Raw genomic sequence first — 72,089 nt, 5'->3', positions numbered from 1 at the left:
CAACATAACCCTAACCCTAGGTCCAATCCTAACCCTAACAGTCTCTCTAACCCTAGCCCTCAACATAACACTAACCCTAGGTCCAATCCTCACCCTAACCGTCTCTCTAACCCTAGCCCTCAACATAACTCTAACCCTAGGTCCTATCCTAACCCTAACAGTCTCTCTAACACTAGCCCTCAACATAACCCTAACCCTAGGTCCAATCCTCACCCTAACCGTCTCTCTAACCCTAGCCCCCAACATAACCCTAACCCTAGGTCCAATCCTAACCCTAACCGTCTCTCTAACCCTAGACCTCAACATAACCCTAACCCTAGGTCCAATCCTAACCCTAACCGTCTCTCTAACCCTAGCCCTCAACATAACCCTAACCCTAGGTCCAATCGTAACCCTAACCGTCTCTCTAAACCTAGGCCTCAACATAACCCTAACCCTACGTCCAATCCTAACCCTAGCCCTCAACATAACCCTAACCCTAGGTCCAATCCTAACCCTAACTGTCTCTCTAACCCTAGCCATCAACATAACCCTAACCCTAGGTCCAAACCTAACCCTAACCGTCTCTCTAACCCTAGCCCTCAACATAACCCTAACCCTAGGTCAAATCGTAACCCTAACCGTCTCTCTAACCCTAGTCCTCAACATAACCCTAAACCTAGGTACAATCCTAATCATGACGGTCTCTCTAACCCTAGCCCTCAACATAACCCTAACCCTAGGTCCAATCCTAACCCTGACCGTCTCTCTAACCCTAGCCCTCAACATAACCCTAACCCTAAGTCCAATCCTAACCCTAACCTCCTCTCTAAACCTAGCCCTCAACATAACCCTAACCCTAGGTCCAATCTTAACGCTAACTGTCTCTCTAACCCTAGCCATCAACATAACCCTAACCCTAAGTCCAATCCTAACCCTAACTGTCTCTCTAACCCTAGCCATCAACATAACCCTAACAATAGGTCCAATCCTAACCCTAACCGTCTCTCTAACCCTAGCCCTCAACATAACCCTAACCCTAGGGCCAATCTTAACCCTAACAGTCTTTCTAACCCTAGCCCTCAACATAACCCTAACCCTAGGTCCAATCCTAACCCTAACAGTCTCTCTAACCCTAGCCCTCAACATAACCCTAAACCTAGGTCCAATCCTCACCCTAACCGTCTCTCTAACCCTAGCACTCAACATAACCCTAACCCTAGGTCCAATCCTAACCCTAACCGTCCCTCTAACCCTAGCCCTCAACATAACTCTAACCCTAGGTCCTATCCTAACCCTAACAGTCTCTCTAACACTAGCCCTCAACATAACCCTAACCCTAGGTCCAATCCTCACCCTAACCGTCTCTCTAACCCTAGCCCCCAACATAACCCTAACCCTAGGTCCAATCCTAACCCTAACCGTCTCTCTAACCCTAGACCTCAACATAACCCTAACCCTAGGTCCAATCCTAACCCTAACCGTCTCTCTAACCCTAGCCCTCAACATAACCCTAACCCTAGGTCCAATCCTAACCCTAACCGTCTCTCTAACCCTAGCCCTCAACATAACCCTAACCCTAGGTCCAATCCTAACCCTAACCGTCTCTCTAACCCTAGCCCTCAACATAACCCTAACCCTAGGTCAAATCGTAACCCTAACCGTCTCTCTAACCCTAGCCCTCAACATAACCCTAAACGTAGGTACAATCCTAATCATGACGGTCTCTCTAACCCTAGCCCTCAACATAACCCTAACCCTAGGTCCAATCCTAACCCTGACCGTCTCTCTAACCCTAGCCCTCAACATAACCCTAACCCTAAGTCCAATCCTAACCCTAACCTTCTCTCTAACCCTAGCCCTCAACATAACCCCACCCCAGGTCCAATCTTAACCCTAACTGTCTCTCTAACCCTAGCCATCAACATAACCCCACCCCAGGTCCAATCTTAACCCTAACTGTCTCTCTAACCCTAGCCATCAACATAACCCTATCCCTAGGTCCAATCCTAACCCTAATCGTCTCTCTAACCCTAGCCCTCAACATAACCCTAACCCTAGGTCCAATCCTAACCCTAACCGTCTCTCTAACCCTAGCCCTCAACATAACCCTAACCCTAGGTCCAATCCTAACCCTAACCGTCTCTCTAACCCTAGCCCTCAACATAACCCTAACCCTAGGTCAAATCGTAACCCTAACCGTCTCTCTAACCCTAGCCCTCAACATAACCCTAAACCTAGGTCCAATCCTAATCATGACGGTCTCTCTAACCCTAGCCCTCAACATAACCCTAACCCAAGGTCCAATCCTAACCCTGACCGTCTCTCTAACACTAGCCCTGAACATAACCCTAACCCTAGGTCCAATCCTAACCCTAACCGTCTCTCTAACCCTAGCCCTCAACATAACCCTAACCCTAGGTCCAATCCTAACCCTAACCGTCCCTCTAACCCTAGCCCTCAACATAACTCTAACCCTAGGAACAATCCTAACCCTAACCGTCTCTCTAACACTAGCCCTCAACATAACCCTAACCCTAGGTCCAATCCTAACCCTAACCGTCTCTCTAACCCTAGCCCTGAACATAACCCTAGCCCTAGGTCCAATCCTAACCCTAACCTTCTCTCTAACCCTAACCCTCAACATAAACCTAGCCCTAGGTCCAATCCTAACCCTAACCTCTCTCTAACCCTAGCCCTCAACATAACCCTAACCCTAGGTCCAATCCTAACCCTGACCGTCTCTCTAACCCTAGCCCTCAACATAACCCTAACCCTAGGTCCAATAGTCACCCTAACCGTCTCTCTAACCCTAGCCCTCAACATGACCCTAACCCTAGGGCCAATCTTAACCCTAACCGTCTTTCTAACCCTAGCCCTCAACATAACCCTAACCCTAGGTCCAATCCTAACCCTAGCAGTCTCTCTAACCCTAGCCCTCAACATAACCCTAACCCTAGGTCCAATCCTCACCCTAACCGTCTCTCTAACCCTAGCCCTCAACATAACCCTAACCCTAGGTCCAATCCTAACCCTAACCGTCCCTCTAATCCTAGCCCTCACCATAACTCTAACCCTAGGTCCTATCCTAACCCTAACAGTCTCTCTAACACTAGCCCTCAACATAACCCTAACCCTAGGTCCAATCCTCACCCTAACCGTCTCTCTAACCCTAGCCCCCAACATAACCCTAACCCTAGGTCCAATCCTAACCCTAACCGTCTCTCTAACCCTAGCCCTCAACATAACCCTAACCCTAGGTCCAATCATAACCCTAACCGTCTCTCTAACCCTAGCCCTCAACATAACCCTAACCCTACGTCCAATCCTAACCCTAACCGTCTCTCTAACCCTAGCCCTCAACATAACCCTCACCCTAGGTCCAATCCTAACCCTAACCGTCTCTCTAACCCTAGCCCTCAACATAACCCTAACCCTAGGTCCAATCCTAACCCTAACCGTCTCTCTAACCCTAGCCCTCAACATAACCCTAACCCTAGGTCCAATCCTAACCCTAACTGTCTCTCTAACCCTAGCCATCAAAATAACCCTAACCCTAGGTCCAATCCTAACCATAACCGTCTCTCTAACCCTAGCCCTCAACATAACTCTAACCCTAGGTCCAATCCTAACCCTAACTGTCTCTCTAACCCTAGCCCTCAACATAACCCTAACCTTAAGTCCAATCCTAACCCTAACTGTCTCTCTAACCCTAGCCCTCAACATAACCCTAACCCTAGGTCCAATCCTAACCCTAACCGTCTCTCTAACCCTAACCCTCAACATAAACCTAGCCCTAGGTCCAATCCTAACCCTAACCGTCCCTCTAACCCTAGCCCTCAAGATAAATCTAACCCTAGGTCCAATCCTAACCCTAACCGTCTCTCTAACCCTAGCCCTCAACATAACCCTCACCCTATGTCCAATCCTAACCCTAACCGTCTCTCTAACCCTAGCCCTCAACATAACCCTACCCCTAGGTCCAATCCTAAGCCTAACCGTCTCTCTAACCCTAGCCCTCAACATAACCCTAACCCTAGGTCCTATCCTAACCCTAACTGTCTCTCTAACCCTAGCCATCAACATACCCCTAACCCTAGGTCCCATCCTAACCATAACCGTCTCTCTAACCCTAGCCCTCAACATAACTCTAACCCTAGGTCCAATCCTAACCCTAACCGTCTCTCTAACCCTAGCCCTCAACATAACCCTAACCCTAAGTCCAATCCTAACCCTAACCTTCTCTCTAACTCTAGCCCTCAACATAACCCTAACCCTAGGTCTAATCCTAACCGTAATTGTCTCTCTAACCCTAGCCATCAACATAACCCTAACCCTAGGTCCAATCCTAACCCTAACTGTCTCTCTAACCCTAGCCATCAACGTAACCCTAACAATAGGTCCAATCCTAACCCTAACCGTCTCTCTAACCCTAGCCCTCAACATAACTCTAACCCTAGGTCCAATCCTCACCCTAACCGTCTTTCTAAACCTAGCCCTCAACATAACCCTAACCCTAGGTCCAATCCTAACCCTAACCGTCTCTCTAACCCTAGCCCTCAACATAACCCTAACCCTAGGTCCAATCCTCACCCTAACCGTCTCTCTAACCCTAGCCCTCCACATAACCCTAACCCTAGGGCCAATCTTAACCCTAACCGTCTTTCTAACCTAGCCCTCAACATAACCCTAACCCTAGGTCCAATCCTCACCCTAACCGTCTCTCTAAACCGAGCCCTCAACATAACCCTAACCCTAGGTCCAATCCTAACCCTAACCGTCCCTCTAAACCTAGCCCTCACCATAACTCTAACCGTAGGTTCTATCCTAACCCTAACAGTCTCTCTAACACTAGCCCTCAACATAACCCTAACCCTAGGACCAATCCTCACCCTAACCGTCTCTCTAACCCTAGCCCCCAACATAACCCTAACCATAGGTCCAATCCTAACCCTAACCTTCTCTCTAACCCTAGACCTCAACATAACCCTAACCCTAGGTCCAATCCTAACCCTAACCGTCTCTCTAACCCTAGCCCTCAACATAACCCTAACCCTAGGTCCAATACTAACCCTAACCGTCTCTCTAACCCTACCCCTCAACATAACCCTAACCCTAGGTCCAATCCTAACCCTAACCGTCTCTCTAACCCTAGCCCTCAACATAACCCTAACCCTAGGTCAAATCGTAACCCTAACCGTCTCTCTAACCCTAGCCCCCAACATAGCCCTAAACCTAGGTCCAATCCTAATCATGACGGTCTCTCTAACCCTAGCCCTCAACATAACCCTAACCCTAGGTCCAATCCTAACCCTGACCGTCTCTCTAACACTAGCCCTCAACATAACCCTAACCCTAGGTCCAGTCCTAACCCTAACCGTCTCTCTAACCCTAGCCCTCAACATAACCCTAGCCCTAGGTCCAATCCTAACCCTAAACGTCTCTCTAACCCTAGCCCTAAACATAACCCTAACCCTAGGTCCAATCCTAACCCTGACCGTCTCTCTAACACTAGCCCTCAACATAACCCTAACCCTAGGTCCAATCCTAACCCTAACCGTCTCTCTAACCCTAGCCCTCAACAGAACCCTAACCCTAGGTCCAATCCTAACCCTAACCGTCCCTCTAACCCTAGCCCTCAACATAACTCTAACCCTACGTCCAATCCTAACCCTAACCGTCTCTCTAACCCTAGCCCTCAACATAACCCTAACCTTAAGTCCAATCCTAACCCTAACCGTCTCTCTAACCCTAGCCCTCAACATAACCCTAACCATAGGTCCAATCCTAACCCTAACCGTCTCTCTAACCCTAACCCTCAACATAAACCTAGCCCTAGGTCCAATCCTAATCCTAACCGTCCCTCTAACCCTAGCCCTCAAGATAAATCTAACCCTAGGTCCAATCCTAACCCTAACCGTCTCTCTAACCCTAGCCCTCAACATAACCCTCACCCTGTGTCCTATCCTAACCCTAACCGTCTCTCTAACCCTAGCCCTCAACATAACCCTACCCCTAGGTCCAATCCTAACCCTAACCGTCTCTCTAACCCTAGCCCTCAACATAACCCTAACGCTAGGTCCAATCCTAACCCTAACTGTCTCTCTAACCCTAGCCATCAACATACCCCTAACCCTAGGTCCAATCCTAACCATAACCGTCTCTCTAACCCTAGCCCTCAACATAACTCTAACCCTAGGTCCAATCCTAACCCTAACCGTCTCTCAAACCCTAGCCCTCAACATAACCCTAACCCTAAGTCCAATCCTAACCCTAACCTTCTCTCTAACCCTAGCCCTCAACATAACCCTAACCCTAGGTCTAATCCTAACCCTAACTGTCTCTCTAACCCTAGCCATCAACATAACCCTAACCCTAGGTCCAATCCTAACCCTAACTGTCTCTCTGACCCTAGCCATCAACATAACCCTAACAATAGGTCCAATCCTAACCCTAACCGTCTCTCTAACCCTAGCCCTCAACATAACTCTAACCCTAGGTCCAATCCTCACCCTAACCGTCTTTCTAATCCTAGCCCTCAACATAACCCTAACCCTAGGTCCAATCCTAACCCTAACCGTCTCTCTAACCCTAGCCCTCAACATAACCCTAACCCTAGGTCCAATCCTCACCCTAACCGTCTCTCTAACCCTACCCCTCAACATAACCCTAACCCTAGGGCCAATCTTAACCCTAACCGTCTTTCTAACCCTAGCCCTCAACATAACCCTAACCCTAGGTCCAATTCTAACCCTAACAGTCTCTCTAACCTTAGCCCTCAACATAACCCTAACCCTAGGTCCAATCCTCACCCTAACCGTCTCTCTAACCCGAGCCCTCAACATGACCCTAACCCTAGGTCCAATCCTAACCCTAACCATCCCTCTAACCCTAGCCCTCACCATAACACTAACCGTAGGTTCTATCCTAACCCTAACAGACTCTCTAACACTAGCCCTCAACATAACCCTAACCCTAGGTCCAATCCTCACCCTAACCGTCTCTCTAACCCTAGCCCCCAACATAACCCTAACCCTAGGTCCAATCCTAACCCTAACCGTCTCTCTAACCCTAGACCTCAACATAACCCTAACCCTAGGTCCAATCCTAACCCTAACCGTCTCTCTAACCCTAGCCCTCAACATAACCCTAACCCTAGGTCCAATCCTAACCCTAACCGTCTCTCTAACCCTACCCCTCAACATAACCCTAACCCTAGGTCCAATCCTAACCCTAACCGTCTCTCTAAACCTAGCCCTCAACATAACCCTAACCGTAGGTCAAATCATAACCCTAACCGTCTCTCTAACCCTAGCCCTCAACATAACCCTAAACCTAGGTCCAATCCTAATCATGACGGTCTCTCTAACCCTAGCCCTCAACATAACCCTAACCCTAGGTCCAATCCTAACCCTGACCGTCTCTCTAACACTAGCCCTCAACATAACCCTAACCCTAGGTCCAGTCCTAACCCTAACCGTCTCTCTAACCCTAGCCCTCAACATAACCCTAGCCCTAGGTCCAATCCTAACCCTAACCGTCTCTCTCACCCTAGCCCTAAACATAACCCTAACCCTAGGTCCAATCCTAACCCTGACCGTCTCTCTAACACTAGCCCTCAACATAACCCTAACCCTAGGTCCAATCCTAACCCTAACCGTCTCTCTAACCCTAGCCCTCAACAGAACCCTAACCCTAGGTCCAATCCTAACCCTAACCGTCCCTCTAACCCTAGCCCTCAACATAACTCTAACCCTAGGTCCAATCCTAACCCTAACCGTCTCTCTAACCCTAGCCCTCAACATAACCCTAACCCTAGGTCCAAACCTCACCTTAACCGTCTCTCTAACCCTAGCCCTCAACATAACCCTAACCCTAGGTCCAATCCTAACCCTAACCGTCTCTCTAAACCTAGCCCTCAACATAACCCTAACCCTAGGTCCAATCCTCACCCTAACCGTCTCTCTAACCCTAGCCCTCAACATAACCCTAACCCTAGGTCCAATCCTAACCCTAACCGTCTCTCTAACCCTAACCCTCAACATAAACCTAGCCCTAGGTCCAATCCTAACTCTAACCGTCTCTCTAACCCTAGCCCTCAACATAACCCTAACCCTAGGTCCAATCCTAACCCTAACTGTCTCTCTAATCCTAGCCCTCAACATAACCCTAACCCTAGGTCCAATCCTAACCCTGACCGTCTCTCTAACACTAGCCCTCAACATAACCCTAACCCTAGGTCCAGTCCTAACCCTAACCGTCTCTCTAACCCTAGCCCTCAACATAACCCTAACCTTAAGTCCAATCCTAACCCTAACCGTCTCTCTAACCCTAGCCCTCAACATAACCCTAACCATAGGTCCAATCCTAACCCTAACCGTCTCTCTAACCCTAACCCTCAACATAAACCTAGCCCTAGGTCCAATCCTAACCCTAACCGTCCCTCTAACCCTAGCCCTCAAGATAAATCTAACCCTAGGTCCAATCCTAACACTAACCGTCTCTCTAACCCTAGCCCTCAACATAACCCTCACCCTGTGTCCTATCCTAACCCTAACCGTCTCTCTAACCCTAGCCCTCAACATAACCCTACCCCTAGGTCCAATCCTAACCCTAACCGTCTCTCTAACCCTAGCCCTCAACATAACCCTAACGCTAGGTCCAATCCTAACCCTAACTGTCTCTCTAACCCTAGCCATCAACATACCCCTAACCCTAGGTCCAATCCTAACCATAACCGTCTCTCTAACCCTAGCCCTCAACATAACTCTAACCCTAGGTCCAATCCTAACCCTAACCTTCTCTCTAACCCTAGCCCTCAACATAACCCTAACCCTAGGTCTAATCCTAACCCTAACTGTCTCTGTAACCCTAGCCATCAACATAACCCTAACCCTAGGTCCAATCCTAACCCTAACTGTCTCTCTAACCCTAGCCATCAACATAACCCTAACAATAGGTCCAATCCTAACCCTAACCGTCTCTCTAACCCTAGCCCTCAACATAACTCTAACCCTAGGTCCAATCCTCACCCTAACCGTCTTTCTAATCCTAGCCCTCAACATAACCCTAACCCTAGGTCCAATCCTAACCCTAACCGTCTCTCTAACCCTAGCCCTCAACATAACCCTAACCCTAGGTCCAATCCTCACCCTAACCGTCTCTCTAACCCTACCCCTCAACATAACCCTAACCCTAGGGCCAATCTTAACCCTAACCGTCTTTCTAACCCTAGCCCTCAACATAACCCTAACCCTAGGTCCAATTCTAACCCTAACAGTCTCTCTAACCTTAGCCCTCAACATAACCCTAACCCTAGGTCCAATCCTCACCCTAACCGTCTCTCTAACCCGAGCCCTCAACATGACCCTAACCCTAGGTCCAATCCTAACCCTAACCGTCCCTCTAACCCTAGCCCTCACCATAACACTAACCGTAGGTTCTATCCTAACCCTAACAGACTCTCTAACACTAGCCCTCAACATAACCCTAACCCTAGGTCCAATCCTCACCCTAACCGTCTCTCTAACCCTAGCCCCCAACATAACCCTAACCCTAGGTCCAATCCTAACCCTAACCGTCTCTCTAACCCTAGACCTCAACATAACCCTAACCCTAGGTCCAATCCTAACCCTAACCGTCCCTCTAACCCTAGCCCTCAACATAACCCTAACCCTAGGTCCAATCCTAACCCTAACCGTCTCTCTAACCCTACCCCTCAACATAACCCTAACCCTAGGTCCAATCCTAACCCTAACCGTCTCTCTAAACCTAGCCCTCAACATAACCCTAACCCTAGGTCAAATCGTAACCCTAACCGTCTCTCTAACCCTAGCCCTCAACATAACCCTAAACCTAGGTCCAATCCTAATCATGACGGTCTCTCTAACCCTAGCCCTCAACATAACCCTAACCCTAGGTCCAATCCTAACCCTGACCGTCTCTCTAACACTAGCCCTCAACATAACCCTAACCCTAGGTCCAGTCCTAACCCTAACCGTCTCTCTAACCCTAGCCCTCAACATAACCCTAGCCCTAGGTCCAATCCTAACCCTAACCGTCTCTCTCACCCTAGCCCTAAACATAACCCTAACCCTAGGTCCAATCCTAACCCTGACCGTCTCTCTAACACTAGCCCTCAACATAACCCTAAACCTAGGTCCAATCCTAACCCTAACCGTCTCTCTAACCCTAGCCCTCAACAGAACCCTAACCCTAGGTCCAATCCTAACCCTAACCGTCCCTCTAACCCTAGCCCTCAACATAACTCTAACCCTAGGTCCAATCCTAACCCTAACCGTCTCTCTAACCCTAGCCCTCAACATAACCCTAACCCTAGGTCCAAACCTCACCTTAACCGTCTCTCTAACCCTAGCCCTCAACATAACCCTAACCCTAGGTCCAATCCTAACCCTAACCGTCTCTCTAAACCTAGCCCTCAACATAACCCTAACCCTAGGTCCAGTCCTAACCCTAACCGTCTCTCTAACCCTAGCCCTCAACATAACCCTAACCTTAAGTCCAATCCTAACCCTAACCGTCTCTCTAACCCTAGCCCTCAACATAACCCTAACCATAGGTCCAATCCTAACCCTAACCGTCTCTCTAACCCTAACCCTCAACATAAACCTAGCCCTAGGTCCAATCCTAACCCTAACCGTCCCTCTAACCCTAGCCCTCAAGATAAATCTAACCCTAGGTCCAATCCTAACCCTAACCGTCTCTCTAACCCTAGCCCTCAACATAACCCTCACCCTGTGTCCTATCCTAACCCTAACCGTCTCTCTAACCCTAGCCCTCAACATAACCCTACGCCTAGGTCCAATCCTAACCCTAACCGTCTCTCTAACCCTAGCCCTCAACATAACCCTAACGCTAGGTCCAATCCTAACCCTAACTGTCTCTCTAACCCTAGCCATCAACATACCCCTAACCCTAGGTCCAATCCTAACCATAACCGTCTCTCTAACCCTAGCCCTCAACATAACCCTCACCCTGTGTCCTATCCTAACCCTAACCGTCTCTCTAACCCTAGCCCTCAACATAACCCTACGCCTAGGTCCAATCCTAACCCTAACCGTCTCTCTAACCCTAGCCCTCAACATAACCCTAACCCTAGGTCCAATCCTCACCCTAACCGTCCCTCTAACCCTAGCCCTCAACATAACCCTAACCCTAGGTCCAATCCTAACCCTAACCGTCTCTCTAACCCTAACCCTCAACATAACCCTAACCCTAGGTCCAATCCTAACCCTAACCGTCTCTCTAAACCTAGCCCTCAACATAACCCTAACCCTAGGTCAAATCGTAACCCTAACCGTCTCTCTAACCCTAGCCCTCAACATAACCCTAAACCTAGGTCCAATCCTAATCATGACGGTCTCTCTAACCCTAGCCCTCAACATAACCCTAACCCTAGGTCCAATCCTAACCCTGACCGTCTCTCTAACACTAGCCCTCAACATAACCCTAACCCTAGGTCCAGTCCTAACCCTAACCGTCTCTCTAACCCTAGCCCTCAACATAACCCTAGCCCTAGGTCCAATCCTAACCCTAACCGTCTCTCTCACCCTAGCCCTAAACATAACCCTAACCCTAGGTCCAATCCTAACCCTGACCGTCTCTCTAACACTAGCCCTCAACATAACCCTAAACCTAGGTCCAATCCTAACCCTAACCGTCTCTCTAACCCTAGCCCTCAACAGAACCCTAACCCTAGGTCCAATCCTAACCCTAACCGTCCCTCTAACCCTAGCCCTCAACATAACTCTAACCCTAGGTCCAATCCTAACCCTAACCGTCTCTCTAACCCTAGCCCTCAACATAACCCTAACCCTAGGTCCAAACCTCACCTTAACCGTCTCTCTAACCCTAGCCCTCAACATAACCCTAACCCTAGGTCCAATCCTAACCCTAACCGTCTCTCTAAACCTAGCCCTCAACATAACCCTAACCCTAGGTCCAGTCCTAACCCTAACCGTCTCTCTAACCCTAGCCCTCAACATAACCCTAACCTTAAGTCCAATCCTAACCCTAACCGTCTCTCTAACCCTAGCCCTCAACATAACCCTAACCATAGGTCCAATCCTAACCCTAACCGTCTCTCTAACCCTAACCCTCAACATAAACCTAGCCCTAGGTCCAATCCTAACCCTAACCGTCCCTCTAACCCTAGCCCTCAAGATAAATCTAACCCTAGGTCCAATCCTAACCCTAACCGTCTCTCTAACCCTAGCCCTCAACATAACCCTCACCCTGTGTCCTATCCTAACCCTAACCGTCTCTCTAACCCTAGCCCTCAACATAACCCTACGCCTAGGTCCAATCCTAACCCTAACCGTCTCTCTAACCCTAGCCCTCAACATAACCCTAACGCTAGGTCCAATCCTAACCCTAACTGTCTCTCTAACCCTAGCCATCAACATACCCCTAACCCTAGGTCCAATCCTAACCATAACCGTCTCTCTAACCCTAGCCCTCAACATAACTCTAACCCTAGGTCCAATCCTAACCCTAACCGTCTCTCTAACCCTAGCCCTCAACATAACCCTAACCCTAAGTCCAATCCTAACCCTAACCTTCTCTCTAACCCTAGCCCTCAACATAACCCTAACCCTAGGTCTAATCCTAACCCTAACTGTCTCTCTAACCCTAGCCATCAACATAACCCTAACCCTAGGTCCAATCCTAACCCTAACTGTCTCTCTAACCCTAGCCATCAACATAACCCTAACAATAGGTCCAATCCTAACCCTAACCGTCTCTCTAACCCTAGCCCTCAACATAACTCTAACCCTAGGTCCAATCCTCACCCTAACCGTCTTTCTAATCCTAGCCCTCAACATAACACTAACCCTAGGTCCAATCCTAACCCTAACCGTCTCTCTAACCCTAGCCCTCAACATAACCCTAACCCTAGGTCCAATCCTCACCCTAACCGTCTCTCTAACCCTACCCCTCAACATAACCCTAACCCTAGGGCCAATCTTAACCCTAACCGTCTTTCTAACCCTAGCCCTCAACATAACCCTAACCCTAGGTCCAATTCTAACCCTAACAGTCTCTCTAACCTTAGCCCTCAACATAACCCTAACCCTAGGTCCAATCCTCACCCTAACCGTCTCTCTAACCCGAGCCCTCAACATGACCCTAACCCTAGGTCCAATCCTAACCCTAACCGTCCCTCTAACCCTAGCCCTCACCATAACACTAACCGTAGGTTCTATCCTAACCCTAACAGACTCTCTAACACTAGCCCTCAACATAACCCTAACCCTAGGTCCAATCCTCACCCTAACCGTCTCTCTAACCCTAGCCCCCAACATAACCCTAACCCTAGGTCCAATCCTAACCCTAACCGTCTCTCTAACCCTAGACCTCAACATAACCCTAACCCTAGGTCCAATCCTAACCCTAACCGTCTCTCTAACCCTAGCCCTCAACATAACCCTAACCCTAGGTCCAATCCTAACCCTAACCGTCTCTCTAACCCTACCCCTCAACATAACCCTAACCCTAGGTCCAATCCTAACCCTAACCGTCTCTCTAAACCTAGCCCTCAACATAACCCTAACCCTAGGTCAAATCGTAACCCTAACCGTCTCTCTAACCCTAGCCCTCAACATAACCCTAAACCTAGGTCCAATCCTAATCATGACGGTCTCTCTAACCCTAGCCCTCAACATAACCCTAACCCTAGGTCCAATCCTAACCCTGACCGTCTCTCTAACACTAGCCCTCAACATAACCCTAACCCTAGGTCCAATCCTCACCCTAACCGTCTCTCTAACCCTAGCCCCCAACATAACCCTAACCCTAGGTCCAATCCTAACCCTAACCGTCTCTCTAACCCTAGCCCTCAACATAACCCTAACCCTAGGTCCAATCCTCACCCTAACCGTCTCTCTAACCCTACCCCTCAACATAACCCTAACCCTAGGGCCAATCTTAACCCTAACCGTCTTTCTAACCCTAGCCCTCAACATAACCCTAACCCTAGGTCCAATTCTAACCCTAACAGTCTCTCTAACCTTAGCCCTCAACATAACCCTAACCCTAGGTCCAATCCTCACCCTAACCGTCTCTCTAACCCGAGCCCTCAACATGACCCTAACCCTAGGTCCAATCCTAACCCTAACCGTCCCTCTAACCCTAGCCCTCACCATAACACTAACCGTAGGTTCTATCCTAACCCTAACAGACTCTCTAACACTAGCCCTCAACATAACCCTAACCCTAGGTCCAATCCTCACCCTAACCGTCTCTCTAACCCTAGCCCCCAACATAACCCTAACCCTAGGTCCAATCCTAACCCTAACCGTCTCTCTAACCCTAGACCTCAACATAACCCTAACCCTAGGTCCAATCCTAACCCTAACCGTCCCTCTAACCCTAGCCCTCAACATAACCCTAACCCTAGGTCCAATCCTAACCCTAACCGTCTCTCTAACCCTACCCCTCAACATAACCCTAACCCTAGGTCCAATCCTAACCCTAACCGTCTCTCTAAACCTAGCCCTCAACATAACCCTAACCCTAGGTCAAATCGTAACCCTAACCGTCTCTCTAACCCTAGCCCTCAACATAACCCTAAACCTAGGTCCAATCCTAATCATGACGGTCTCTCTAACCCTAGCCCTCAACATAACCCTAACCCTAGGTCCAATCCTAACCCTGACCGTCTCTCTAACACTAGCCCTCAACATAACACTAACCCTAGGTCCAGTCCTAACCCTAACCGTCTCTCTAACCCTAGCCCTCAACATAACCCTAGCCCTAGGTCCAATCCTAACCCTAACCGTCTCTCTCACCCTAGCCCTAAACATAACCCTAACCCTAGGTCCAATCCTAACCCTGACCGTCTCTCTAACACTAGCCCTCAACATAACCCTAAACCTAGGTCCAATCCTAACCCTAACCGTCTCTCTAACCCTAGCCCTCAACAGAACCCTAACCCTAGGTCCAATCCTAACCCTAACCGTCCCTCTAACCCTAGCCCTCAACATAACTCTAACCCTAGGTCCAATACTAACCCTAACCGTCTCTCTAACCCTAGCCCTCAACATAACCCTAACCCTAGGTCCAAACCTCACCTTAACCGTCTCTCTAACCCTAGCCCTCAACATAACCCTAACCCTAGGTCCAATCCTAACCCTAACCGTCTCTCTAAACCTAGCCCTCAACATAACCCTAACCCTAGGTCCAGTCCTAACCCTAACCGTCTCTCTAACCCTAGCCCTCAACATAACCCTAACCTTAAGTCCAATCCTAACCCTAACCGTCTCTCTAACCCTAGCCCTCAACATAACCCTAACCATAGGTCCAATCCTAACCCTAACCGTCTCTCTAACCCTAACCCTCAACATAAACCTAGCCCTAGGTCCAATCCTAACCCTAACCGTCCCTCTAACCCTAGCCCTCAAGATAAATCTAACCCTAGGTCCAATCCTAACCCTAACCGTCTCTCTAACCCTAGCCCTCAACATAACCCTCACCCTGTGTCCTATCCTAACCCTAACCGTCTCTCTAACCCTAGCCCTCAACATAACCCTACGCCTAGGTCCAATCCTAACCCTAACCGTCTCTCTAACCCTAGCCCTCAACATAACCCTAACGCTAGGTCCAATCCTAACCCTAACTGTCTCTCTAACCCTAGCCATCAACATACCCCTAACCCTAGGTCCAATCCTAACCATAACCGTCTCTCTAACCCTAGCCCTCAACATAACCCTCACCCTGTGTCCTATCCTAACCCTAACCGTCTCTCTAACCCTAGCCCTCAACATAACCCTACGCCTAGGTCCAATCCTAACCCTAACCGTCTCTCTAACCCTAGCCCTCAACATAACCCTAACCCTAGGTCCAATCCTCACCCTAACCGTCCCTCTAACCCTAGCCCTCAACATAACCCTAACCCTAGGTCCAATCCTAACCCTAACCGTCTCTCTAACCCTAACCCTCAACATAACCCTAACCCTAGGTCCAATCCTAACCCTAACCGTCTCTCTAAACCTAGCCCTCAACATAACCCTAACCCTAGGTCAAATCGTAACCCTAACCGTCTCTCTAACCCTAGCCCTCAACATAACCCTAAACCTAGGTCCAATCCTAATCATGACGGTCTCTCTAACCCTAGCCCTCAACATAACCCTAACCCTAGGTCCAATCCTAACCCTGACCGTCTCTCTAACACTAGCCCTCAACATAACCCTAACCCTAGGTCCAGTCCTAACCCTAACCGTCTCTCTAACCCTAGCCCTCAACATAACCCTAGCCCTAGGTCCAATCCTAACCCTAACCGTCTCTCTCACCCTAGCCCTAAACATAACCCTAACCCTAGGTCCAATCCTAACCCTGACCGTCTCTCTAACACTAGCCCTCAACATAACCCTAAACCTAGGTCCAATCCTAACCCTAACCGTCTCTCTAACCCTAGCCCTCAACAGAACCCTAACCCTAGGTCCAATCCTAACCCTAACCGTCCCTCTAACCCTAGCCCTCAACATAACTCTAACCCTAGGTCCAATCCTAACCCTAACCGTCTCTCTAACCCTAGCCCTCAACATAACCCTAACCCTAGGTCCAAACCTCACCTTAACCGTCTCTCTAACCCTAGCCCTCAACATAACCCTAACCCTAGGTCCAATCCTAACCCTAACCGTCTCTCTAAACCTAGCCCTCAACATAACCCTAACCCTAGGTCCAGTCCTAACCCTAACCGTCTCTCTAACCCTAGCCCTCAACATAACCCTAACCTTAAGTCCAATCCTAACCCTAACCGTCTCTCTAACCCTAGCCCTCAACATAACCCTAACCATAGGTCCAATCCTAACCCTAACCGTCTCTCTAACCCTAACCCTCAACATAAACCTAGCCCTAGGTCCAATCCTAACCCTAACCGTCCCTCTAACCCTAGCCCTCAAGATAAATCTAACCCTAGGTCCAATCCTAACCCTAACCGTCTCTCTAACCCTAGCCCTCAACATAACCCTCACCCTGTGTCCTATCCTAACCCTAACCGTCTCTCTAACCCTAGCCCTCAACATAACCCTACGCCTAGGTCCAATCCTAACCCTAACCGTCTCTCTAACCCTAGCCCTCAACATAACCCTAACGCTAGGTCCAATCCTAACCCTAACTGTCTCTCTAACCCTAGCCATCAACATACCCCTAACCCTAGGTCCAATCCTAACCATAACCGTCTCTCTAACCCTAGCCCTCAACATAACTCTAACCCTAGGTCCAATCCTAACCCTAACCGTCTCTCTAACCCTAGCCCTCAACATAACCCTAACCCTAAGTCCAATCCTAACCCTAACCTTCTCTCTAACCCTAGCCCTCAACATAACCCTAACCCTAGGTCTAATCCTAACCCTAACTGTCTCTCTAACCCTAGCCATCAACATAACCCTAACCCTAGGTCCAATCCTAACCCTAACTGTCTCTCTAACCCTAGCCATCAACATAACCCTAACAATAGGTCCAATCCTAACCCTAACCGTCTCTCTAACCCTAGCCCTCAACATAACTCTAACCCTAGGTCCAATCCTCACCCTAACCGTCTTTCTAATCCTAGCCCTCAACATAACCCTAACCCTAGGTCCAATCCTAACCCTAACCGTCTCTCTAACCCTAGCCCTCAACATAACCCTAACCCTAGGTCCAATCCTCACCCTAACCGTCTCTCTAACCCTACCCCTCAACATAACCCTAACCCTAGGGCCAATCTTAACCCTAACCGTCTTTCTAACCCTAGCCCTCAACATAACCCTAACCCTAGGTCCAATTCTAACCCTAACAGTCTCTCTAACCTTAGCCCTCAACATAACCCTAACCCTAGGTCCAATCCTCACCCTAACCGTCTCTCTAACCCGAGCCCTCAACATGACCCTAACCCTAGGTCCAATCCTAACCCTAACCGTCCCTCTAACCCTAGCCCTCACCATAACACTAACCGTAGGTTCTATCCTAACCCTAACAGACTCTCTAACACTAGCCCTCAACATAACCCTAACCCTAGGTCCAATCCTCACCCTAACCGTCTCTCTAACCCTAGCCCCCAACATAACCCTAACCCTAGGTCCAATCCTAACCCTAACCGTCTCTCTAACCCTAGACCTCAACATAACCCTAACCCTAGGTCCAATCCTAACCCTAACCGTCTCTCTAACCCTAGCCCTCAACATAACCCTAACCCTAGGTCCAATCCTAACCCTAACCGTCTCTCTAACCCTACCCCTCAACATAACCCTAACCCTAGGTCCAATCCTAACCCTAACCGTCTCTCTAAACCTAGCCCTCAACATAACCCTAACCCTAGGTCAAATCGTAACCCTAACCGTCTCTCTAACCCTAGCCCTCAACATAACCCTAAACCTAGGTCCAATCCTAATCATGACGGTCTCTCTAACCCTAGCCCTCAACATAACCCTAACCCTAGGTCCAATCCTAACCCTGACCGTCTCTCTAACACTAGCCCTCAACATAACCCTAACCCTAGGTCCAATCCTCACCCTAACCGTCTCTCTAACCCTAGCCCCCAACATAACCCTAACCCTAGGTCCAATCCTAACCCTAACCGTCTCTCTAACCCTAGACCTCAACATACCCCTAACCCTAGGTCCAATCCTAACCCTAACCGTCTCTCTAACCCTAGCCCTCAACATAACCCTAACCCTAGGTCCAATCCTAACCCTAACCGTCTCTCTAACCCTACCCCTCAACATAACCCTAACCCTAGGTCCAATCCTAACCCTAACCGTCTCTCTAAACCTAGCCCTCAACATAACCCTAACCCTAGGTCAAATCGTAACCCTAACCGTCTCTCTAACCCTAGCCCTCAACATAACCCTAAACCTAGGTCCAATCCTAATCATGACGGTCTCTCTAACCCTAGCCCTCAACATAACCCTAACCCTAGGTCCAATCCTAACCCTGACCGTCTCTCTAACACTAGCCCTCAACATAACCCTAACCCTAGGTCCAGTCCTAACCCTAACCGTCTCTCTAACCCTAGCCCTCAACATAACCCTAGCCCTAGGTCCAATCCTAACCCTAACCGTCTCTCTCACCCTAGCCCTAAACATAACCCTAACCCTAGGTCCAATCCTAACCCTAACCGTCTCTCTAACACTAGCCCTCAACATAACCCTAACCCTAGGTCCAATCCTAACCCTAACCGTCTCTCTAACCCTAGCCCTCAACAGAACCCTAACCCTAGGTCCAATCCTAACCCTAACCGTCCCTCTAACCCTAGCCCTCAACATAACTCTAACCCTAGGGCCAATCCTAACCCTAACCGTCTTTCTAACCCTAGCCCTCAACATAACCCTAACCCTAGGTCCAATCCTAACCCTAACCGTCTCTCTAAACCTAGCCCTCAACATAACCCTAACCCTAGGTCCAATCCTCACCCTAACCGTCTCTCTAACCCTAGCCCTCAACATAACCCTAACCCTAGGTCCAATCCTAACCCTAACCGTCTCTCTAACCCTAACCCTCAACATAAACCTAGCCCTAGGTCCAATCCTAACTCTAACCGTCTCTCTAACCCTAGCCCTCAACATAACCCTAACCCTAGGTCCAATCCTAACCCTAACTGTCTCTCTAATCCTAGCCATCAACATAACCCTAACCCTAGGTCCAATCCTAACCCTAACCGTCCCTCTAACCCTAGCCCTCACCATAACTCTAACCGTAAGTTCTATCCTAACCCTAACAGTCTCTCTAACACTAGGCCTCAACATAACCCTAACCCTAGGTCCAATCCTAACCCTAACCGTCTCTCTAACCCTAGACCTCAACATAACCCTAACCCTAGGTCCAATCCTAACCCTAACCGTCCCTCTAACCCTAGCCCTCAACATAACTCTAACCCTAGGGCCAATCCTAACCCTAACCGTCTTTCTAACCCTAGCCCTCAACATAACCCTAACCCTAGGTCCAATCCTAACCCTAACCGTCTCTCTAAACCTAGCCCTCAACATAACCCTAACCCTAGGTCCAATCCTCACCCTAACCGTCTCTCTAACCCTAGCCCTCAACATAACCCTAACCCTAGGTCCAATCCTAACCCTAACCGTCTCTCTAACCCTAACCCTCAACATAAACCTAGCCCTAGGTCCAATCCTAACTCTAACCGTCTCTCTAACCCTAGCCCTCAACATAACCCTAACCCTAGGTCCAATCCTAACCCTAACTGTCTCTCTAATCCTAGCCATCAACATAACCCTAACCCTAGGTCCAATCCTAACCCTAACCGTCCCTCTAACCCTAGCCCTCACCATAACTCTAACCGTAAGTTCTATCCTAACCCTAACAGTCTCTCTAACACTAGGCCTCAACATAACCCTAACCCTAGGTCCAATCCTAACCCTAACCGTCTCTCTAACCCTAGACCTCAACATAACCCTAACCCTAGGTCCAAACCTAACCCTAACCATCTCTCTAACCCTAGCCCTCAACATAACCCTAACCCTAGGTCCAATCCTAACCCTAACCGTCTCTCTAACCCTACCCCTCAACATAACCCTAACCCTAGGTCCAATCCTAACCCTAACCGTCTCTCTAACCCTAGCCCTCAACATAACCCTAACCCTAGGTCAAATCGTAACCCTAACCGTCTCTCTAACCCTAGCCCTCAACATAACCCTAAACCTAGGTCCAATCCTAATCATGACGGTCTCTCTAACCCTAGCCCTCAACATAACCCTAACCCTAGGTCCAATCCTAACCCTGACCGTCTCTCTAACACTAGCCCTCAACATAACCCTAACCCTAGGTCCAGTCCTAACCCTAACCGTCTCTCTAACCCTAGCCCTCAACATAACCCTAGCCCTAGGTCCAATCCTAACCCTAACCGTCTCTCTAAAACTAGACCTAAACATAACCCTAACCCTAGGTCCAATCCTAACCCTGACCGTCTCTCTAACACTAGCCCTCAACATAACCCTAACCCTAGGTCCAATCCTAACCCTAACCGTCTCTCTAACCCTAGCCCTCAACAGAACCCTAACCCTAGGTCCAATCCTAACCCTAACCGTCCCTCTAACCCTAGCCCTCAACATAACTCTAACCCTAGGTCCAATCCTAACCCTAACCGTCTCTCTATCCCTAGCCCTCAACATAACCCTAACCCTAGGTCCAAACCTCACCTTAACCGTCTCTCTAACCCTAGCCCTCAACATAACCCTAACCCTAGGTCCAATCCTATCCCTAACCGTCTCTCTAAACCTAGCCCTCAACATAACCCTAACCCTAGGTCCAATCCTCACTCTAACCGTCTCTCTAACCCTAGCCCTCAACATAACCCTAACCCTAGGTCCAATCCTAACCCTAACCATCTCTCTAACCCTAACCCTCAACATAAACCTAGCCCTAGGTCCAATCCTAACTCTAACCGTCTCTCTAACCCTAGCCCTCAACATAACCCTAACCCTAGGTCCAATCCTAACCCTAACTGTCTCTCTAACCCTAGCCATCAACATAACCCTAACCCTAGGTCCAATCCTCACCCTAACCGTCTCTCTAACCCTAGCCCTCAACATAACCCTAACCCTAGGTCCAATCCTAACCCTAACCGTCCCTCTAACCCTAGCCCTCACCATAACTCTAACCGTAGGTCCTATCCTAACCCTAACAGTCTCTCTAACACTAGCCCTCAACATAACCCTAACCCTAGGTCCAATCCTCACCCTAATCGTCTCTCTAACCCTAGCCCCCAACATAACCCTAACCCTAGGTCCAATACTAACCCTAACCGTCTCTCTAACACTAGCCCTCAACATAACCCTAACCCTAGGTCCTATCCTAACCCTAACGTCTCTCTAACCCTACCCCTCAACATAACCCTAACCCTAGGTCAAATCGTAACCCTAACCGTCTCTCTAACCGTAGCCCTCAACATAACCCTAAAACTAGGTCCAATCCTAATCATGACGGTCTCTCTAACCCTAGCCCTCAACATAACCCTAACCCTAGGTCCAATCCTAACCCTGACCGTCTCTCTAACACTAGCCCTCAACATAACCCTAACCCTAGGTCCAGTCCTAACCCTAACCGTCTCTCTAACCCTATCCCTCAACATAACCCTAACCCTAGGTCCAATCCTAAACCTAACCGTCCCTCTAACCCTAGCCCTCAACATAACTCGAACCCTAGGTCCAATCCTAACCCTAACCGTCTCTCTAACACTAGCCCTCAACATAACCCTAACCCTAGGTCCAATCCTAACCCTGACCGTCTCTCTAAACCTAACCCTCAACATAAACCTAGCCCTAGGTCCAATCCTAACCCTAACCGTCTCTCTAACCCTAGCCCTAAACATAACCCTAACCCTAGGTCCAATCCTAACCCTGACCGTCTCTCTAACACTAGCCCTCAACATAACCCTAACCCTAGGTCCAATCCTAACCCTAACCGTCTCTCTAACCCTAGCCCTCAACAGAACCCTAACCCTAGGTCCAATCCTAACCCTAACCGTCCCTCTAACCCTAGCCCTCAACATAACTCTAACCCTAGGGCCAATCCTAACCCTAACCGTCTTTCTAACCCTAGCCCTCAACATAACCCTAACCCTAGGTCCAATCCTAACCCTAACCGTCTCTCTAAACCTAGCCCTCAACATAACCCTAACCCTAGGTCCAATCCTCACCCTAACCGTCTCTCTAACCCTAGCCCTCAACATAACCCTAACCCTAGGTCCAATCCTAACCCTAACCGTCTCTCTAACCCTAACCCTCAACATAAACCTAGCCCTAGGTCCAATCCTAACTCTAACCGTCTCTCTAACCCTAGCCCTCAACATAACCCTAACCCTAGGTCCAATCCTAACCCTAACTGTCTCTCTAATCCTAGCCATCAACATAACCCTAACCCTAGGTCCAATCCTAACCCTAACCGTCCCTCTAACCCTAGCCCTCACCATAACTCTAACCGTAAGTTCTATCCTAACCCTAACAGTCTCTCTAACACTAGGCCTCAACATAACCCAAACCCTAGGTCCAATCCTAACCCTAACCGTCTCTCTAACCCTAGACCTCAACATAACCCTAACCCTAGGTCCAATCCTAACCCTAACCGTCCCTCTAACCCTAGCCCTCAACATAACTCTAACCCTAGGGCCAATCCTAACCCTAACCGTCTTTCTAACCCTAGCCCTCAACATAACCCTAACCCTAGGTCCAATCCTAACCCTAACCGTCTCTCTAAACCTAGCCCTCAACATAACCCTAACCCTAGGTCCAATCCTCACCCTAACCGTCTCTCTAACCCTAGCCCTCAACATAACCCTAACCCTAGGTCCAATCCTAACCCTAACCGTCTCTCTAACCCTAACCCTCAACATAAACCTAGCCCTAGGTCCAATCCTAACTCTAACCGTCTCTCTAACCCTAGCCCTCAACATAACCCTAACCCTAGGTCCAATCCTAACCCTAACTGTCTCTCTAATCCTAGCCATCAACATAACCCTAACCCTAGGTCCAATCCTAACCCTAACCGTCCCTCTAACCCTAGCCCTCACCATAACTCTAACCGTAAGTTCTATCCTAACCCTAACAGTCTCTCTAACACTAGGCCTCAACATAACCCTAACCCTAGGTCCAATCCTAACCCTAACCGTCTCTCTAACCCTAGACCTCAACATAACCCTAACCCTAGGTCCAAACCTAACCCTAACCATCTCTCTAACCCTAGCCCTCAACATAACCCTAACCCTAGGTCCAATCCTAACCCTAACCGTCTCTCTAACCCTACCCCTCAACATAACCCTAACCCTAGGTCCAATCCTAACCCTAACCGTCTCTCTAACCCTAGCCCTCAACATAACCCTAACCCTAGGTCAAATCGTAACCCTAACCGTCTCTCTAACCCTAGCCCTCAACATAACCCTAAACCTAGGTCCAATCCTAATCATGACGGTCTCTCTAACCCTAGCCCTCAACATAACCCTAACCCTAGGTCCAATCCTAACCCTGACCGTCTCTCTAACACTAGCCCTCAACATAACCCTAACCCTAGGTCCAGTCCTAACCCTAACCGTCTCTCTAACCCTAGCCCTCAACATAACCCTAGCCCTAGGTCCAATCCTAACCCTAACCGTCTCTCTAAAACTAGACCTAAACATAACCCTAACCCTAGGTCCAATCCTAACCCTGACCGTCTCTCTAACACTAGCCCTCAACATAACCCTAACCCTAGGTCCAATCCTAACCCTAACCGTCTCTCTAACCCTAGCCCTCAACAGAACCCTAACCCTAGGTCCAATCCTAACCCTAACCGTCCCTCTAACCCTAGCCCTCAACATAACTCTAACCCTAGGTCCAATCCTAACCCTAACCGTCTCTCTAAACCTAGCCCTCAACATAACCCTAACCCTAGGTCCAAACCTCACCTTAACCGTCTCTCTAACCCTAGCCCTCAACATAACCCTAACCCTAGGTCCAATCCTATCCCTAACCGTCTCTCTAAACCTAGCCCTCAACATAACCCTAACCCTAGGTCCAATCCTCACTCTAACCGTCTCTCTAACCCTAGCCCTCAACATAACCCTAACCCTAGGTCCAATCCTAACCCTAACCATCTCTCTAACCCTAACCCTCAACATAAACCTAGCCCTAGGTCCAATCCTAACTCTAACCGTCTCTCTAACCCTAGCCCTCAACATAACCCTAACCCTAGGTCCAATCCTAACCCTAACTGTCTCTCTAACCCTAGCCATCAACATAACCCTAACCCTAGGTCCAATCCTCACCCTAACCGTCTCTCTAACCCTAGCCCTCAACATAACCCTAACCCTAGGTCCAATCCTAACCCTAACCGTCCCTCTAACCCTAGCCCTCACCATAACTCTAACCGTAGGTCCTATCCTAACCCTAACAGTCTCTCTAACACTAGCCCTCAACATAACCCTAACCCTAGGTCCAATCCTCACCCTAATCGTCTCTCTAACCCTAGCCCCCAACATAACCCTAACCCTAGGTCCAATACTAACCCTAACCGTCTCTCTAACACTAGCCCTCAACATAACCCTAACCCTAGGTCCTATCCTAACCCTAACGTCTCTCTAACCCTACCCCTCAACATAACCCTAACCCTAGGTCAAATCGTAACCCTAACCGTCTCTCTAACCGTAGCCCTCAACATAACCCTAAAACTAGGTCCAATCCTAATCATGACGGTCTCTCTAACCCTAGCCCTCAACATAACCCTAACCCTAGGTCCAATCCTAACCCTGACCGTCTCTCTAACACTAGCCCTCAACATAACCCTAACCCTAGGTCCAGTCCTAACCCTAACCGTCTCTCTAACCCTATCCCTCAACATAACCCTAACCCTAGGTCCAATCCTAAACCTAACCGTCCCTCTAACCCTAGCCCTCAACATAACTCGAACCCTAGGTCCAATCCTAACCCTAACCGTCTCTCTAACACTAGCCCTCAACATAACCCTAACCCTAGGTCCAATCCTAACCCTGACCGTCTCTCTAAACCTAACCCTCAACATAAACCTAGCCCTAGGTCCAATCCTAACCCTAACCGTCTCTCTAACCCTAGCCCTAAACATAACCCTAACCCTAGGTCCAATCCTAACCCTGACCGTCTCTCTAACACTAGCCATCAACATAACCCTAACAATAGGTCCAATCCTAACCCTAACCGTCTCTCTAACCCTAGCCCTCAACATAACTCTAACCCTAGGTCCAATCCTCACCCTAACCGTCTTTCTAAACCTAGCCCTCAACATAACCCTAACCCTAGGTCCAATCCTAACCCTAACCGTCTCTCTAACCCTAGCCCTCAACATAACCCTAACCCTAGGTCCAATCCTCACCCTAACCGTCTCTCTAACCCTCGCCCTCAACATAACCCTAACCCTAGGGCCAATCTTAACCCTAACCGTCTTTCTAACCCTAGGCCTCAACATAACCCTAACCCTAGGTCCAATCCTAACCCTAACAGTCTCTCTAACCCTAGCCCTCAACATAACCCTAACCCTAGGTCCAATCCTCACCCTCACCGTCTCTCTAACCCTAGGCCTCAACATAACCTTAACCCTAGGTCCAATCCTAACCCTAACCGTCCCTCTAACCCTAGCCCTCACCATAACTCTAACCGTAGGTCCTATCCTAACTCTAACAGTCTCTCTAACACTAGCCCTCAACATAACCCTAACCCTAGGTCCAATCCTCACCCTAATCGTCTCTCTAACCCTAGCCCCCAACATAACCCTAACCCTAGGTCCAATCGTAACCCTAACCGTCTCTCTAACCCTAGACCTCAACATAACCCTAACCCTATGTCCAATCGTAACCCTAACCGTCTCTCTAACCCTAGCCCTCAACATAACTCTAACCCTAGGTCCAATCCTAACCCTAACTGTCTCTCTAATCCTAGCCCTCAACATAACCCTAACCTTTAGTCCAATCCTAACCCTAACCGTCTCTCTAACCCTAGCCCTCAACATAACCCTAACCCTAGGTAAAATCGTAACCCTAACCGTCTCTCTAACCCTAGCCCTCAACATAACAGTAAAACTAGGTCCAATCCTAATCATGACGGTCTCTCTAACCCTAGCCCTCAACATAACCCTAACCCTAGGTCCAATCCTAACCCTGACCGTCTCTCTAACACTAGCCCTCAACATAACCCTAACCCTAGGTCCAGTCCTAACCCTAACCGTCTCTCTAACCCTATCCCTCAACATAACCCTAACCCTAGGTCCAATCCTAAACCTAACCGTCCCTCTAACCCTAGCCCTCAACATAACTCGAACCCTAGGTCCAATCCTAACCCTAACCGTCTCTCTAACACTAGCCCTCAACATAACCCTAACCCTAGGTCCAATCCTAACCCTAACCGTCTCTCTCACCCTAGCCCTGAACATAACCCTAGCCCTAGGTCCAATCCTAACCCTAACCGTCTCTCTAAACCTAACCCTCAACATAAACCTAGCCCTAGGTCCAATCCTAACCCTAACCGTCTCTCTAACCCTAGCCCTAAACATAACCCTAACCCTAGGTCCAATCCTAACCCTGACCGTCTCTCTAACACTAGCCATCAACATAACCCTAACAATAGGTCCAATCCTAACCCTAACCGTCTCTCTAACCCTAGCCCTCAACATAACTCTAACCCTAGGTCCAATCCTCACCCTAACTGTCTTTCTAAACCTAGCCCTCAACATAACCCTAACCCTAGTTCCAATCCTAACCTTAACCGTCTCTCTAACCCTAGCCCTCAACATAACCCTAACCCTATGTCCAATCCTCACCCTAACCGTCTCTCTAACCCTAGCCCTCAACATAACCCTAACCCTAGGTCGAATCCTAACCCTAACCATCTCTCTAACCCTAACCCTCAACATAAACCTAGCCCTAGGTCCAATCCTAACTCTAACCGTCTCTCTAACCCTAGCCCTCAACATAACCCTAACCCTAGGTCCAATCCTAACCCTAACTGTCTCTCTAAACCTAGCCATCAACATAACCCTAACCCTAGGTCCAATCCTAACCATAACCGTCTCTCTACCCTAGCCCTCAACATAACTCTAACCCTAGGTCCAATCCTAACCCTAACCGTCTCTCTAACCCTAGCCCTCAACATAACCCTAACCCTAAGTCCAATCCTAACCCTAACCTTCTCTCTAACGCTAGCCCTCAACATAACCCTAACCCTAGGTCTAATCCTAACCCTAACTGTCTCTCTAACCCTAGCCATCAACATAACCCTAACCCTAGGTCCAATCCTAACCCTAACTGTCTCTCTAACCCTAGCCATCAACATAACCCTAACAATAGGTCCAATCCTAACCCTAACCGTCTCTCTAACCCTAGCCGTCAACATAACTCTAACCCTAGGTCCAATCCTCACCCTAACCGTCTTTCTAAACCTAGCCCTCAACATAACCCTAACCCTAGGTCCAATCCTAACCCTAACCGTCTCTCTAACCCTAGCCCTCAACATAACCCTAACCCTAGGTCCAATCCTCACCCTAACCGTCTCTCTAACCCTAGCCCTCAACATAACCCTAACCCTAGGGCCAATCTTAACCCTAACCGTCTTTCTAACCCTAGCCCTCAACATAACCCTAACCCTAGGTCCAATCCTAACCCTAACAGTCTCTCTAACCCTAGCCCTCAACATAACCCTAACCCTAGATGCAATCCTCACCCTAACCGTCTCTCTAACCCTAGCCCTCAACATAACCCTAACCCTAGGTCCAATCCTAACCCTAACCGTCCCTCTAACCCTAGCCCTCACCATAACTCTAACCGTAGGTCCTATCCTAACCCTAACAGTCTCTCTAACACTAGCCCTCAACATAACCCTAACCCTAGGTCCAATCCTCACCCTAATCGTCTCTCTAACCCTAGCCCCCAACATAACCCTAACCCTAGGTCCAATCCTAACCCTAACCGTCTCTCTTACCCTAGACCTCAACATAACCCTAACCCTAGGTCCAATCCTAACCCTAACCGTCTCTCTAACCCTAGCCCTCAACATAACCCTAACCCTAGGTCCAATCCTAACCCTAACCGTCTCTCTAACCCTAGCCCTCAACATAACCCTAACCCTAGGTCCGATCCTAACCCTAACGTCTCTCTAACCCTAGCCCTCAACATAACCCTAACCCTAGGTCAAATCGTAACCCTAACCGTCTCTCTAACCCTAGCCCTCAACATAACCCTAAACCTAGGTCCAATCCTAATCATGACGGTCTCTCTAACCCTAGCCCTCAACATAACCCTAACCCTAGGTCCAATCCTAACCCTGACCGTCTCTCTAACACTAGCCCTCAACATAACCCTAACCCTAGGTCCAGTCCTAACCCTAACCGTCTCTCTAACCCTTTCCCTCAACATAACCCTAACCCTAGGTCTAATCCTAAACCTAACCGTCCCTCTAACCCTAGCCCTCAACATAACTCGAACCCTAGGTCCAATCCTAACCCTAACCGTCTCTCTAACACTAGCCCTCAACATAACCCTAACCCTAGGTCCAATCCTAACCCTAACCGTCTGTCTAACCCTAGCCCTGAACATAACCCTAGCCCTAGGTCCAATCCTAACCCTAACCGTCTCTCTAAACCTAACCCTCAACATAAACCTAGCCCTAGGTCCAATCCTAACCCTAACCGTCTCTCTAAACCTAGCCCTAAACATAACCCTAAACCTAGGTCCAATCCTAACCCTGACCGTCTCTCTAACACTAGCCATCAACATAACCCTAACAATAGGTCCAATCCTAACCCTAACCGTCTCTCTAACCCTAGCCCTCAACATAACTCTAACCCTAGGTCCAATCCTCACCCTAACCGTCTTTCTAAACCTAGCCCTCAACATAACCCTAACCCTCGGTCCAATCCTAACCCTAACCGTCTCTCTAACCCTAGCCCTCAACATAACCCTAACCCTAGGTCCAATCCTCACCCTAACCGTCTCTCTAACCCTAGCCCTCAACATAACCCTAACCCTAGGGCCAATCTTAACCCTAACCGTCTTTCTAACCCTAGCCCTCAACATAACCCTAACCCTAGGTCCAATCCTAACCCTAACAGTCTCTCTAACCCTAGCCCTCAACATAACCCTAACCCTAGGTCCAATCCTAACCCTACCGTCCCTCTAACCCTAGCCCTCATCATAACTCTAAACGTAGGTCCTTTCCTAACCCTAACAGTCTCTCTAACACTAGCCCTCAACATAACCCTAACCCTAGGTCCAATCCTCACCCTAATCGTCTCTCTAACCCTAGCCCCCAACATAACCCTAACCCTAGGTCCAATCCTAACCCTAACCGTCTCTCTAACCCTAGACCTCAACATAACCCTAACCCTAGGTCCAATCGTAACCCTAACCGTCTCTCTAACCCTAGCCCTCAACATAACCCTAACCCTACGTCCAATCCTAACCCTAACCGTCTCTCTAACCCTAGCCCTCAACATAACCCTCACCCTAGGTCCAATCCTAACCCTAACCGTCTCTCTAACCCTAGCCCTCCACATAACCCTAACCCTAGGTCCAATCCTAACCCTAACCGTCTCTCTAACCCTAGCCCTCAACATAACCCTAACCCTAGGTCCAATCATAACCCTAACTGTCTCTCTAACCCTAGCCATCAACATAACCCTAACCCTAGGTCCAATCCTCACCCTAACTGTCTCTCTAACCCTAGCCATCAACATAACCCTAACAATAGGTCCAATCCTAACTCTAACCGTCTCTCTAACCCTAGCCCTCAACATAACTCTAACCCTAGGTCCAATCGTCACCCTAACCGTCTTTCTAAACCTAGCCCTCAACATAACCCTAACCCTAGGTCCAATCCTAACCCTAACCGTCTCTCGACTCTAGCCCTCAACATAACCCTAACACTAGGTCCAATCCTCACCCTAACCGTCTCTCTAACCCTAGCCCTCAACATAACACTAACCCTACGGCCAATCGTAACCCTAACCGTCTTTCTAACCCTAGCCCTCAACATAACCCTAACCCTAGGTCCAATCCTAACCCTAACAGTCTCTCTAACCCTAGCCCTCAACATAACCCTAACCCTAGGTCCAATCCTCACCCTAACCGTCTCTCTAACCCTAGCCCTCAACATAACCCTACCCCTAGGTCCAATCCTAACCCTAACCGTCCCTCTAACCCTAGCCCTCACCATACCTCTAACCGTAGGTCTTATCCTAACCCTAACAGTCTCTCTAACACTAGCCCTCAACATAACCCTAACCCTAGGTCCAATCCTCACCCTAACCGTCTCTCTAACCCTAGCCCCCAACATAACCCTAACCCTAGGTCCAATCTTAACCCTAACCGTCTCTCTAACCCTAGACCTCAACATAACCCTAACCCTAGGTCCAATCCTAACCCTAACCTTCTCTCTAACCCTAGCCCTCAACATAACCCTAACCCTAGGTCCAATCCTAACCCTAACCGTCTCTCTAAACCTAGCCCTCAACATAACCCTAACCCTAGGTCCAATCCTAACCCTAACCGTCTCTCTAACCCTAGCCCTCAACATAACCCTAACCCTAGGTCAAATCGTAACCCTAACCGTCTCTCTAACCCTAGCCCTCAACATAACCCTAAACCTAGGTACAATACTAATCATGACGGTCTCTCTAACCCTAGCCCTCAACATAACCCTAACCCTAGGTCCAATCCTAACCCTGACCGTCTCTCTAACCCTAGCCCTCAACATAACCCTAACCCTAAGTCCAATCCTAACCCTAACCTTCTCTCTAACCCTAGCCCTCAACATAACTCTAACCCTAGGTCCAATCCTCACCCTAACCATCTTTCTAAACCTAGCCCTCAACATAACCCTAACCCTAGGTCCAATCCTAACCCTAACCGTCTCTCTGACCCTAGCCCTCAACATAACCCTAACACTAGGTCCAATCCTCACCCTAACCGTCTCTCTAACCCTAGCCCTCAACATAACACTAACCCTAGGGCCAATCTTAACCCTAACCGTCTCTCTAACCGTAGCCCTCAACATAACCCTAACCCTAGGTCCAATCCTAACCCTAACCGTCCCTCTAACCCTAGCCCTCACCATAACCCTAACTTAGGTCCTATCCTAACCCTAACAGTCTCTCTAACACTAGCCCTCAACATAACCCTAACCCTAGGTCCAATCCTCTCCCTAACCGTCTCTCTAACCCTAGCCCCCAACATAACCCTAACCCTAGGTCCAATCCTAACCCTAACCGTCTCTCTAACCCTAGACCTCAACATAACCCTAACCCTAGGTCCAATCCTAACCCTAACCGTCTCTCTAACCCTAGCCCTCAACATAACCCTAACCCTAGGTCCAATCCTAACCCTAACCGTCTCTCTAACCCTAGCCCTCAACATAACCCTAACCCTAGGTGCAATCCTAACCCTAACCGTCTCTCTAACCCTAGCCCTCAACATAACCCTAACCCTAGGTCAAATCGTAACCCTAACCGTCTCTCTAACCCTAGAACTCAACATAACCCTAAACCTAGGTCCAATCCTAATCATGACGGTCTCTCTAACCCTAGACCTCAACATAACCCTAACCCTAGGTCCAATCCTAACCCTGACCGTCTCTCTAACACTAGCCCTCAACATAACCCTAACCCTAGGTCCAGTCCTAACCCTAACCGTCTCTCTAACCCTAGCCCTCAACATAACCCTAACCCTAGGTCCAATCCTAACCGTAACCGTCCCTCTAACCCTAACCCTCAACATAACTCTATCCATAGGACCAATCCTAACCCTAACCGTCTCTCTAACACTAGCCCTCAACATAACCCTAACCCTAGGTCCAATCCTAACCCTGACCGTCTCTCTAACACTAGCCCTCAACATAACCCTAACCCTAGGTCCAGTCCTAACCCTAACCGTCTCTCTAACCCTTTCCCTCAACATAACCCTAACCCTAGGTCTAATCCTAAACCTAACCGTCCCTCTAACCCTAGCCCTCAACATAACTCGAACCCTAGGTCCAATCCTAACCCTAACCGTCTCTCTAACACTAGCCCTCAACATAACCCTAACCCTAGGTCCAATCCTAACCCTAACCGTCTCTCTAACCCTAGCCCTGAACATAACCCTAGCCCTAGGTCCAATCCTAACCCTAACCGTCTCTCTAAACCTAACCCTCAACATAAACCTAGCCCTAGGTCCAATCCTAACCCTAACCGTCTCTCTAAACCTAGCCCTAAACATAACCCTAAACCTAGGTCCAATCCTAACCCTGACCGTCTCTCTAACACTAGCCATCAACATAACCCTAACAATAGGTCCAATCCTATCCCTAACCGTCTCTCTAACCCTAGCCCTCAACATAACTCTAACCCTAGGTCCAATCCTCACCCTAACCGTCTTTCTAAACCTAGCCCTCAACATAACCCTAACCCTAGGTCCAATCCTAACCCTAACCGTCTCTCTAACCCTAGCCCTCAACATAACCCTAACCCTAGGTCCAATCCTCACCCTAACCGTCTCTCTAACCCTAGCCCTCAACATAACCCTAACCCTAGGGCCAATCTTAACCCTAACCGTCTTTCTAACCCTAGCCCTCAACATAACCCTAACCCTAGGTCCAATCCTAACCCTAACAGTCTCTCTAACCCTAGCCCTCAACATAACCCTAACCCTAGGTCCAATCCTAACCCTACCGTCCCTCTAACCCTAGCCCTCATCATAACTCTAAACGTAGGTCCTTTCCTAACCCTAACAGTCTCTCTAACACTAGCCCTCAACATAACCCTAACCCTAGGTCCAATCCTCACCCTAATCGTCTCTCTAACCCTAGCCCCCAACATAACCCTAACCCTAGGTCCAATCCTAACCCTAACCGTCTCTCTAACCCTAGACCTCAACATAACCCTAACCCTAGGTCCAATCGTAACCCTAACCGTCTCTCTAACCCTAGCCCTCAACATAACCCTAACCCTACGTCCAATCCTAACCCTAACCGTCTCTCTAACCCTAGCCCTCAACATAACCCTCACCCTAGGTCCAATCCTAACCCTAACCGTCTCTCTAACCCTAGCCCTCCACATAACCCTAACCCTAGGTCCAATCCTAACCCTAACCGTCTCTCTAACCCTAGCCCTCAACATAACCCTAACCCTAGGTCCAATCATAACCCTAACTGTCTCTCTAACCCTAGCCATCAACATAACCCTAACCCTAGGTCCAATCCTCACCCTAACTGTCTCTCTAACCCTAGCCATCAACATAACCCTAACAATAGGTCCAATCCTAACTCTAACCGTCTCTCTAACCCTAGCCCTCAACATAACTCTAACCCTAGGTCCAATCGTCACCCTAACCGTCTTTCTAAACCTAGCCCTCAACATAACCCTAACCCTAGGTCCAATCCTAACCCTAACCGTCTCTCGACTCTAGCCCTCAACATAACCCTAACACTAGGTCCAATCCTCACCCTAACCGTCTCTCTAACCCTAGCCCTCAACATAACACTAACCCTACGGCCAATCGTAACCCTAACCGTCTTTCTAACCCTAGCCCTCAACATAACCCTAACCCTAGGTCCAATCCTAACCCTAACAGTCTCTCTAACCCTAGCCCTCAACATAACCCTAACCCTAGGTCCAATCCTCACCCTAACCGTCTCTCTAACCCTAGCCCTCAACATAACCCTACCCCTAGGTCCAATCCTAACCCTAACCGTCCCTCTAACCCTAGCCCTCACCATACCTCTAACCGTAGGTCTTATCCTAACCCTAACAGTCTCTCTAACACTAGCCCTCAACATAACCCTAACCCTAGGTCCAATCCTCACCCTAACCGTCTCTCTAACCCTAGCCCCCAACATAACCCTAACCCTAGGTCCAATCTTAACCCTAACCGTCTCTCTAACCCTAGACCTCAACATAACCCTAACCCTAGGTCCAATCCTAACCCTAACCTTCTCTCTAACCCTAGCCCTCAACATAACCCTAACCCTAGGTCCAATCCTAACCCTAACCGTCTCTCTAAACCTAGCCCTCAACATAACCCTAACCCTAGGTCCAATCCTAACCCTAACCGTCTCTCTAACCCTAGCCCTCAACATAACCCTAACCCTAGGTCAAATCGTAACCCTAACCGTCTCTCTAACCCTAGCCCTCAACATAACCCTAAACCTAGGTACAATACTAATCATGACGGTCTCTCTAACCCTAGCCCTCAACATAACCCTAACCCTAGGTCCAATCCTAACCCTGACCGTCTCTCTAACCCTAGCCCTCAACATAACCCTAACCCTAAGTCCAATCCTAACCCTAACCTTCTCTCTAACCCTAGCCCTCAACATAACTCTAACCCTAGGTCCAATCCTCACCCTAACCATCTTTCTAAACCTAGCCCTCAACATAACCCTAACCCTAGGTCCAATCCTAACCCTAACCGTCTCTCTGACCCTAGCCCTCAACATAACCCTAACACTAGGTCCAATCCTCACCCTAACCGTCTCTCTAACCCTAGCCCTCAACATAACACTAACCCTAGGGCCAATCTTAACCCTAACCGTCTCTCTAACCCTAGCCCTCAACATAACCCTAACCCTAGGTCCAATCCTAACCCTAACCGTCCCTCTAACCCTAGCCCTCACCATAACCCTAACTTAGGTCCTATCCTAACCCTAACAGTCTCTCTAACACTAGCCCTCAACATAACCCTAACCCTAGGTCCAATCCTCTCCCTAACCGTCTCTCTAACCCTAGCCCCCAACATAACCCTAACCCTAGGTCCAATCCTAACCCTAACCGTCTCTCTAACCCTAGACCTCAACATAACCCTAACCCTAGGTCCAATCCTAACCCTAACCGTCTCTCTAACCCTAGCCCTCAACATAACCCTAACCCTAGGTCCAATCCTAACCCTAACCGTCTCTCTAACCCTAGCCCTCAACATAACCCTAACCCTAGGTGCAATCCTAACCCTAACCGTCTCTCTAACCCTAGAACTCAACATAACCCTAAACCTAGGTCCAATCCTAATCATGACGGTCTCTCTAACCCTAGACCTCAACATAACCCTAACCCTAGGTCCAATCCTAACCCTGACCGTCTCTCTAACACTAGCCCTCAACATAACCCTAACCCTAGGTCCAGTCCTAACCCTAACCGTCTCTCTAACCCTAGCCCTCAACATAACCCTAACCCTAGGTCCAATCCTAACCGTAACCGTCCCTCTAACCCTAACCCTCAACATAACTCTATCCATAGGACCAATCCTAACCCTAACCGTCTCTCTAACACTAGCCCTCAACATAACTCTAACCCTAGGTCCAATCTTAACCCTAACCGTCTCTCTAACCCTAGCCCTGAACATAACCCTAGCCCTAGGTCCAATCCTAACCCTAACCGTCACTCTAAACCTAACCCTCAACATAAACCTAGCCCTAGGTCCAATCCTAACCCTAACCGTCTCTCTAACCCTAGCCCTCAACCTAACCCTAACCCTAGGTCCAATCCTAACCCTAACCGTCCCTCTAACCCTAGCCCTCAACATAACCCTAACCAAGGTCCAATCCTAACCCTAACCGTATCTCTAACCCTAGCCCTCAACATAACCTTAACCGTAGGTCCAATCCTCACCCTAACCGTCTCTCTAACCCTAGCCCTCAACATAACCCTAACCCTAGGGCCAATCTTAACCCTAACCGTCTTTCTAACCCTAGCCCTCAACATAACCCTAACCCTAGGTCCAATCCAAACCGTAGCAGTCTCTCTAACCCTAGCCCTCCACATAACCCTAACCCTAGGTCCAATCCTCACCCTAACCGTCTCTCTAACCCTAGCCCTCAACATAACCCTAACCCTAGGTCCAATCCTAACCCTAACCGTCCCTCTAACCCTAGCCCTCACCATAACTCTAACCCTAGGTCCTATCCTAACCTTAACAGTCTCTCTAACACTAGCCCTCAACATAACCCTAACCCTAGGTCCAATCCTCACCCTAACCGTCTCTTTAACCCTAGCCCCCAACATAACCCTAACCCTAGGTCCAATCCTAACCCTAACCGTCTCTCTAACCCTAGACCTCAACATAACCCTAACCCTAGGTCCAATCCTAACCCTAACCGTCTCTCTAACCCTAGCCCTCAACATAACCCTAACCCTAGGTCCAATCGTAACCCTAACCGTCTCTCTAACCCTAGGCCTCAACATAACCCTAACCCTACGTCCAATCCTAACCCTAGCCCTCAAAATAACCCGAACCCTAGGTCCAATCCTAACCCTAACTGTCTCTCTAACCCTAGCCATCAACATAACCCTAACCCTAGGTCCAATCCTCACCCTAACTGTCTCTCTAACCCTAGCCATCAACATAACCCTAACAATAGGTCCAATCCTAACTCTAACCGTCTCTCTAACCCTAGCCCTCAACATAACTCTAACCCTAGGTCCAATCCTCACCCTAACCGTCTTTCTAATCCTAGCCCTCAACATAACCCTAACCCTAGGTCCAATCCTAACCCTAACCGTCTCTCGACCCTAGCCCTCAACATAACCCTAACACTAGGTCCAATCCTCACCCTAACCGTCTCTCTAACCCTAGCCCTCAACATAACACTAACCCTACGGCCAATCTTAACCCTAACCGTCTTTCTAACCCTAGCCCTCAACATAACCCTAACCCTAGGTCCAATCCTAACCCTAACGGTCTCTCTAACCCTAGCCCTCAACATAACCCTAACCCTAGGTCCAATCCTCACCCTAACCGTCTCTCTAACCCTAGCCCTCAACATAACTCTAACCCTAGGTCCTATCCTAACCCTAACAGTCTCTCTAACACTAGCCCTCAACATAACCCTAACCCTAGGTCCAATCCTCACCCTAACCGTCTCTCTAACCCTAGCCCCCAACATAACCCTAACCCTAGGTCCAATCCTAACCCTAACCGTCTCTCTAACCATAGACCTCAACATAACCCTAACCCTAGGTCCAATCCTAACCCTAACCGTCTCTCTAACCCTAGCCCTCAACATAACCCTAACCCTAGGTCCAATCGTAACCCTAACCGTCTCTCTAACCCTAGGCCTCAACATAACCCTAACCCTACGTCCAATCCTAACCCTAGCCCTCAACATAACCCTAACCCTAGGTCCAATCCTAACCCTAACTGTCTCTCTAACCCTAGCCATCAACATAACCCTAACCCTAGGTCCAAACCTAACCCTAACCATCTCTCTAACCCTAGCCCTCAACATAACCCTAACCCTAGGTCAAATCGTAACCCTAACCGTCTCTCTAACCCTAGTCCTCAACATAACCCTAAACCTAGGTACAATCCTAATCATGACGGTCTCTCTAACCCTAGCCCTCAACATAACCCTAACCCTAGGTCCAATCCTAACCCTGACCGTCTCTCTAACCCTAGCCCTCAACATAACCCTAACCCTAAGTCCAATCCTAACCCTTACCTCCTCTCTAAACCTAGCCCTCAACATAACCCTAACCCTAGGTCCAATCATAACGCTAACTGTCTCTCTAACCCTAGCCATCAACATAACCCTAACCCTAGGTCCAATCCTAACCCTAACTGTCTCTCTAACCCTAGCCATCAACATAACCCTAACAATAGGTCCAATCCTAACCCTAACCGTCTCTCTAACCCTAGCCCTCAACATAACCCTAACCCTAGGGCCAATCTTAACCCTAACAGTCTTTCTAACCCTAGCCCTCAACATAACCCTAACCCTAGGTCCAATCCTAACCCTAAAAGTCTCTCTAACCCTAGCCCTCAACATAACCCTAAACCTAGGTCCAATCCTCACCCTAACCGTCTCTCTAACCCTAGCCCTCAACATAACCCTAACCCTAGGTCCAATCCTAACCCTAACCGTCCCTCTAACCCTAGCCCTCAACATAACTCTAACCCTAGGTCCTATCCTAACCCTAACAGTCTCTCTAACACTAGCCCTCAACATAACCCTAACCCTAGGTCCAATCCTCACCCTAACCGTCTCTCTAACCCTAGCCCCCAACATAACCCTAACCCTAGGTCCAATCCTAACCCTAACCGTCTCTCTAACCCTAGACCTCAACATAACCCTAACCCTAGGTCCAATCCTAACCCTAACCGTCTCTCTAACCCTAGCCCTCAACATAACCCTAACCCTAGGTCCAATCCTAACCCTAACCGTCTCTCTAACCCTAGCCCTCAACATAACCCTAAGCCTAGGTCCAATCCTAACCCTAACCGTCTCTCTAACCCTAGCCCTCAACATAACCCTAACCCTAGGTCAAATCGTAACCCTAACCGTCTCTCTAACCCTAGCCCTCAACATAACCCTAAACGTAGGTACAATCCTAATCATGACGGTCTCTCTAACCCTAGCCCTCAACATAACCCTAACCCTAGGTCCAATCCTAACCCTGACCGTCTCTCTAACCCTAGCCCTCAACATAACCCTAACCCTAAGTCCAATCCTAACCCTAACCTTCTCTCTAACCCTAGCCCTCAACATAACCCCACCCCAGGTCCAATCTTAACCCTAACTGTCTCTCTAACCCTAGCCATCAACATAACCCTAACCCTAGGTCCAATCCTAACCCTAACTGTCTCTCTAACCCTAGCCATCAACATAACCCTAACAATAGGTCCAATCCTAACCCTAACCGTCTCTCTAACCCTAGCCCTCAACATAACCCTAACCCTAGGGCCAATCTTAACCCTAACCGTCTTTCTAACCCTAGCCCTCAACATAACCCTAACCCTAGGTCCAATCCTAACCGTAACAGTCTCTCTAACCCTAGCCCTCAACATAACCCTAACCCTAGGTCCAATCCTCACCCTAACCGTCTCTCTAACCCTAGCCCTCAACATAACCCTAACCCTAGGTCCAATCCTAACCCTAACCGTCCCTCTAACCCTAGCCCTCAACATAATTCTAACCCTAGGTCCTATCCTAACCCTAACAGTCTCTCTAACACTAGCCCTCAACATAACCCTAACCCTAGGTCCAATCCTCACCCTAACCGTCTCTCTAACCCTAGCCCCCAACATAACACTAACCCTAGGTCCAATCCTAACCCTAACCGTCTCTCTAACCCTAGACCTCAACATAACCCTAACCCTAGGTCCAATCCTAACCCTAATCGTCTCTCTAACCCTAGCCCTCAACATAACCCTAACCCTAGGTCCAATCCTAACCCTAACCGTCTCTCTAACCCTAGCCCTCAACATAACCCTAACCCTAGGTCCAATCCTAACCCTAACCGTCTCTCTAAACCTAGCCCTCAACATAACCCTAACCCTAGGTCAAATCGTAACCCTAACCGTCTCTCTAACCCTAGCCCTCAACATAACCCTAAACCTAGGTCCAATCCTAATCATGACGGTCTCTCTAACCCTAGCCCTCAACATAACCCTAACCCTAGGTCCAATCCTAACCCTGACCGTCTCTCTAACACTAGCCCTGAACATAACCCTAACCCTAGGTCCAATCCTAACCCTAACCGTCTCTGTAACCCTAGCCCTCAACATAACCCTAACCCTAGGTCCAATCCTAACCCTAACCGTCCCTCTAACCCTAGCCCTCAACATAACTCTAACCCTAGGAACAATCCTAACCCTAACCGTCTCTCTAACACTAGCCCTCAACATAACCCTAACCCTAGGTCCAATCCTAACCCTAACCGTTTCTCTAACCCTAGCCCTGAACATAACCCTAGCCCTAGGTCCAATCCTAACCCTAACCTTCTCTCTAACCCTAACCCTCAACATAAACCTAGCCCTAGGTCCAATCCTAACCCTAACCTCTCTCTAACCCTAGCCCTCAACATAACCCTAACCCTAGGTCCAATCCTAACCCTGACCGTCTCTCTAACCCTAGCCCTCAACATAACCCTAACCCTAGGTCCAATACTCACCCTAACCGTCTCTCTAACCCTAGCCCTCAACATAACCCGAACCCTGGGTCCAATCCTAACACTAACCGTCTCTCTAACCCTAACCCTCAACATAAACCTAGACCTAGGTCCAATCCTCACCCTAACCGTCTCTCTAACCCTAGCCCTCAACATGACCCTAACCCTAGGGCCAATCTTAACCCTAACCGTCTTTCTAACCCTAGCCCTCAACATAACCCTAACCCTAGGTCCAATCCTAACCCTAGCAGTCTCTCTAACCCTAGCCCTCAACATAACTCTAACCCTAGGTCCAATCCTAACCCTAACCGTCTCTCTATCCCTAGCCCTCAACATAACCCTAACCCTAGGTCCAAACCTCACCTTAACCGTCTCTCTAACCCTAGCCCTCAACATAACCCTAACCCTAGGTCCAATCCTATCCCTAACCGTCTCTCTAAACCTAGCCCTCAACATAACCCTAACCCTAGGTCCAATCCTCACTCTAACCGTCTCTCTAACCCTAGCCCTCAACATAACCCTAACCCTAGGTCCAATCCTAACCCTAACCATCTCTCTAACCCTAACCCTCAACATAAACCTAGCCCTAGGTCCAATCCTAACTCTAACCGTCTCTCTAACCCTAGCCCTCAACATAACCCTAACCCTAGGTCCAATCCTAACCCTAACTGTCTCTCTAACCCTAGCCATCAACATAACCCTAACCCTAGGTCCAATCCTCACCCTAACCGTCTCTCTAACCCTAGCCCTCAACATAACCCTAACCCTAGGTCCAATCCTAACCCTGACCGTTTCTCTAACCCTAGCCCTCAACATAACCCTAACCCTAGGTCCAATACTCACCCTAACCGTCTCTCTAACCCTAGCCCTCAACATAACCCTAACCCTGGGTCCAATCCTAACACTAACCGTCTCTCTAACCCTAACCCTCAACATAAACCTAGCCCTAGGTCCAATCCTCACCCTAACCGTCTCTCTAACCCTAGCCCTCAACATAACCCTAACCCTAGGTCCAATCCTCACCCTAACCGTCTCTAACCCTAGCCCCCAACATAACCCTAACCCTAGGTCCAATCCTAACCCTAACCGTCTCTCTAACCCTAGACCTCAACATAACCCTAACCCTAGGTCCAATCCTAACCCTAACCGTCTCTCTAACCCTAGCCCTCAACATAACCCTAACCCTAGGTCCAATCCTAACCCTAACCGTCTCTCTAACCCTAGCCCTCAACTAACCCTAAGCCTAGGTCCAATCCTAACCCTAACCGTCTCTCTAACCCTAGCCCTCAACATAACCCTAACCCTAGGTCAAATCGTAACCCTAACCGTCTCTCTAACCCTAGCCCTCAACATAACCCTAAACGTAGGTACAATCCTAATCATGACGGTCTCTCTAACCCTAGCCCTCAACATAACCCTAACCCTAGGTCCAATCCTAACCCTGACCGTCTCTCTAACCCTAGCCCTCAACATAACCCTAACCCTAAGTCCAATCCTAACCCTAACCTTCTCTCTAACCCTAGCCCTCAACATAACCCCACCCCAGGTCCAATCTTAACCCTAACTGTCTCTCTAACCCTAGCCATCAACATAACCCTAACCCTAGGTCCAATCCTAACCCTAACTGTCTCTCTAACCCTAGCCATCAACATAACCCTAACAATAGGTCCAATCCTAACCCCAACCGTCTCTCTAACCCTAGCCCTCAACATAACCCTAACCCTAGGGCCAATCTTAACCCTAACCGTCTTTCTAACCCTAGCCCTCAACATAACCCTAACCCTAGGTCCAATCCTAACCGTAACAGTCTCTCTAACCCTAGCCCTCAACATAACCCTAACCCTAGGTCCAATCCTCACCCTAACCGTCTCTCTAACCCTAGCCCTCAACATAACCCTAACCCTAGGTCCAATCCTAACCCTAACCGTCCCTCTAACCCTAGCCCTCAACATAATTCTAACCCTAGGTCCTATCCTAACCCTAACAGTCTCTCTAACACTAGCCCTCAACATAACCCTAACCCTAGGTCCAATCCTCACCCTAACCGTCTCTCTAACCCTAGCCCCCAACATAACACTAACCCTAGGTCCAATCCTAACCCTAACCGTCTCTCTAACCCTAGACCTCAACATAACCCTAACCCTAGGTCCAATCCTAACCCTAATCGTCTCTCTAACCCTAGCCCTCAACATAACCCTAACCCTAGGTCCAATCCTAACCCTAACCGTCTCTCTAACCCTAGCCCTCAACATAACCCTAACCCTAGGTCCAATCCTAACACTAACCGTCTCTCTAACCCTAGCCCTCAACATAACCCTAACCCTAGGTCAAATCGTAACCCTAACCGTCTCTCTAACCCTAGCCCTCAACATAACCCTAAACCTAGGTCCAATCCTAATCATGACGGTCTCTCTAACCCTAGCCCTCAACATAACCCTAACCCTAGGTCCAATCCTAACCCTGACCGTCTCTCTAACACTAGCCCTGAACATAACCCTAACCCTAGGTCCAATCCTAACCCTAACCGTCTCTCTAACCCTAGCCCTCAACATAACCCTAACCCTAGGTCCAATCCTAACCCTAACCGTCCCTCTAACCCTAGCCCTCAACATAACTCTAACCCTAGGAACAATCCTAACCCTAACCGTCTCTCTAACACTAGCCCTCAACATAACCCTAACCCTAGGTCCAATCCTAACCCTAACCGTCTCTCTAACCCTAGCCCTGAACATAACCCTAGCCCTAGGTCCAATCCTAACCCTAACCTTCTCTCTAACCCTAACCCTCAACATAAACCTAGCCCTAGGTCCAATCCTAACCCTAACCTCTCTCTAACCCTAGCCCTCAACATAACCCTAATCCTAGGTCCAATCCTAACCCTGACCGTCTCTCTAACCCTAGCCCTCAACATAACCCTAACCCTAGGTCCAATACTCACCCTAACCGTCTCTCTAACCCTAGCCCTCAACATAACCCTAACCCTGGGTCCAATCCTAACACTAACCGTCTCTCTAACCCTAACCCTCAACATAAACCTAGCCCTAGGTCCAATCCTCACCCTAACCGTCTCTCTAACCCTAGCCCTCAACATGACCCTAACCCTAGGGCCAATCTTAACCCTAACCGTCTTTCTAACCCTAGCCCTCAACATAACCCTAACCCTAGGTCCAATCCTAACCCTAGCAGTCTCTCTAACCCTAGCCCTCAACATAACCCTAACCCTAGGTCCAATCCTCACCCTAACCGTCTCTCTAACCCTAGCCCTCAACATAACCCTAACCCTAGGTCCAATCCTAACCCTAACCGTCCCTCTAATCCTAGCCCTAACCATAACTCTAACCCTAGGTCCTATCCTAACCCTAACAGTCTCTCTAACACTAGCCCTCAACATAACCCTAACCCTAGGTCCAATCCTCACCCTAACCGTCTCTCTAACCCTAGCCCCCAACATAACCCTAACCCTAGGTCCAATCCTAACCCTAACCGTCTCTCTAACCCTAGCCCTCAACATAACCCTAACCCTAGGTCCAATCATAACCCTAACCCTCTCTCTAACCCTAGCCCTCAACATAACCCTAACCCTACGTCCAATCCTAACCCTAACCGTCTCTCTAACCCTAGCCCTCAACATAACCCTCACCCTAGGTCCAATCCTAACCCTAACCGTCTCTCTAACCCTAGCCCTCAACATAACCCTAACCCTAGGTCCAATCCTAACCCTAACCGTCTCTCTAACCCTAGCCCTCAACATAACCCTAACCCTAGGTCCAATCCTAACCCTAACTGTCTCTCTAACCCTAGCCATCAAAATAACCCTAACCCTAGGTCCAATCCTAACCATAACCGTCTCTCTAACCCTAGCCCTCAACATAACTCTAACCCTAGGTCCAATCCTAACCCTAACTGTCTCTCTAACCCTAGCCCTCAACATAACCCTAACCTTAAGTCCAATCCTAACCCTAACCGTCTCTCTAACCCTAGCCCTCAACATAACCCTAACCCTAGGTCCAATCCTAACCCTAACCGTCTCTCTAACCCTAACCCTCAACATAAACCTAGCCCTAGGTCCAATCCTAACCCTAACCGTCCCTCTAACCCTAGCCCTCAAGATAAATCTAACCCTAGGTCCAATCCTAACCCTAACCGTCTCTCTAACCCTAGCCCTCAACATAACCCTCACCCTATGTCCAATCCTAACCCTAACCGTCTCTCTAACCCTAGCCCTCAACATAACCCTACCCCTAGGTCCAATCCTAAGCCTAACCGTCTCTCTAACCCTAGCCCTCAACATAACCCTAACCCTAGGTCCTATCCTAACCCTAACTGTCTCTCTAACCCTAGCCATCAACATACCCCTAACCCTAGGTCCCATCCTAACTATAACCGTCTCTCTAACCCTAGCCCTCAACATAACTCTAACCCTAGGTCCAATCCTAACCCTAACCGTCTCTCTAACCCTAGCCCTCAACATAACCCTAACCCTAAGTCCAATCCTAACCCTAACCTTCTCTCTAACTCTAGCCCTCAACATAACCCTAACCCTAGGTCTAATCCTAACCGTAATTGTCTCTCTAACCCTAGCCATCAACATAACCCTAACCCTAGGTCCAATCCTAACCCTAACTGTCTCTCTAACCCTAGCCATCAACATAACCCTAACAATAGGTCCAATCCTAACCCTAACCGTCTCTCTAACCCTAGCCCTCAACATAACTCTAACCCTAGGTCCAATCCTCACCCTAACCGTCTTTCTAAACCTAGCCCTCAACATAACACTAACCCTAGGTCCAATCCTAACCCTAACCGTCTCTCTAACCCTAGCCCTCAACATAACCCTAACCCTAGGTCCAATCCTCACCCTAACCGTCTCTCTAACCCTAGCCCTCAACATAACCCTAACCCTAGGGCCAATCTTAACCCTAAACGTCTTTCTAACCTAGCCCTCAACATAACCCTAACCCTAGGTCCAATCCTCACCCTAACCGTCTCTCTAACCCGAGCCCTCAACATAACCCTAACCCTAGGTCCAATCCTAACCCTAACCGTCCCTCTAACCCTAGCCCTCACCATAACTCTAACCGTAGGTTCTATCCTAACCCTAACAGTCTCTCTAACACTAGCCCTCAACATAACCCTAACCCTAGGTCCAATCCTCACCCTAACCGTCTCTCTAACCCTAGCCCCCAACATAACCCTAACCCTAGGTCCAATCCTAACCCTAACCTTCTCTCTAACCCTAGACCTCAACATAACCCTAACCCTAGGTCCAATCCTAACCCTAACCGTCTCTCTAACCCTAGCCCTCAACATAACCCTAACCCTAGGTCCAATCCTAACCCTAACCGTCTCTCTAACCCTACCCCTCAACATAACCCTAACCCTAGGTCCAATCCTAACTCTAACCGTCTCTCTAACCCTAGCCCTCAACATAACCCTAACCCTAGGTCAAATCGTAACCCTAACCGTCTCTCTAACCCTAGCCCCCAACATAACCCTAAACCTATGTCCAATCCTAATCATGACGGTCTCTCTAACCCTAGCCCTCAACATAACCCTAACCCTAGGTCCAATCCTAACCCTGACCGTCTCTCTAACACTAGCCCTCAACATAACCCTAACCCTAGGTCCAGTCCTAACCCTAACCGTCTCTCTAACCCTAGCCCTCAACATAACCCTAGCCCTAGGTCCAATCCTAACCCTAAAGGTCTCTCTAACCCTAGCCCTAAACATAACCCTAACCCTAGGTCCAATCCTAACCCTGACCGTCTCTCTAACACTAGCCCTCAACATAACCCTAACCCTAGGTCCAATCCTAACCCTAACCGTCTCTCTAACCCTAGCCCTCAACAGAACCCTAACCCTAGGTCCAATCCTAACCCTAACCGTCCCTCTAACCCTAGCCCTCAACATAACTCTAACCCTAGGTCCAATCCTAACCCTAACCGTCTCTCTAACCCTAGCCCTCAACATAACCCTAACCTTAAGTCCAATCCTAACCCTAACCGTCTCTCTAACCCTAGCCCTCAACATAACCCTAACCATAGGTCCAATCCTAACCCTAACCGTCTCTCTAACCCTAACCCTCAACATAAACCTAGCCCTAGGTCCAATCCTAACCCTAACCGTCGCTCTAACCCTAGCCCTCAAGATAAATCTAACCCTAGGTCCAATCCTAACCCTACCGTCTCTCTAACCCTAGCCCTCAACATAACCCTCACCCTGTGTCCTATCCTAACCCTAACCGTCTCTCTAACCCTAGCCCTCAACATAACCCTACCCCTAGGTCCAATCCTAACCCTAACCGTCTCTCTAACCCTAGCCCTCAACATAACCCTAACCCTAGGTCCAATCCTAACCCTAACCGTCTCTCTAACCCTAGCCCTCAACATAACCCTAACCCTAGGTCCAATCCTCACCCTAACCGTCTCTCTAACCCTACCCCTCAACATAACCCTAACCCTAGGGCCAATCTTAACCCTAACCGTCTTTCTAACCCTAGCCCTCAACATAACCCTAACCCTAGGTCCAATTCTAACCCTAACAGTCTCTCTAACCTTAGCCCTCAACATAACCCTAACCCTAGGTCCAATCCTCACCCTAACCGTCTCTCTAACCCGAGCCCTCAACATGACCCTAACCCTAGGTCCAATCCTAACCCTAACCGTCCCTCTAACCCTAGCCCTCACCATAACACTAACCGTAGGTTCTATCCTAACCCTAACAGACTCTCTAACACTAGCCCTCAACATAACCCTAACCCTAGGTCCAATCCTCACCCTAACCGGCTCTCTAACCCTAGCCCCCAACATAACCCTAACCCTAGGTCCAATCCTAACCCTAACCGTCTCTCTAACCCTAGACCTCAACATAACCCTAACCCTAGGTCCAATCCTAACCCTAACCGTCTCTCTAACCCTAGCCCTCAACATAACCCTAACCCTAGGTCCAATCCTAACCCTAACCGTCTCTCTAACCCTACCCCTCAACATAACCCTAACCCTAGGTCCAATCCTAACCCTAACCGTCTCTCTAAACCTAGCCATCAACATAACCCTAACCCTAGGTCAAATCGTAACCCTAACCGTCTCTCTAACCCTAGCCCTCAACATAACCCTAAACCTAGGTCCAATCCTAATCATGACGGTCTCTCTAACCCTAGCCCTCAACATAACCCTAACCCTAGGTCCAATCCTAACCCTGACCGTCTCTCTAACACTAGCCCTCAACATAACCCTAACCCTAGGTCCAGTCCTAACCCTAACCGTCTCTCTAACCCTAGCCCTCAACATAACCCTAGCCCTAGGTCCAATCCTAACCCTAACCGTCTCTCTCACCCTAGCCCTAAACATAACCCTAACCCTAGGTCCAATCCTAACCCTGACCGTCTCTCTAACACTAGCCCTCAACATAACCCTAACCCTAGGTCCAATCCTAGCCCTAACTCTCTCTCTAACCCTAGCCCTCAACAGAACCCTAACCCTAGGTCCAATCCTAACCCTAACCGTCCCTCTAACCCTAGCCCTCAACATAACTCTAACCCTAGGTCCAATCCTAACCCTAACCGTCTCTCTAACCCTAGCCCTCAACATAACCCTAACCCTAGGTCCAAACCTCACCTTAACCGTCTCTCTAACCCTAGCCCTCAACATAACCCTAACCCTAGATCCAATCCTAACCCTAACCGTCTCTCTAAACCTAGCCCTCAACATAACCCTAACCCTAGGTCCAATCCTCACCCTAACCGTCTCTCTAACCCTAGCCCTCAACATAACCCTAACCCTAGGTCCAATCCTAACCCTAACTGTCTCTCTAATCCTAGCCATCAACATAACCCTAACCCTAGGTCCAATCCTAACCCTAACCGTCCCTCTAACCCTAGCCCTCACCATAACTCTAACCGTAAGTTCTATCCTAACCCTAACAGTCTCTCTAACACTAGCCCTCAACATAACCCTAACCCTAGGTCCAATCCTCACCCTAACCGTCTCTCTAACCCTAGCCCCCAACATAACCCTAACCCTAGGTCCAATCCTAACCCTAACCGTCTCTCTAACCCTAGACCTCAACATAACCCTAACCCTAGGTCCAAACCTAACCCTAACCATCTCTCTAACCCTAGCCCTCAACATAACCCTAACCCTAGGTCCAATCCTAACCCTAACCGTCTCTCTAACCCTACCCCTCAACATAACCCTAACCCTAGGTCCAATCCTAACCCTAACCGTCTCTCTAACCCTAGCCCGCAACATAACCCTAACCCTAGGTCAAATCGTAACCCTAACCGTCTCTCTAACCCTAGCCCTCAACATAACCCTAAACCTAGGTCCAATCCTAATCATGACGGTCTCTCTAACCCTAGCCCTCAACATAACCCTAACCCTAGGTCCAATCCTAACCCTGACCGTCTCTCTAACACTAGCCCTCAACATAACCCTAACCCTAGGTCCAGTCCTAACCCTAACCGTCTCTCTAACCCTAGCCCTCAACATAACCCTAGCCCTAGGTCCAATCCTAACCCTAACCGTCTCTCTAATACTAGACCTAAACATAACCCTAACCCTAGGTCCAATCCTAACCCTGACCGTCTCTCTAACACTAGCCCTCAACATAACCCTAACCCTAGGTCCAATCCTAACCCTAACCGTCTCTCTAACCCTAGCCCTCAACAGAACCCTAACCCTAGGTCCAATCCTAACCCTAACCGTCCCTCTAACCCTACCCCTCAACATAACTCTAACCCTAGGTCCAATCCTAACCCTAACCGTCTCTCTATCCCTAGCCCTCAACATAACCCTAACCCTAGGTCCAAACCTCACCTTAACCGTCTCTCTAACCCTAGCCCTCAACATAACCCTAACCCTAGGTCCAATCCTATCCCTAACCGTCTCTCTAAACCTAGCACTCAACATAACCCTAACCTTAGGTCCAATCCTCACTCTAACCGTCTCTCTAACCCTAGCCCTCAACATAACCCTAACCCTAGGTCCAATCCTAACCCTAACCATCTCTCTAACCCTAACCCTCAACATAAACCTAGCCCTAGGTCCAATCCTAACTCTAACCGTCTCTCTAACCCTAGCCCTCAACATAACCCTAACCCTAGGTCCAATCCTAACCCTAACTGTCTCTCTAACCCTAGCCATCAACATAACCCTAACCCTAGGTCCAATCCTCACCCTAACCGTCTCTCTAACCCTAGCCCTCAACATAACCCTAACCCTAGGTCCAATCCTAACCCTAACCGTCCCTCTAACCCTAGCCCTCACCATAACTCTAACCGTAGGTCCTATCCTACCCTAACAGTCTCTCTAACACTAGCCCTCAACATAACCCTAACCCTAGGTCCAATCCTCACCCTAATCGTCTCTCTAACCCTAGCCCCCAACATAACCCTAACCCTAGGTCCAATACTAACCCTAACCGTCTCTCTAACACTAGCCCTCAACATAACCCTAACCCTAGGTCCTATCCTAACCCTAACGTCTCTCTAACCCTACCCCTCAACATAACCCTAACCCTAGGTCAAATCGTAACCCTAACCGTCTCTCTAACCGTAGCCCTCAACATAACCCTAAAACTAGGTCCAATCCTAATCATGACGGTCTCTCTAACCCTAGCCCTCAACATAACCCTAACCCTAGGTCCAATCCTAACCCTGACCGTCTCTCTAACACTAGCCCTCAACATAACCCTAACCCTAGGTCCAGTCCTAACCCTAACCGTCTCTCTAACCCTATCCCTCAACATAACCCTAACCCTAGGTCCAATCCTAAACCTAACCGTCCCTCTAACCCTAGCCCTCAACATAACTCGAACCCTAGGTCCAATCCTAACCCTAACCGTCTCTCTAACACAAGCCCTCAACATAACCCTAACCCTAGGTCCAATCCTAACCCTGACCGTCTCTCTAAACCTAACCCTCAACATAAACCTAGCCCTAGGTCCAATCCTAACCCTAACCGTCTCTCTAACCCTAGCCCTAAACATAACCCTAACCCTAGGTCCAATCCTAACCCTGACCGTCTCTCTAACACTAGCCATCAACATAACCCTAACAATAGGTCCAATCCTAACCCTAACCGTCTCTCTAACCCTAGCCCTCAACATAACTCTAACCCTAGGTCCAATCCTCACCCTAACCGTCTTTCTAAACCTAGCCCTCAACATAACCCTAACCTTGGTCCAATCCTAACCCTAACCGTCTCTCTAACCCTAGCCCTCAACATAACCCTAACCCTAGGTCCAATCCTCACCCTAACCGTCTCTCTAACCCTCGCCCTCAACATAACCCTAACCCTAGGGCCAATCTTAACCCTAACCGTCTTTCTAACCCTAGGCCTCAACATAACCCTAACCCTAGGTCCAATCCTAACCCTAACAGTCTCTCTAACCCTAGCCCTCAACATAACCCTAACCCTAGGTCCAATCCTCGCCCTAACCGTCTCTCTAACCCTAGCCCTCAACATAACCCTAACCCTAGGTCCAATCCTAACCCTAACCGTCCCTCTAACCCTAGCCCTCACCATAACTCTAACCGTAGGTCCTATCCTAACCCTAACAGTCTCTCTAACACTAGCCCTCAACATAACCCTAACCCTAGGTCCAATCCTCACCCTAATCGTCTCTCTAACCCTAGCCCCCAACATAACCCTAACCCTAGGTCCAATCCTAACCCTAACCGTCTCTCTAACCCTAGACCTCAACATAACCCTAACCCTATGTCCAATCGTAACCCTAACCGTGTCTCTAACCCTAGCCCTCAACATAACTTAACCCTAGGTCCAATCCTAACCCTAACTGTCTCTCTAATCCTAGCCCTCAACATAACCCTAACCTTTAGTCCAATCCTAACCCTAACCGTCTCTCTAACCCTAGCCCTCAACATAACCCTAACCCTAGGTCAAATCGTAACCCTAACCGTCTCTCTAACCCTAGCCCTCAACATAACAGTAAAACTAGGTCCAATCCTAATCATGACGGTCTCTCTAACCCTAGCCCTCAACATAACCCTAACCCTAGGTCCAATCCTAACCCTGACCGTCTCTCTAACACTAGCCCTCAACATAACCCTAACCCTAGGTCCAGTCCTAACCCTAACCGTCTCTCTAACCCTATCCCTCAACATAACCCTAACCCTAGGTCCAATCCTAAACCTAACCGTCCCTCTAACCCTAGCCCTCAACATAACTCGAACCCTAGGTCCAATCCTAACCCTAACCGTCTCTCTAACACTAGCCCTCAACATAACCCTAACCCTAGGTCCAATCCTAACCCTAACCGTCTCTCTCATCCTAGCCCTGAACATAACCCTAGCCCTAGGTCCAATCCTAACCCTAACCGTCTCTCTAAACCTAACCCTCAACATAAACCTAGCCCTAGGTCCAATCCTAACCCTAACCGTCTCTCTAACCCTAGCCCTAAACATAACCCTAACCCTAGGTCGAATCCTAACCCTGACCGTCTCTCTAACACTAGCCATCAACATAACCCTAACAATAGGTCCAATCCTAACCCTAACCGTCTCTCTAACCCTAGCCCTCAACATAAATCTAACCCTAGGTCCAATCCTCACCATAACTGTCTTTCTAAACCTAGCCCTCAACATAACCCTAACCCTAGGTCCAATCCTAACCTTAACCGTCTCTCTAACCCTAGCCCTCAACATAACCCTAACCCTAGGTCCAATCCTCACCCTAACCGTCTCTCTAACCCTCGCCCTCAACATAACCCTAACCCTAGGGCCAATCTTAACCCTAACCGTCTTTCTAACCCTAGGCCTCAACATAACCCTAACCCTAGGTCCAATCCTAACCCTAACAGTCTCTCTAACCCTAGCCCTCAACATAACCCTAACCCTAGGTCCAATCCTCACCCTAACCGTCTCTCTAACCCTAGCCCTCAACATAACCCTAACCCTAGGTCCAATCCTAACCCTAACCGTCCCTCTAACCCTAGCCCTCACCATAACTCTAACCGTAGGTCCTATCCTAACCCTAACAGTCCCTCTAACACTAGCCCTCAACATAACCCTAACCCTAGGTCCAATCCTCACCCTAATCGTCTCCTTAACCCTAGCCCCCAACATAACCCTAACCCTAGGTCCAATCCTAACCCTAACCGTCTCTCTAACCCTAGACCTCAACATAACCCTAACCCTATCTCCAATCGTAACCCTAACCGTCTCTCTAACCATAGCCCTCAACATAACTCTAACCCTAGGTCCAATCCTAACCCTAACTGTCTCTCTAACCCTAGCCCTCAACATAACCCTAACCCTAGGTCCAATCCCAACCCTAACCGTCTCTCTCACCCTAGCCCTGAACATAACCCTAGCCCTAGGTCCAATCCTAACCCTAACCGTCTCTCTAAACCTAACCCTCAACATAAACCTAGCCCTAGGTCCAATCCTAACCCTAACCGTCTCTCTAAACCTAGCCCTAAACAGAACCCTAAACCTAGGTCCAATCCTAACCCTGACCGTCTCTCTAACACTAGCCATCAACATAACCCTAACAATAGGTCCAATCCTAACCCTAACCGTCTCTCTAACCCTAGCCCTCAACATAACTCTAACCCTAGGTCCAATCCTCACCCTAACTGTCTCTCTAACCCTAGCCCTCAACATAACCCTAACCCTAGGTCCAATCCTAACCCTAACCGTCTCTCTAACCCTAGCCCTCAACATAACCCTAACCCTAGGTCCAATCCTAACCCTAACCGTCTCTCTAACCCTACCCCTCAACATAAGCCTAACCCTAAGTCCAATCCTAACCCTAACCGTCTCTCTAACCCTAGCCCTCAACATAACCCTAACCCTAGGTCCAATCCTAACCCTAACCGTCTCTCTAAACCTAGCCCTCAACATAACCCTAACCCTAGGTAAAATCCTCACCCTAACCGTCTCTCTAACCCTACCCCTCAACATAACCCTAACCCTAGGTCGAATCCTAACCCTAACCATCTCTCTAACCCTAACCCTCAACATAAACCTAGCCCTAGGTCCAATCCTAACTCTAACCGTCTCTCTAACCCTAGCCCTCAACATAACCCTAACCCTAGGTCCAATCCTAACCCTAACTGTCTCTCTAACCCTAGCCATCAACATAACCCTAACCCTAGGTCCAATCCTAACCATAACCGTCTCTCTACCCTAGCCCTCAACATAACTCTAACCCTAGGTCCAATCCTAACCCTAACCGTCTCTCTAACCCTAGCCCTCAACATAACCCTAACCCTAAGTCCAATCCTAACCCTAACCTTCTCTCTAATCCTAGCCCTCAACATAACCCTAACCCTAGGTCTAATCCTAACCCTAACTGTCTCTCTAACCCTAGCCATCAACATAACCCTAACCCTAGGTCCAATCCTAACCCTAACTGTCTCTCTAACCCTAGCCATCAACATAACCCTAACAATAGGTCCAATCCTAACCCTAACCGTCTCTCTAACCCTAGCCGTCAACATAACTCTAACCCTAGGTCCAATCCTCACCCTAACCGTCTTTCTAAACCTAGCCCTCAACATAACCCTAACCCTAGGTGAAATCTTAACCCTAACCGTCTCTCTAACCCTAGCCCTCAACATAACCCTAACCCTAGGTCCAATCCTCACCCTAACCGTCTCTCTAACCCTAGCCCTCAACATAACCCTAACCCTAGGGCCAATCTTAACCCTAACCGTCTTTCTAACCCTAGCCATCAACATAACCCTAACCCTAGGTCCAATCCTAACCCTAACAGTCTCTCTAACCCTAGCCCTCAACATAACCCTAACCCTAGATCCAATCCTCACCCTAACCGTCTCTCTAACCCTAGCCCTCAACATAACCCTAACCCTAGGTCCAATCCTAACCCTAACCGTCCCTCTAACCCTAGCCCTCACCATAACTCTAACCGTAGGTCCTATCCTAACCCTAACAGTCTATCTAACACTAGCCCTCAACATAACCCTAACCCTAGGTCCAATCCTCACCCTAATCGTCTCTCTAACCCTAGCCCCCAACATAACCCTAACCCTAGGTCCAATCCTAACCCTAACCGTCTCTCTAACCCTAGACCTCAACATAACCCTAACCCTAGGTCCAATCCTAACCCTAACCGTCTCTCTAACCCTAGCCCTCAACATAACCCTAACCCTAGGTCCAATCCTAACCCTAACCTTCTCTCTAACCCTAGCCCTCAACATAACCCTAACCCTAGGTCCAATCCTAACCCTAACGTCTCTCTAACCCTAGCCCTCAACATAACCCTAACCCTAGGTCAAATCGTAACCCTAACCGTCTCTCTAACCCTAGCCCTCAACATAACCCTAAACCTAGGTCCAATCCTAATCATGACGGTCTCTCTAACCCTAGCCCTCAACATAACCCTAACCCTAGGTCCAATCCTAACCCTGACCGTCTCTCTAACACTAGCCCTCAACATAACCCTAACCCTAGGTCCAGTCCTAACCCTAACCGTCTCTCTAACCCTATCCCTCAACATAACCCTAACCCTAGGTCTAATCCTAAACCTAACCATCCCTCTAACCCTAGCCCTCAACATAACTCGAACCCTAGGTCCAATCCTAACCCTAACCGTCTCTCTAACACTAGCCCTCAACATAACCCTAACCCTAGGTCCAATCCTAACCCTAACCGTCTCTCTAACCCTAGCCCTGAACATAACCCTAGCCCTAGGTCCAATCCTAACCCTAACCGTCTCTCTAAACCTAACCCTCAACAAAAACCTAGCCCTAGGTCCAATCCTAACCCTAACCGTCTCTCTAAACCTAGCCCTAAACATAACCCTAAACCTAGGTCCAATCCTAACCCTGACCGTCTCTCTAACACTAGCCATCAACATAACCCTAACAATAGGTCCAATCCTAACCCTAACCGTCTCTCTAACCCTAGCCCTCAACATAACTCTAACCCTAGGTCCAATCCTCACCCTAACCGTCTTTCTAAACCTAGCCCTCAACATAACCCTAACCCTCGGTCCAATCCTAACCCTAACCGTCTCTCTAACCCTAGCCCTCAACATAACCCTAACCCTAGGTCCAATCCTCACCCTAACCGTCTCTCTAACCCTAGCCCTCAACATAACCCTAACCCTAGGGCCAATCTTAACCCTAACCGTCTTTCTAACCCTAGCCCTCAACATAACCCTAACCCTAGGTCCAATCCTAACCCTAACAGTCTCTCTAACCCTAGCCCTCAACATAACCCTAACCCTAGGTCCAATCCTAACCCTACCGTCCCTCTAACCCTAGCCCTCATCATAACTCTAACCGTAGGTCCTTTCCTAACCCTAACAGTCTCTCTAACACTAGCCCTCAACATAACCCTAACCCTAGGTCCAATCCTCACCCTAATCGTCTCTCTAACCCTAGCCCCCAACATAACCCTAACCCTAGGTCCAATCCTAACCCTAACCGTCTCTCTAACCCTAGACCTCAACATAACCCTAACCCTAGGTCCAATCGTAACCCTAACCGTCTCTCTAACCCTAGCCCTCAACATAACCCTAACCCTACGTCCAATCCTAACCCTAACCGTCTCTCTAACCCTAGCCCTCAACATAACCCTCACCCTAGGTCCAATCCTAACCCTAACCGTCTCTCTAACCCTAGCCCTCCACATAACCCTAACCCTAGGTCCAATCCTAACCCTAACCGTCTCTCTAACCCTAGCCCTCAACATAACCCTAACCCTAGGTCCAATCCTAACCCTAACTGTCTCTCTAACCCTAGCCATCAAAATAACCCTAACCCTAGGTCCAATCCTAACCATAACCGTCTCTCTAACCCTAGCCCTCAACATAACTCTAACCCTAGGTCCAATCCTAACCCTAACTGTCTCTCTAACCCTAGCCCTCAACATAACCCTAACCTTAAGTCCAATCCTAACCCTAACCGTCTCTCTAACCCTAGCCCTCAACATAACCCTAACCCTAGGTCCAATCCTAACCCTAACCGTCTCTCTAACCCTAACCCTCAACATAAACCTAGCCCTAGGTCCAATCCTAACCCTAACCGTCCCTCTAACCCTAGCCCTCAACATAAATATAACCCTAGGTCCAATCCTAACCCTAACCGTCTCTCTAACCCTAGCCCTCAACATAACCCTAACCCTAGGTGCAATCCTAACCATAACCGTCTCTCTAACCCTAGCCCTCAACATAACTCTAACCCTAGGTCCAATCCTAACCCTAACCGTCTCTCTAACCCTAGCCCTCAACATAACCCTAACCCTAAGTCCAATCCTAACCCTAACCTTCTCTCTAACCCTAGCCCTCAACATAACCCTAACCCTAGGTCTAATCCTAACCCTAACTGTCTCTCTAACCCTAGCCATCAACATAACCCTAACCCTAGGTCCAATCCTAACCCTAACTGTCTCTCTAACCCTATCCATCAACATAACCCTAACCCTAGGTCCAATCCTAACCCTAACTGTCTCTCTAACCCTAGCCATCAACATAACCCTAACCCTAGGTCCAATCCTCACCCTAACCGTCTCTCTAACCCTAGCCCTCAACATAACCCTAACCCTAGGGCCAATCTTAACCCTAACCGTCTTTCTAACCCTAGCCCTCAACATAACCCTAACCCTAGGTCCAATCCTAACCCTAACAGTCTCTCTAACCCTAGCCCTCACCATACCTCTAACCGTAGGTTCTATCCTAACCCTAACAGTCTCTCTAACACTAGCCCTCAACATAACCCTAACCCTAGGTCCAATCCTCACCCTAACCGTCTCTCTAACCCTAGCCCCCAACATAACCCTAACCCTAGGTCCAATCCTAACCCTAACCGTCTCTCTAACCCTAGACCTCAACATAACCCTAACCCTAGGTCCAATCCTAACCCTAACCGTCTCTCTAACCCTAGCCCTCAACATAACCCTAACCCTAGGTCCAATCCTAACCCTAACCGTCTCTCTAAACCTAGCCCTCAACATAACCCTAACCCTAGGTCCAATCCTAACCCTAACCGTCTCTCTAACCCTAGCCCTCAACATAACCCTAACCCTAGGTCAAATCGTAACCCTAACAGTCTCTCTAACCCTAGCCCTCAACATAACACTAAACCTAGGTCCAATCCTAATCATGACGGTCTCTCTAACCCTAGCCCTCAACATAACCCTAACCCTAGGTCCAATCCTAACCCTGACCGTCTCTCTAACACTAGCCCTCAACATAACCCTAACCCTAGGTCCAGTCCTAATCCTAACCGTCTCTCTAACCCTAGCCCTCAACATAACCCTAGCCCTAGGTCCAATCCTAACCCTAACCGTCTCTCTAACCCTAGCCCTAAACATAACCCTAACCCTAGGTCCAATCCTAACCCTGACCGTCTCTCTAACACTAGCCCTCAACATAACCCTAACCCTAGGTCCAATCCTAACCCTAACCGTCTCTCTAACCCTAGCCCTCAACAGAACCTTAACCCTAGGTCCAATCCTAACCCTAACCGTCCCTCTAACCCTAGCCCTCAACATAACTCTAACCCTAGGTCCAATCCTAACCCTAACCGTCTCTCTAACCCTAGCCCTAAACATAACCCTAACCCTAGGTCCAATCCTAACCCTGACCGTCTCTCTAACACTAGCCCTCAACATAACCCTAACCCTAGGTCCAATCCTAACCCTAACCGTCTCTCTAACCCTAGCCCTCAACAGAACCTTAACCCTAGGTCCAATCCTAACCCTAACCGTCCCTCTAACCCTAGCCCTCAACATAACTCTAACCCTAGGTCCAATCCTAACCCTAAACGTCTCTCTAACCCTAGCCCTCAACATAACCCTAACCCTAGGTCCAAACCTCACCTTAACCGTCTCTCTAACCCTAGCCCTCAACATAACCCTAACCCTAGGTCCAATCCTCACCCTAACAGTCTCTCTAACCCTAGCCCTCAACATAACCCTAACCCTAGGTCCAATCCTAACCCTAACCATCTCTCTAAACCTAACCCTCAACATAAACCTAGCCCTAGGTCCAATCCTAACTCTAACCGTCTCTCTAACCCTAGCCCTCAACATAACCCTAACCCTAGGTCCAATCTTAACCCTAACTGTCTCTCTAACCCTAGCCATCAACATAACCCTAACCCTAGGTCCAATCCTAACCATAACCGTCTCTCTAACCCTAGCCCTCAACATAACTCTAACCCTAGGTCCAATCCTAACCCTAACTGTCTCTCTAACCCTAGCCCTCAACATAACCCTAACCTTAAGTCCAATCCTAACCCTAACCGTCTCTCTAACCCTAGCCCTCAACATAACCCTAACCCTAGGTCCAATCCTAACCCTAACCGTCTCTCTAACCCTAACCCTCAACATAAACCTAGCCCTAGGTCCAATCCTAACCCTAACCGTCCCTCTAACCCTAGCCCTCAACATAAATATAACCCTAGGTCCAATCCTAACCCTAACCGTCTCTCTAACCCTAGCCCTCAACATAACCCTAACCCTAGGTCCAATCCTAACCATAACCGTCTCTCTAACCCTAGCCCTCAACATAACTCTAACCCTAGGTCCAATCCTAACCCTAACCGTCTCTCTAACCCTAGCCCTCAACATAACCCTAACCCTAAGTCCAATCCTAACCCTAACCTTCTCTCTAACCCTAGCCCTCAACATAACCCTAACCCTAGGTCTAATCCTAACCCTAACTGTCTCTCTAACCCTAGCCATCAACATAACCCTAACCCTAGGTCCAATCCTAACCCTAACTGTCTCTCTAACCCTATCCATCAACATAACCCTAACCCTAGGTCCAATCCTAACCCTAACTGTCTCTCTAACCCTAGCCATCAACATAACCCTAACCCTAGGTCCAATCCTCACCCTAACCGTCTCTCTAACCCTAGCCCTCAACATAACCCTAACCCTAGGGCCAATCTTAACCCTAACCGTCTTTCTAACCCTAGCCCTCAACATAACCCTAACCCTAGGTCCAATCCTAACCCTAACCGTCTCTCTAACCCTAGCCCTCAACATAACCCTAACCCTAGGTCCAATCCTAACCCTAACCGTCTCTCTAAACCTAGCCCTCAACATAACCCTAACCCTAGGTCCAATCCTAACCCTAACCGTCTCTCTAACCCTAGCCCTCAACATAACCCTAACCCTAGGTCAAATCGTAACCCTAACAGTCTCTCTAACCCTAGCCCTCAACATAACACTAAACCTAGGTCCAATCCTAATCATGACGGTCTCTCTAACCCTAGCCCTCAACATAACCCTAACCCTAGGTCCAATCCTAACCCTGACCGTCTCTCTAACACTAGCCCTCAACATAACCCTAACCCTAGGTCCAGTCCTAATCCTAACCGTCTCTCTAACCCTAGCCCTCAACATAACCCTAGCCCTAGGTCCAATCCTAACCCTAACCGTCTCTCTAACCCTAGCCCTAAACATAACCCTAACCCTAGGTCCAATCCTAACCCTGACCGTCTCTCTAACACTAGCCCTCAACATAACCCTAACCCTAGGTCCAATCCTAACCCTAACCGTCTCTCTAACCCTAGCCCTCAACAGAACCTTAACCCTAGGTCCAATCCTAACCCTAACCGTCCCCCTAACCCTAGCCCTCAACATAACTCTAACCCTAGGTCCAATCCTAACCCTAACCGTCTCTCTAACCCTAGCCCTAAACATAACCCTAACCCTAGGTCCAATCCTAACCCTGACCGTCTCTCTAACACTAGCCCTCAACATAACCCTAACCCTAGGTCCAATCCTAACCCTAACCGTCTCTCTAACCCTAGCCCTCAACAGAACCTTACCCTAGGTCCAATCCTAACCCTAACCGTCCCTCTAACCCTAGCCCTCAACATAACTCTAACCCTAGGTCCAATCCTAACCCTAAACGTCTCTCTAACCCTAGCCCTCAACATAACCCTAACCCTAGGTCCAAACCTCACCTTAACCGTCTCTCTAACCCTAGCCCTCAACATAACCCTAACCCTAGGTCCAATCCTCACCCTAACAGTCTCTCTAACCCTAGCCCTCAACATAACCCTAACCCTAGGTCCAATCCTAACCCTAACCATCTCTCTAAACCTAACCCTCAACATAAACCTAGCCCTAGGTCCAATCCTAACTCTAACCGTCTCTCTAACCCTAGCCCTCAACATAACCCTAACCCTAGGTCCAATCTTAACCCTAACTGTCTCTCTAACCCTAGCCATCAACATAACCCTAACCCTAGGTCCAATCCTAACCATAACCGTCTCTCTAACCCTAGCCCTCAACATAACTCTAACCCTAGGTCCAATCCTAACCCTAACCGTCTCTCTAACCCTAGCCCTCAACATAACCCTAACCCTAAGTCGAATCCTAACCCTAACCTTCTCTCTAACCCTAGCCATCAACATAACCCTAACCCTAGGTCCAATCCTAACCCTAACTGTCTCTCTAACCCTAGCCATCAACATAACCCTAACAATAGGTCCAATCCTAACCCTAACCGTCTCTCTAAACCTAGCCCTCAACATAACTCTAACCCTAGGTCCAATCCTCACCCTAACCGTCTTTCTAAACCTAGCCCTCAACATAACCCTAACCCTAGGTCCAATTCTAACCCTAACCGTCTCTCTAACCCTAGCCCTCAACATAACCCTAACCCTAGGTCCAATCCTCACCCTAACCGTCTCTCTAACCCTAGCCCTCAACATAACCCTAACCCTAGGGCCAATCTTAACCCTAACCGTCTTTCTAACCCTAGCCCTCAACATAACCCTAACCCTAGGTCCAATCCTAACCCTAACAGTCTCTCTAACCCTAGCCCTCAACATAACCCTAACCCTAGGACCAATCCTCACCCTAACCGTCTCTCTAACCCTAGCCATCAACATAACCCTAACCCTAGGTCCAATCCTAACCCTAACTGTCTCTCTAACCCTAGCCATCAACATAACCCTAACCCTAGGTCCAATCCTAACCCTAACTGTCTCTCTAACCCTAGCCATCAACATAACCCTAACCCTAGGTCCAATCCTCACCCTAACCGTCTCTCTAACCCTAGCCCTCAACATAACCCTAACCCTAGGGCCAATCTTAACCCTAACCGTCTTTCTAACCCTAGCCCTCAACATAACCCTAACCCTAGGTCCAATCCTAACCCTAACAGTCTCTCTAACCCTAGCCCTCACCATACCTCTAACCGTAGGTTCTATCCTAACCCTAACAGTCTCTCTAACACTAGCCCTCAACATAACCCTAACCCTAGGTCCAATCCTCACCCTAACCGTCTCTCTAACCCTAGCCCCCAACATAACCCTAACCCTAGGTCCAATCCTAACCCTAACCGTCTCTCTAACCCTAGACCTCAACATAACCCTAACCCTAGGTCCAATCCTAACCCTAACCGTCTCTCTAACCCTAGCCCTCAACATAACCCTAACCCTAGGTCCAATCCTAACCCTAACCGTCTCTCTAACCCTACCCCTCAACATAACCCTAACCCTAGGTCCAATCCTAACCCTAACCGTCTCTCTAACCCTAGCCCTCAACATAACCCTAACCCTAGGTCAAATCGTAACCCTAACAGTCTCTCTAACCCTAGCCCTCAACATAACACTAAACCTAGGTCCAATCCTAATCATGACGGTCTCTCTAACCCTAGCCCTCAACATAACCCTAACCCTAGGTCCAATCCTAACCCTGACCATCTCTCTAAACCTAACCCTCAACATAAACCTCGCCCTAGGTCCAATCCTAACTCTAACCGTCTCTCTAACCCTAGCCCTCAACATAACCCTAACCCTAGGTCCAATCCTAACCCTAACTGTCTCTCTAACCCTAGCCATCAACATAACCCTAACCCTAGGTCCAATCCTCACCCTAACCGTCTCTCTAACCCTAGCCCCCAACATAACCCTAACCCTAGGTCCAATCCTAACCCTAACCGTCTCTCTAACCCTAGACCTCAACATAACCCTAACCCTAGGTCCAATCCTAACCCTAACCGTCTCTCTAACCCTAGCCCTCAACATAACCCTAACCCTAGGTCCAATCCTAACCCTAACCGTCTCTCTAAACCTAGCCCTCAACATAACCCTAACCCTAGGTCCAATCCTAACCCTAACCGTCTCTCTAACCCTAGCCCTCAACATAACCCTAACCCTAGGTCAAATCGTAACCCTAACAGTCTCTCTAACCCTAGCCCTCAACATAACACTAAACCTAGGTCCAATCCTAATCATGACGGTCTCTCTAACCCTAGCCCTCAACATAACCCAAACCCTAGGTCCAATCCTAACCCTGACCGTCTCTCTAACACTAGCCCTCAACATAACCCTAACCCTAGGTCCAGTCCTAATCCTAACCGTCTCTCTAACCCTAGCCCTCAACATAACCCTAGCCCTAGGTCCAATCCTAACCCTAACCGTCTCTCTAACCCTAGCCCTAAACATAACCCTAACCCTAGGTCCAATCCTAACCCTGACCGTCTCTCTAACACTAGCCCTCAACATAACCCTAACCCTAGGTCCAATCCTAACCCTAACCGTCTCTCTAACCCTAGCCCTCAACAGAACCTTAACCCTAGGTCCAATCCTAACCCTAACCGTCCCTCTAACCCTAGCCCTCAACATAACTCTAACCCTAGGTCCAATCCTAACCCTAAACGTCTCTCTAACCCTAGCCCTCAACATAACCCTAACCCTAGGTCCAAACCTCACCTTAACCGTCTCTCTAACCCTAGCCCTCAACATAACCCTAACCCTAGGTCCAATCCTCACCCTAACAGTCTCTCTAACCCTAGCCCTCAACATAACCCTAACCCTAGGTCCAATCCTAACCCTAACCATCTCTCTAAACCTAACCCTCAACATAAACCTAGCCCTAGGTCCAATCCTAACTCTAACCGTCTCTCTAACCCTAGCCCTCAACATAACCCTAACCCTAGGTCCAATCTTAACCCTAACTGTCTCTCTAACCCTAGCCATCAACATAACCCTAACCCTAGGTCCAATCCTAACCATAACCGTCTCTCTAACCCTAGCCCTCAACATAACTCTAACCCTAGGTCCAATCCTAACCCTAACCGTCTCTCTAACCCTAGCCCTCAACATAACCCTAACCCTAAGTCGAATCCTAACCCTAACCTTATCTCTAACCCTAGCCATCAACATAACCCTAACCCTAGGTCCAATCCTAACCCTAATTGTCTCTCTAACCCTAGCCATCAACATAACCCTAACAATAGGTCCAATCCTAACCCTAACCGTCTCTCTAAACCTAGCCCTCAACATAACTCTAACCCTAGGTCCAATCCTCACCCTAACCGTCTTTCTAAACCTAGCCCTCAACATAACCCTAACCCTAGGTCCAATTCTAACCCTAACCGTCTCTCTAACCCTAGCCCTCAACATAACCCTAACCCTAGGTCCAATCCTCACCCTAACCGTCTCTCTAACCCTAGCCCTCAACATAACCCTAACCCTAGGGCCAATCTTAACCCTAACCGTCTTTCTAACCCTAGCCCTCAACATAACCCTAACCCTAGGTCCAATCCTAACCCTAACAGTCTCTCTAACCCTAGCCCTCAACATAACCCTAACCCTAGGACCAATCCTCACCCTAACCGTCTCTCTAACCCTAGCCATCAACATAACCCTAACCCTAGGTCCAATCCTAACCCTAACTGTCTCTCTAACCCTAGCCATCAACATAACCCTAACCCTAGGTCCAATCCTAACCCTAACTGTCTCTCTAACCCTAGCCATCAACATAACCCTAACCCTAGGTCCAATCCTCACCCTAACCGTCTCTCTAACCCTAGCCCTCAACATAACCCTAACCCTAGGGCCAATCTTAACCCTAACCGTCTTTCTAACCCTAGCCCTCAACATAACCCTAACCCTAGGTCCAATCCTAACCCTAACAGTCTCTCTAACCCTAGCCCTCACCATACCTCTAACCGTAGGTTCTATCCTAACCCTAACAGTCTCTCTAACACTAGCCCTCAACATAACCCTAACCCTAGGTCCAATCCTCACCCTAACCGTCTCTCTAACCCTAGCCCCCAACATAACCCTAACCCTAGGTCCAATCCTAACCCTAACCGTCTCTCTAACCCTAGACCTCAACATAACCCTAACCCTAGGTCCAATCCTAACCCTAACCGTCTCTCTAACCCTAGCCCTCAACATAACCCTAACCCTAGGTCCAATCCTAACCCTAACCGTCTCTCTAACCCTACCCCTCAACATAACCCTAACCCTAGGTCCAATCCTAACCCTAACCGTCTCTCTAACCCTAGCCCTCAACATAACCCTAACCCTAGGTCAAATCGTAACCCTAACAGTCTCTCTAACCCTAGCCCTCAACATAACACTAAACCTAGGTCCAATCCTAATCATGACGGTCTCTCTAACCCTAGCCCTCAACATAACCCTAACCCTAGGTCCAATCCTAACCCTGACCATCTCTCTAAACCTAACCCTCAACATAAACCTAGCCCTAGGTCCAATCCTAACTCTAACCGTCTCTCTAACCCTAGCCCTCAACATAACCCTAACCCTAGGTCCAATCCTAACCCTAACTGTCTCTCTAACCCTAGCCATCAACATAACCCTAACCCTAGGTCCAATCCTAACCATAACCGTCTCTCTAACCCTAGCCCTCAACATAACTCTAACCCTAGGTCCAATCCTAACCCTAACAATCTCTCTAAACCTAACCCTCAACATAAACCTAGCCCTAGGTCCAATCCTAACTCTAACCGTCTCTCTAACCCTAGCCCTCAACATAACCCTAACCCTAGGTCCAATCCTAACCCTAACTGTCTCTCTAACCCTAGCCATCAACATAACCCTAACCCTAGGTCCAATCCTAACCATAACCGTCTCTCTAACCCTAGCCCTCAACATAACTCTAACCCTAGGTCCAATCCTAACCCTAACCGTCTCTCTAACCCTAGCCCTCAACATAACCCTAACCCTAAGTCCAATCCTAACCCTAACCTTCTCTCTAACCCTAGCCCTCAACATAACCCTAACCCTAGGTCTAATCCTAACCCTAACTGTCTCTCTAACCCTAGCCATCAACATAACCCTAACCCTAGGTCCAATTCCTAACCCTAACTGTCTCTCTAACCCTAGCCATCAACATAACCCTAACAATAGGTCCAATCCTAACCCTAACCGTCTCTCTAAACCTAGCCCTCAACATAACTCTAACCCTAGGTCCAATCCTCACCCTAACCGTCTTTCTAAACCTAGCCCTCAACATAACCCTAACCCTAGGTCCAATCCTAACCCTAACCGTCTCTCTAACCCTAGCCCTCAACATAACCCTAACCCTAGGTCCAATCCTCACCCTAACCATCTCTCTAACCCTAGCCCTCAACATAACCCTAACCCTAGGGCCAATCTTAACCCTAACCGTCTTTCTAACCCTAGCCCTCAACATAACCCTAACCCTAGGTCCAATCCTAACCCTAACAGTCTCTCTAACCCTAGCCCTCAACATAACCCTAACCCTAGGACCAATCCTCACCCTAACCGTCTCTCTAACCCTAGCCCTCAACATAACCCTAACCCTAGGTCCAATCCTAACCCTAACCGTCCCTCTAACCCTACCCCTCACCATAACTCTAACCGTAGGTCCTATCCTAAACCTAACAGTCTCTCTAACACTAGCCCTCAACATAACCCTAACCCTAGGTCCAATCCTCACCCTAATCGTCCCTCTAACCCTAGCCCCCAACATAACCCTAACCCTAGGTCCAATCCTAACCCTAACCGTCTCTCTAACCCTAGCCCTCAACATACACTAACCCTAGGACCAAACCTAACCCTAACCGTTTCCCTAAACCTAGCCCTCAACATAACCCTAACCCTAGGTCCAATCCTAACCCTGACCGTCTCTCTAACACTAGCCCTCAACATAACCCTAACCCTAGGTCCAGTCCTAACCCTAACCGTCTCTCTAACCCTAGCCCTCAACATAACCCTAAACCTAGGTCCAATCCTAATCATGATGGTCTCTCTAACCCTAGCCCTCAACATAACCCTAACCCTAGGTCCAATCCTAACCCTGACCGTCTCTCTAACACTAGCCCTCAACATAACCCTAACCCTAGGTCCAGTCCTAACCCTAACCGTCTCTCTAACCCTAGCCCTCAACATAACCCTAGCCCTAGGTCCAATCCTAACCCTAACCGTCTCTCTCACCCTAGCCCTAAACATAACCCTAACCCTAGGTCCAATCCTGACCCTGACCGTCTCTCTAACACTAGCCCTCAACATAACCCTAACCCTAGGTCCAATCCTAACCCTAACCGTCTCTCTAACCCTAGCCCTCAACAGAACCTTAACCCTAGGTCCAATCCTAACCCTAACCGTCCCTCTAACCCTAGCCCTCAACATAACTCTAACCCTAGGTCCAATCCTAACCCTAACCGTCTCTCTAACCCTAGCCCTCAACATAACCCTAACCCTAGGTCCAAACCTCACCTTAACCGTCTCTCTAACCCTAGCCCTCAACATAACCCTAACCCTAGGTCCACTCCTAACCCTAACCGTCTCTCTAAACCTAGCCCTCAACATAACCCTAACCCTAGGTCCAATCCTCACCCTAACAGTCTCTCTAACCCTAGCCCTCAACATAACCCTAACCCTAGGTCCAATCCTAACACTCACCATCTCTCTAAACCTAACCCTCAACATAAACCTAGCCCTAGGTCCAATCCTAACTCTAACCGTCTCTCTAACCCTAGCCCTCAACATAACCCTAACCCTAGGTCCAATCCTAACCCTAACTGTCTCTCTAACCCTAGCCATCAACATAACCCTAAACCTAGGTCCAATCCTAACACTAACCATCTCTCTAAACCTAACCCTCAACATAAACCTAGCCCTAGGTCCAATCCTAACTCTAACCGTCTCTCTAACCCTAGCCCTCAACATAACCCTAACCCTAGGTCCAATCCTAACCCTAACTGTCTCTCTAACCCTAGCCATCAACATAACCCTAACAATAGGTCCAATCCTAACCCTAACCGTCTCTCTAAACCTAGCCCTCAACATAACTCTAACCCTAGGTCCAATCCTCACCCTAACCGTCTTTCTAAACCTAGCCCTCAACATAACCCTAACCCTAGGTCCAATCCTAACCCTAACCGTCTCTCTAACACTAGCCCTCAACATAACCCTAACCCTAGGTCCAATCCTCACCCTAACCGTCTCTCTAACCCTAGCCCTCAACATAACCCTAACCCTAGGGCCAATCTTAACCCTAACCGTCTTTCTAACCCTAGCCCTCAACATAACCCTAACCCTAGGTCCAATCCTAACCCTAACAGTCTCTCTAACCCTAGCCCTCAACATAACCCTAACCCTAGGACCAATCCTCACCCTAACCGTCTCTCTAACCCTAGCCCTCAACATAACCCTAACCCTAGGTCCAATCCTAACCCTAACCGTCCCTCTAACCCTAGCCCTCACCATAACTCTAACCGTAGGTCCTATCCTAAACCTAACAGTCTCTCTAACACTAGCCCTCAACATAACCCTAACCCTAGGTCCAATCCTCACCCTAATCGTCTCTCTAACCCTAGCCACCAACATAACCCTAACCCTAGGTCCAATCCTAACCCTAACCGTCTCTCTAACCCTAGACCTCAACATAACCCTAACCCTAGGTCCAATCCTAACCCTAACCGTCTCTCTAACCCTAGCCCTCAACATAAACCTAGCCCTAGGTCCAATCCTAACCCTAACCGTCTCTCTAAACCTAGCCCTCAACATAAATCTAACCCTAGGTCCAATCCTATCCCTAACCGTCCCTCTAACCCTAGCCCTCAACATAACTCTAACCCTAGGTCCAATCCTAACCCTAACCGTCTCTCTAACCCTAGCCCTCAACATAACCCTAACCCTAAGTCCAATCCTAACCATAACCTTCTCTCTAACCCTAGCCCTCAACATAACCCTAACCCTAGGTCCAATCTTAACCCTAACTGTCTCTCTAACCCTAGCCATCAACATAACCCTAACCCTAGGTCCAATCCTAACCCTAACTGTCTCTCTAACCCTAGCCATCAACATAACCCTAACAATAGGTCCAATCCTAACCCTAACCGTCTCTCTAACCCTAGCCCTCAACATAACTCTAACCCTAGGTCCAATCCTCACCCTAACCGTCTCTCTAAACCTAGCCCTCAACATAACCGTAACCCTAGGTCCAATCCTAACCCTAACCGTCTCTCTAACCCTAACCCTCAACATAACCCTAACCCTAGGTCCAATCCTCACCCTAACCGTCTCTCTAACCCTAGCCCTCAACATAACCCAACCCTAGGGCCAATCTTAACCGTAACCGTCTTTCTAACCCTAGCCCTCAACATACCCTAACCCTAGGTCCAATCCTAACCCTAACAGTCTCTCTAACCCTAGCCCTCAACATAACCCTAACCCTAGGTCCAATCCTCACCCTAACCGTCTCTCTAACCCTAGCCCTCAACATAACCCTAACCCTAGGTCGAATCCTAACCCTAACCGTCCCTCTAACCCTAGCCCTCACCATAACTCTAACCCTAGGTCCTATCCTAACCCTAACAGTCTCTCTAACACTAGCCCCCAACATAACCCTAACCCTAGGTCCAATCCTAACCCTAACCGTCTCTCAAACCCTAGCACTCAACATAACCCTAACCCTAGGTCCAATCCTAACCCTAACCGTCTCTCTAACCCTAGCCCTCAACATAAATCTAACCCTAGGTCCAATCCTAACCCTAACCGTCTCTCTAACCCTAGCCCTTAACATAACCCTAAACCTAGGTCCAATCCTAATCATGACGGTCTCTCTAACCCTAGCCCTCAACATAACCCTAACCCTAGGTCCAATCCTAACCCTGACCGTCTCTCTAACACTAGCCCTCAACATAACCCTAACCCTACGTCCAGTCCTAACCCTAACCGTCTCTCTAACCCTAGCCCTCAACATAACCCTAACCCTAGGTCCAATCCTAACCCTAACCGTCTCTCTAACCCTAGCCCTCAACATAACCCTAACCCTAGGTCAAATCGTAACCCTAACCGTCTCTCTAACCCTAGCCCTCAACATAACCCTAAACCTAAGTCCAATCCTAATCATGACGGTCTCTCTAACCCTAGCCCTCAACATAACCCTAATCCTAGGTCCAATCCTAACCCTGACCGTCTCTCTAACACTAGCCCTCAACATAACCCTAACCCTAGGTCCAGTCCTAACCCTAACCGTCTCTCTAACCCTAGCCCTCAACATAACCCTAACCCTAGGTCCAATCCTAACCCTAACCGTCTCTCTAACCCTAGCCCTCAACATAACCCTAACCCTAGGTCAAATCGTAACCCTAACCGTCTCTCTAACCCTAGCCCTCAACATAACTCTAACCCTAGGTCCAATCCTCACCCTAACCGTCTTTCTATACCTAGCCCTCAACATAACCCTAACCCTAGGTCCAATCCTAACCCTAACCGTCACTCTAACCCTAGCCCTCAACCTAACCCTAGCCCTAGGTCCAATCCTAACCCTAACCGTCTCTCTAACCCTAGCTCTTAACATAACCCTAACCATAGGTCCAGTCCTAACCCTAACCGTCCCACTAACCCTAGCCCTCAACATAACCCTAACCCTAGGTCCAATCCTAACCCTAACAGTCTCTCTAACACTAGCACTCAACATAACCCTAACCCTAGGTCCAATCCTCACCCTAACCGTCTCTCTAACCCTAGCCCTCAACATAACCCTAACCCTAGGTCCAATCCTAACCCTAACCGTCTCTCTAATCTTAGCCCTCAACATAACCCTAACCCTAGGTCCAATCCTAACCCTAACCGTCTCTCTAAACCTAGCCCTCAACATAACCCTAACCCTAGATCCAATCCTAACCCTAACCGTCCCTCTAACCCTAACCCTCAACATAACTCTAACCCCAAGTCCAATCCTAACCCTAACCGTCTCTCTAACACTAGCGCTCAACATAACCCTAACCCTAGGTCCAATCCTCACCCTAACCGTCTCTCTAACCCTAGCCCTCAACATAACCCTAACCCTAGGGCCAATCTTAACCCTAACCGTCTTTCTAACCCTAGCCCTCAACATAACCCTAACCCTAGGTCCAATCCTAACCCTAACAGTCTCTCTAAACCTAGCCCTCACCATAACTCTAACCGTAGGTTCTATCCTAACCCTAACAGTCTCTCTAACACTAGCCCTCAACATAACCCTAACCCTAGGTCCAATCCTCACCCTAACCGTCTCTCTAACCCTAGCCCCCAACATAACCCTAACACTAGGTCCAATCCTAACCCTAACCGTCTCTCTAACCCTAGACCTCAACATAACCCTAACCCTAGGTCCAATCCCTACCCTAACCGTCTCTCTAACCCTAGCCCTCAACATAACCCTAACCCTAGGTCCAATCCTAACCCTAACCGTCCCTCTAACCCTAACCCTCAACATAACTCTAACCCCAAGTCCAATCCTAACCCTAACCGTCTCTGTAACACTAGCGCTCAACATAACCCTAACCCTAGGTCCAATCCTCACTCTAACCGTCTCTCTAACCCTAGCCCTCAACATAACCCTAACCCTAGGGCCAATCTTAACCCTAACCGTCTTTCTAACCCTAGCCCTCAACATAACCCTAACCCTAGGTCCAATCCTAACCCTAACAGTCTCTCTAAACCTAGCCCTCACCATAACTCTAACCGTAGGTTCTATCCTAACCCTAACAGTCTCTCTAACACTAGCCCTCAACATAACCCTAACCCTAGGTCCAATCCTCACCCTAACCGTCTCTCTAACCCTAGCCCCCAACATAACCCTAACCCTAGGTCCAATCCTAACCCTAACCGTCTCTCTAACCCTAGACCTCAACATAACCCTAACCCTAGGTCCAATCCTAACCCTAACCGTCTCTCTAACCCTAGCCCTCAACATAACCCTAACCCTAGGTCCAATCCTAACCCTAACCGTCTCTCTAACCCTACCCCTCAACATAACCCTAACCCTAGGTCCAATCCTAACCCTAACCGTCTCTCTAACCCTAGCCCTCAACATAACCCTAACCCTAGGTCAAATCGTAACCCTAACAGTCTCTCTAACCCTAGCCCTCAACATAACCCTAAACCTAGGTCCAATCCTAATCATGACGGTCTCTCTAACCCTAGCCCTCAACATAACCCTAGCAGTAGGTCCAATCCTAACCCTAACCGTCTCTCTAACCCTAGCCCTAAACATAACCCTAACCCTAGGTCCAATCCTAACCCTGACCGTCTCTCTAACACTAGCCCTCAACATAACCCTAACCCTAGGTCCAATCCTAACCCTAACCGTCTCTCTAACCCTAGCCCTCAACAGAACCTTAACCCTAGGTCCAATCCTAACCCTAACCGTCCCTCTAACCCTAGCCCTCAACATAACTCTAACCCTAGGTCCAATCCTAACCCTAACCGTCTCTCTAACCCTAGCCCTCAACATAACCCTAACCCTAGGTCCAAACCTCACCTTAACCGTCTCTCTAACCCTAGCCCTCAACATAACCCTAACCCTAGGTCCAATCCTAACCCTAACCGTCTCTCTAAACCTAGCCCTCAACATAACCCTAACCCTAGGTCCAATCCTCACCCTAACAGTCTCTCTAACCCTAGCCCTCAACATAACTCTAACCCTAGGTCCAATCCTCACCCTAACCGTCTTTCTAAACCTAGCCCTCAACATAACAATAACCCTAGGTCCAATCCTCACCCTAACCGTCTTTCTAAACCTAGCC

The sequence above is a fragment of the Miniopterus schreibersii genome (assembly GCF_964146895.1).
Source record: "Miniopterus schreibersii genome assembly, chromosome: 7".
NCBI classification, from domain to species: domain Eukaryota; kingdom Metazoa; phylum Chordata; class Mammalia; order Chiroptera; family Miniopteridae; genus Miniopterus; species Miniopterus schreibersii.
The sequence above is the reverse complement of the archived record's forward strand: the minus strand, read 5'-3'. Positions refer to the sequence as shown.